Here is a 60948-nt window from a genome sequence, read left to right as displayed (position 1 = left end):
AGATCTATTGTATCGCCAAAGCAAAGGATGCCCAATATGTCAAAGCCTCAGACGAGGCATGTAAAAATGCCCCTCTCTGACAGCCCTCCTTTCGGCCTCGGCGGATGCTAGCTCGGAAGAAGCACCAGCATGGTTCAGAATGAAGATGGACAAGGGTATAACAAAAATCCAAGAGACACTTTCTGAACGCCTCAGCAAAATTGATGTACTGGTCGATTAACTCCACGAAGACCAGAAAGTCACAAAGGGACGAGTGACAAAGTTAGAAAAAGACCATGCTGACCACCAGGCTGCCATCCTGGACGTCCATGTGGAAGTGGACCAAAAATACAAGAAGTTGGAAGATGCCATCTCTAAACTTGAGGAGAAATGTGATTATTACGAACATTTCCAAAGGCGCTCGAATTTGAGACTGTAGTGGCAGAACATTTTGGAACACAACACATGGCCTGTCTTGATCCTCTCTCTCTCTCTTTCTCCCTTCAATCAATCAATCAATCAATCAATCAATCAATCAATCAATCAATCAATCAATCAATCAAACGTATTTATAAAGCCCTTTTTATATCAGCCGATGTCACAAAGTGCTATCCCTTCTTCCTTCTCCTCCTCCAGGACTGGAGTGAGTGATCACTCTCTGAAGATGGATATCCCAGGCTCCATGCCTCCTCTCATCCTGGAGATGGTGGAAAAGTCATAGGGTCTGGAGAGCCAGGGGGCCGATTCCAGCGGAAGAGGGGCCCCACCAGGCAGCTGCGCAGCCTGTCCCGCAGCTCAGCCCGCGGCAGCCCCCCTGCACCCTCCCCTTAGACGGGGGTCCACTGCCACCCCTCAGGCATGGACAGCCAGAAGTCATGACTACAGATGGAGCCAGCACAGAATAGAATAACATTTTATAAAGAACCCTGTCTGTGCGTGTTTTTAAATGTTTCTTAACTGGGTGTGGGTCCACCATTAGGCTGAATATAAGATTGTGGTGGGACTTTAAGAGCAGCATTTCAGTGGACCTGGGACTATAGCAGGTCATGTTCCAAAAACGTATTTTTTGTTATTGAGAGACCCTTTCATTTTTATTTTGTTTTAATTTTATTTAACCAGGTAGGCCAGTTGAGAACAAGTTCTCATTTACAACTATGACCTGGCCAAGATAAAGCAAAGCAGTGCGACAAAAACAACAGAGTTACACATAAACAAACGTACGGTCAATAACACAATAGAAAAATCTATGTACAGTGTGTGCAAATGTAGAAGAGTAGGGAGGTATGCAATAAATAGGCCATAGAGGTGAAATTATTACAATTTAGCGTTAACACTGGAGTGATGGATGTGCAGATGATGATGTGCATGTAGAGATACTGGGGTGCAAGAGGGTAAGTAGTTCTATGAGGATGAGGTAGTTGGGTGTGCTATTTACAGATTGGCTATGTACAGTAATCGGTAAACTGCTCTGACAGCTGATGCTTAACGTTAGAGAGGGAGATATAAGACTCCAGCTTCAGTGATTTTTGCAGTTCGTTCCAGTCATTGGCAGCAGAGACCTGAAAGGAAAGGCGGCCAAAGTAAGTGTTGGCTTTGGGGATGACCAGTGAAATATACCTGCTGGAGCGTGAGCTACGGGTGGGTGTTGTTATGGTGACCAGTGAGCTGAGATAAGGCGGCGCATTACCTAGCATAGACTTATAGATGACCTGGAGCCAGTGGGTTTGGTGACAAATATGTAGTGAGGGCCAGCCAACGAGAGCGTACAGGTCGCAGTGGTAGGTGGTATATTGGGCTTTAGTGACAAAATGGCACTGTGATAGACTACATCCAATTTGCTGAGTGGAGTGTTGGAGGCTATTTTGTAAATGACATCGCCGAAGTCAAGGATCGGTAGGATAGTCAGTTTTATGAGGGTATGTTTGGCAGCATGAGTGAAGGAGGCTTTGTGGCGAAATAGGAAGCCAATTCTAGATTTAATTTTGGATTGGAGATGTTTAATATGAGTCTGGAAGGAGAGTTTACAGTCTAACCAGACACCTAGGTAATTGTAGTTGTCCACATATTCTAAGTCAGAACCGTCCAGAAATGTGATGCTAGTCAGCAATCGGTTGAAGAGCATGCACTTAGTTTTACTTCCATTTAAAAGCAGTTGCAGGCCTTGGAAGGAGTGTTGTATGGCATTGAAGCTCGTTTGAAGGTTTGTTAGCATAGTGACCAAAGAAGGGCCAGATGTATACAGAATGGTGTCGTCTGCGTAGAGGTGGATCAGAGAATCACCAGCAGCAAGAGCGACATCATTGATGTATACAGAGAAAAGAGTCGGCCCAAAAATCTAACCCTGTGGCACCCCCATAGAGACTGCCAGAGGTCCAGACAACAGGCCCTCCGATTTGACACACTGAACTCTATCTGAGAAGTAGTTGGTGAACCAGGCGAGGCAGTCATTTGAGAAGCTATGGCTATTGAGTCTGCCGATAAGAGTGCGGTGATTGACAGAGTCGAAAGCCTTGGCTAGGTCGATGAAGATGGCTGCACAGTACCGTTTTTTATCATTGGCAGTTATGATATCATTTAGGACCTTGAGCGTGGCTGAGGTACACCCATGACCAGGGCAAGTTGCTACAGGGGGTGCTGAGATGTTGGCTGGGGTAGGTGTAGCTAGGTGGAAAGCATGGCCAGCCGTAGAAAAATGCTTATTGAAATTATCGATTATCGTAGCTTTATCGGTGGTGACAACATTTTAAGGGTTTATAATCAAAAAACTTTTTGGGACGGGGGGTTCTGTAATGTTTTTTGGGCCCCTCAGTCTAGTTTAAAACATACATATATATATATAGGTCAATCATCGTGCTTTATGCGTCTCATATTCTTGGTTTAAAAAATCCAACAAATGGGGTAAGTGCCGGTGAGCTCAGTGTTGTGGGCGTTGGGTGGAATCGGTGACCAGACCTGAGAATAACCACATTAATGGGCCAGGATTTCCTGTTTTGTGACAGTATATGCTCTTCTCTGTCATTGTAACTCTAACACCGGAAACTTGTAGAAGATCACACATTGATCTCTTGTACATGGAGGTAGCATTGCCAGAGCCTCTCAATTTTGGTTCATCAGAATTTTAGTTTTGCTCATCATTTGTATTGTAACTTGAAAACAGTTAAATCTGGGGTAAATATTGCAATAATTTACTGCCAAGTGTTGGCGATAATCTTACCTGATATTGGAGGACATTACAAGGATCAAGATGGTGACAATTCTACTCTTTATGGCATTAGGTGAGCATTACAGTAACTAAGTTTTCATAAAGGTCTTTCAAGTGCCTTACATGAACAACAATATACTATATATAGATTGGTATCTGTGACTTCTGCTTTATCCAAGTACAGTATGATATTGTCTCTGTCCAGCGTAGCCTTGTTTCAATAGCTTAGGATGTATATATTGGATATTAATGTCTGCAACGCAATTTTAACAGGCTAATTTGTGGATTCTGGTATCCATGAACGTTGCTAACGAATGACTTGTTTCAGAGTCACAAAATCAAACCAACCTAGAACAAAGGACTCATTCCTATTTCCAGTTCTCATTACCGCTTTCTAGTCTCACACAGCTGGGACTTACAAGTTAGAAGTTGATGTGCTTGGTGTACATATCCCAGAAAGGTTGTGCAATCTTGCAATTATTAACTTTGATAGAAAACCTATCAAAATAGATAGGATCTTGAAACCGTGGAGAGGGAAACACCTGTCCATCTACGGGAAAATTACACTGATTAATTCTCTAGTGATATCGCAGTTTACATATTTATTCATGGCTGTACTGACTCGAGGAGTCTGTTTTTCCAGCAGGCTACTAAAAGAGGCACATCCAATGTTCTAAAGGGGGCTTTTTGGTGTTATACAGATTAAAACCAATCATTTTCGGTGGATTGACAATGGAACCCTGTTTAAAGTATCCTCCTTTTAAATGAAGAGGCAGAACAAATATTACAGAAAACAATATGGCTAAACTCCAATGTACTGAAAACAATTTATTTGAACAAATGTACAAGAAAGGTATCATGTTTATGAATCAGATTGTGAATAAGGATGGTAAAAATTGTCACACAAGCAATTAACATACGTATACTGATACAAAAGCGCATGTAACGATGTGTGCTGAGAGTCGGGAAGCGAGTTCAGTGAGTGAGTGTTTAAATAAATAAACACAACATAATACAAAAATAAGAAACACGAACAATGCACAGAACTGACACAGAAACACCTGGGGAAGGAACCAAAGGAAGTGACAAACAGTTGAAGTCAGAAGTTTACATACACCTTAGACAAATACATTTAAACTCAGTTTTCACAATTCCTGACTAATCCTAGTAAAAATTCCCTGTCTTAGGTCAGTTAGGATCATCACTTTATTTTAAGAATGTGAAATGTCAGAATAATAGTAGAGAGAATGATTTATTGCAGCTTTTATTTCTTTCATCACATTCCCAGTGGATCAGAAGTTTACATACACTCAATTAGTGTTTGGTAGCATTGCCTTTAAATTGTTTAACTTGGGTCAAACGTTTCTGGTAGCCTTCCACAAGCTTCCCACAATAAGTTGGATGAATTGTGGCCCATTCCTCCTGACAGAGCTGGTGTAACTGAGTCAGGTGTGTAACTGAGTCAGGTTTGTAGGCCTCCTTGCTCGCACACGCTTTTTCAGTTCTGCCCACAAATGTTCTATAGGATTGAGGTCACGGCTTTGTGATGGCCACTCCAATACCTTGACTTTGTTGTCCTTAAGCCATTTTGCTACAACTTTGGAAGTATGCTTGGGGTCATTGTTCATTTGGAAGACCCATTTGCGACCAAGCTTTAACTTTCTGACTGATGTCTTGAGATGTTGCTTCAATATATCCACATAATTTTCCACCTCATGATGCTATTTATTTTGTGAAGTACACCAGTCCCTCCTGCAGCAAAGCACCCCCACAACATGATGCTGCCACCCCCATGCTTCATGGTTGGGATGGTGTTCTTCGGCTTGCAAGCCACCCCTTTTTTCCTCCAAACATAGCGACGGTCATTATGGCCAAACAGTTCTATTTTTGTTTCATCAGATCAGAGGACATTTCTCCAAAAAGTACAATCTTTGTCCCCATGTGCAGTTGCAAACCGTAGTCTGGCTTATTTATGGCGATTTTGGAGCAGTGGCTTCTTCCTTGCTGAGTGGCCTTTCAGGTTATGTCAATATAGGACTCGTTTTACTGTGGATATACAGTTGAAGTCGGAAGCTTACATACACTTAGGTTGGAGTCATTAAAACTTGTTTTTCAACCACTCCACAAATTTCTTGTTAACAAACTATAGTTTTGGCAAGTGGGTTAGGACATCTACTTTGTGCATGACACAAATCATTTTTCCAACAATTGTTTACAGACAAATAAATTCACTTATAACTCACTGTATCACAATTCCAGTCGGTCAGAAGTTTACATACACTAAGTTGACTGTGCCTTTAAACAGCTTGGAAAATTCCAGAAAATGATGTCATGGCTTTAAAAGCTTTTGATAGGCTAATTGACATCATTTGAGTCAATTGTAGGTGTACCTGTGGATGTATTTCAAGGCCTACCTTCAAACTCAGTGCCCCTTTGCTTGACATCATGTGAAAATCAAAAGAAATCAGCCAAGTCTGGTTAATCCTTGGGAGCAATTTCCAAACGCTTAAAAGTACCACGTTTATCTGTACAAACAATAGTACGCAAGTATAAACACCATGGGAAAAAAAGAAATGAATGAAGTAGATTGTCGTCCTCCAATTAAAAACCACAAATGTCTTAAAATGACTTAAGATCGAAAGGTTTGACATCTCTCGCATAAATTTCAAGAAGTTGGGAACAGATGTTTTTGTCCCAATGCAATGGCATCGGGTTTATGAACTGACATACAAAACAACAATTGACGCATTAATCCGTACTTTTCAACTTAAACTATTATATACAATTCCGCCACAGAAGTAATGCTACAAATAATGCTACCAAGAAGGAGAGTGATGGAGTGCTGCATCAGATGACCTGGCCTCCACAACCACCCAATCTCAACCCAATTGAGATGGTTTGGGATGGAGTTGGACTGCTGTGAAGGAAAAGCAGCCAACAAGTGCTAAGCATATGTGGGAATTCCTTCAAGACTGTTGGAAAAGCATTCCAGTTGAAGCTGGTTGAGAAAATGCCAAGAGTGTGCAAAACTGTCATCAAGGCAAAGGATGGCTACTTTGAAGAATCTCAAATTTAAAATATATTTTGATTGGTTTACACTTTTTTGGTTACTACATGATCCCATCCCATGTTTTTTTCATAGTTTTGATGTCTTCACTATTATTCTACAATATAGAAAATAGTAAAAATAAAGAAAAACCCTGGAATGAATAGTTGTGTCCAAACTTTTGACTGGTACTGTATATATACAGTGCCTTGCGAAAGTATTCACCCCTTGGCATTTTTCCTATGTTGTTGCCTTACAACCTGTAATTAAAATAGTTTTTTGGGGGGGTTGTATCATTTGATTTACACAACATGCCTACCACTTCGAAGATGCAAAATATTTTTTATTGTGAAAAAAAACAAGAAATAAGACAAAAAAACTGAAAACTTGAGCGTGCCTAACTGTTCACCCCCCCAAAGTAAATACTTTGTAGAGCCACCTTTTGCAACAATTACAGCTGCAAGTCTCTTGGGATATGTCTCTATAAGCTTGGCACATCTAGCCACTGGGATTTTTGACCATTCTTCAAGGCAAAACTGCTCCAGCTCCTTCAAGTTGGATGGGTTCCTGCTGGTGTACAGCAATCTTTAAGTCATACCACAGATTCTCAATTGGATTGAGGTCTGGGCTTTGACTAGGCCATCCCAAGACATTTAAATGTTCCCCCTTAAACCGCTTGAATGTTGCTTTAGCAGTATGCTTAGGGTCATTTTCCTGCTGGAAGATGAACCTCCGTCCCAGTCTCAAATCTCTGGAAGACTGAAACAGGTTCCCTCAAGAATTTCCCTGTATTTTGCGCCATCCATCATTCCTTCAATTATGACCAGTTTCCCAGTCCCTGATGATGAAAAACATCCCCATGGTGTTCTCAGGGTGATGAGAGGTGTTGGGTTTGTGCCAGACATAGCGTTTTCCTTGATGGCCAAAAAGCTCAATTTTAGTCAGAGTACCTTCTCTTATGTTTTGGGAATCTCCCACATGCCTTTTGGCGAACACCAAACGTGTTTGCTTATTTTTTTCTTTAAGCAATGGCTTTTTTCTGGCCCCTCTTCCATAAAGCCCAGCACTGTGGAGTGTACGGCTTAAAGTGGTCCTATGGACAGATAATCCAATCTCTGCTATGGAGCTTTGCAGCTCCTTCAGGGTTATCTTTCGTCTCTTTGTTGCCTCTCTGATTAATGCCCTCCTTACCTGATCTGTGATTTTTAGTGGGCGGCCCTGTCTTGGCAGGTTTGTTGTGGTGCCATATTCTTTCCATTTTTTAATAATGGATTATATGGTGCTCCGTGGGATGTTCAAAGATTCTGATATTTTTTTTATAACCCTACCCTGATCTGTACTTCTCCACAACTTTGTCCCTGACCTGTTTGGAGAGCTCCTTGGTCATCATGGTGCTGCTTGCTTGGTGGTGCCCCTTGCTTGGTGGTGCCCCTTGCTTGGTGGTGTTGCAGACTCTGGGGCCTTTCAGAACAGGTGTATATATACTGAGATCATGTGACAGATCATGTGACACTTAGATTGCACACAGGTGGACTTTATTTAATTAATTATGTGACGTCTGAAGGTAATTGGTTGCACCAGATCTTATTTAGGGGCTTCATAGCAACTGGGGTGAATACATATGCACGCACCACTTTTCTGTTTTTATTTTGTTTAATTTTGTAAAAAGTATTTTTTTTCATTTCACTTCACCAATTTGGACTATTTAGTGTATGTCCATTACATGAAATCCAAATAAAAATCCATTTAAATTACAGGTTGTAATGCAACAAAATAGGGGGTGAATTGTTTTGCAAGGCACTGTATATCATTTTTTATATTTTCCACCAAGTCCTCCAACTAGAATCTAGAACTAGAAACTAGAATCTCAGTAAATGTAACACAAGCTATATCTGACATACGTTTTGCATTAGCTTGGTGGTAGTTTATCCAAATTAAAATCTTATTTTCAGTAGTTATTTACTCTTTTGACATGTAGCGGTGTAGCTAACTCCTGAAACTACCCACTGTCTTTTTTTTCTGTCCTGAACCACTGGGCTAAGCCGATGCACTCTCCTATCTGGCTAACATAGATCTCCCTACACTGTTAACATCTGACTCTAGAGTTAAGTATTCTTCCAGTCATGTTTTTTTTTTTTTACATTTTGTGTTACATGACATTTCAGATTTACATATGATAATTTTTCAGGAGGACGTTTTGATGTAATGAATTACTTTTTCAAAGTAACTTTAGTTACGCGAACTATATTTCTCTCAACGGCAGCTTTACAGTAGCTCAACTTCTTCCTCCAGTGTAACATAATTGGTAGCTTCGTAAACTATATTTTCAGAATAGTTCTCCAACACTGCTGACATATTATATAAGGAAATAACATTAGTCAACATCAAGTGGAGAAACTTTTTCACAAAGTAAAGTGTTGAGAGTCATTTAATAGCATTTTGCAGAAAGCAGGATTAGCCAATTTTAAACAAAGGAAGAGTGCCATATTGTGTGAAACTGATTCTAAAAATGTAAAAGTTTCACTTGTATAGCAAACTGTTGGTGTGTGACTCTGGCAAGTGTTAACCACAACAAGTCAACTGCTCTACATGAGAAGTACATCTCTAACAGGGCAGTTTCACAAAGGAAATTATTGAGCTTGACAGACAGTGCATTCAGAAAGTATTCAGACCACTTCACTTTTTCCACATTTTCCAAGCTTGGCACACCTGTATTTGGGGAGTTTCTCCCGTTCTTCTCTCCAGATCGTTTCAAGCTGTGTCAGGATAAATGGATGCTGCACAGCTATTTTCAGGTCTCTCCAGAGATGCTCGATTGGGTTCAAGTCCGAGCTCTGGCTGGGCCACTCAAGGACATTCAGAGAAGTGTCCCGAAGCAGCTCCTGCGTTGTCTTGGTTGTGGTCCTGAGCTCTCTCTGGAGCAGGTTTTCATCAAGGATCTCTCTGTACTTTGCTTCGTTCATCTTTCCCTCGATCCTGACTAGTCTCCCAGTCCCTGACGCTGAAAAACATCCTCACAGCATGATGCTGCCACCACCATGATTCACCATAGAGATGGTATTGGCCAGGTGATGATCGGTGCGTGGTTTCCTCCACACGTGACACTTGGCATTCAGGCCAAAGAGTTCCATCTTGGTTTCATTAGACCAGAGAATCTTGTTTCTCATGGTCTCAGAGTCCTTTAGGTGCCTTTTGGCAGACTCCAAACGGGCTGTAATGTACCTTTTACTGAGGAGCGGCTTCCGTCTGGCCACTCTACCATAAAGGCCTTATTGGTGGACTGCTGCAGAGATTGTTGTCCTTCTGGAAGGTTCTCCCATCTCCGAAGAGGAACTCTGGAGCTCTGTCAGAGTGACCATCGGGTTCTTGGTCACCGCCCTGACCAAGGCCCTTCACCCCCATTTGCTCAGTTAGGCCAGGCGGCCAGCTATAGGAAGAGTCTTGGTGCTTCAAAACATAATTTAAGAATGATGGAGGCCACTGTGTTCTTGGGGACCTTCAATGCTGCAGACATTTTTTGGTACCCTTACCCAGATCTGTGCCTCGACACAATCCTGTCTCGGAGGTCTACGGACAATTCCTTCAACCTCATGTCTTCGTTTTTGCTCTGACATGCAATGTCAACTGTGGGACCTTTATATAGACAGTTGTGTGTCTTTCCAAATCATGTCCAATGAATTTAGTTTACCACCGCTGGACTCCAATCAAGTTGTACAAAAATCTCAAGGATGATCAATTGAAACATGATGCACCTGAGCTCAATTTCGAGTCTCGTAGGAGAGGGTCTGAATACTTATTTAAATAAGGTATGTCTGTTTTTATTTTGAATAAATTAGCAAAAATGTCTAAACCTGTTTTCGATTTTGTCATTATGGGGTATGGTGTGTAGATTGATTAGGAAGACAAATTATTTCATCAATTTTAGAATAAATTAAGGGGTGTCAATACTTTCCGACTGCACTGTATAACCATCTGGCTTTACAAATGGTGTAAATACCACAACAGCACATGGAAACATTGTTTGTTTGCTTGGTTTACATTTAAAGTTGTTTATGAATGTGTCAATAACGATCTACATAAAGCGTTATAACATTTACAAATGTAGCAATAACAGTTCATGAGTTAATGGGCAAACATAAAAACCTTGTGATTTTTTTACTGGATGTTATAGTAAGGCGTTATCCATTTAGAAATGTCAACCTCAGGAAATGTGTATTCAATTGTAATGTTTTGGTTGTCTGTGTTTCTCCCCAACAGCTCATCAAATGGTGTTGTGTTCATTGGCAGGTAAGTGTTTATTTACACTGAACGAAAATATAAACACAACATTCAACGATTTTATTGAGTTGCAGTTCATACAAGGAAATCAGTCAATTGAAATACATTCATTAGCCCCTAATCTATGGGTTTCACATGACTGGGAATACAAATATGCATCAGTTGGTCACAGATACCTTAAAAATAAAAGGTAGGGGCGTGGATCAGAAAACCAGTCAGTATCTGGTGTGACCACCACTTGCCTCATGCAGCGCGACATATTTCTTTCAGGCTGTTGATTGTGGCCTATGGAATGTTGTCCGACTCCTCTTCAGTGAATGTGCAAAGTTGCTGCATATTGGCAGGCACTGGAAAATGCTGCCGTACACATAGATCCAGAGCATCCCAAACGTGCTCAATGGGTGACATGTCTGGTGAGTATGCAGACCATGGAAGAACTGTGAAAATTTCAACTTCCAGGAATTGTGTACAGAGCCTTGCGACATGGGGCCGTGCAATATCATGCTGAAAGATGAGTTGATGGCGGCGGATGAATGGAACAACAATGAGGATCTCGTCACGGTATCTCTGTGCATTCAAATTGCCATCGATAAAACTATATTGTGTTCATTGTCCGTAGCTTATGCCTGCCCATACCATAACCCCACCGCCACCATGGGGCACTCTGTTCACAACGTTGACATCAGCAAACCGCTCGCCCATACAATGCGTTAAACGCTGTCTGCCATCTTCCTGGTACAGTTGAAACCGGGATTCATCTGTGAAGAGCACACTTCTCCCATGTGCCAGCAGCCAGGGAAGGTGAGCATTTGCCCACTGAAGACGGTTACGACACCGAACTGCAGTCAGGTCAAGACCCTGGGGAGGACGACGAACACTCAGATAAGCTTCCCTGTGACGGTTTCTGACAAACCTAGTTTCATCAGCTGTCTGGGAGGCTGGTCTCAGATGATCCCACTGGTGAAGAAGCCAGATGTGGAGGTCCTGGATTGGTGTAGTTACACGTCGTCTGCGGTTGTGAAGCCGGTTGGCCGTACTGCCAAATTCTCTAAAACGAAGTTGGAGACTGCTTATGGCAGAGAAGTTAACGTTTAAATCTCTGGCAACAGCTCTGGTGGACATTCATGCAGTCAGCATGACAATTGCACGCTCCCTCAAAACTTGAGGCGACTGTGGCATTGTGTTTTGTGACAAAACTACATATTTTAAAGTGGCCTTTTACTGTCTCCAGCACAAGGGGCACTTGTGTAATGATCATGCTGTTTAATCAGCTGCTTGATATGACACACCTGTCATGTGGATGGATTATCTTGGTGAAGGAGAAATGCTCATTAAGAAGGATGTAAACAAATTTGTGTACAAAAATTTGAAAGAAAAGGCTTTTTGTGCATATGGAACATTTCTGGGATGTTTATTGCAGCTCATGATACATGGGACCAAAACATTACATTTTTGTTCTGCGTACATGTGAACACAAGTCCCCAAAAGGTTTTAAGTAGCATGTTTGAATATCATTTAAAAGTACACATAAAATAAGTCCAAAAAGATTAAGTAGCACGTTTGTAACAAAACTTTGAATAGATCATCTTTGAGCATACCGACAGTTTTAATTTGCTTATTGATCATTATTAATCATTTTTCCTATCATTTCTTTTCCTCTTTGTGAGCTGGTGAAGAGATCAGGCTGGTCAACGGCACTAGTCGCTGCTCGGGGACAGTAGAGATTCTTTACAAGGGCCAGTGGGGACGAGTGTGTGGCCAGAGGTGGGACATAAACGATGCCAATGTGGTGTGTGGCCAGCTGGGCTGTGGGAGGGCTGTGAGTGTCCAAGGTAGTGCCCACATAGGTCAGGGTAGTGGTGGCAGGCCTACTTGGCTGGATGATGTTGGGTGTAAAGGCACTGAGAGCTCCCTCACAGAATGCTCACATGGAGGATTGAAACACCATGACTGTTTACAGGCTCAAGATGCCAGTGTTTTCTGCTCAGGTAAGATAAGTCACTGTGCTGCTATTGTGGTTGATAAAAGAAGAAATACCTTGATTTTAGTTGTGTCAACTTGGCATCAATTTAGTTGAATATTATACTGCAAGGCTTCCATTTCCTCTTTAATTTTCTAATTTCATTCCTAGTTAAACCTAATATCAGACTGGTCAATGGGAGTGACCTCTGCTCTGGGAGGGTGGAGGTCTATCAAACTGGTCACTGGCGAACCGTGTGTGACGACGTGTGGGACTTGACTGACGCTGCTGTGGTTTGCAGACAGCTTGGCTGTGGGAGAGCTGATAGTGCCCCAGAGAGGGCCTACTTTGGTCAGGGCAGTGGGCCCATCTGGCAGGATGATGTTGGCTGCTCTGGCTGGGAGTGCTCCATCACACAGTGCCCACACACAGGAGGAGGAACATATAACTGTAATCATGGTAACGACGCAGGTGTTATTTGTTCAGGTAAGGGAGTCTCTTTGCCTTGTCTAGACTTGAGTTTTATCAGCATTTGGTTTGAATGGTTTGAATTGTGCAGAAAGGTCTCATCATAGAGAAAATCCTAAAAAGCATATTACTGCAGTATTATAGCCTGCTCTGCCACCTAGTGGAGAGTTGACCGTTGCACAAAGAAACTTAACCCAGGCCTGACTTTGTGCTATATGACCAGATGGGGGCAGCCTAGAACAGAGCATGTGTCTAAGACAGTATGAAGATGAGCAGATACAGTGCCTTCAGAATGTATTCATACCCTTTGAGTTATATATATATACCACATTGTTGTGTTACAGCCTCAATTAAACATTTATTAAATTGATTATTTCTCTCACTCATCTACACACAATAGCCCGTAATGATTAAGGGAAAACATGTTTTTAGAAATGTTTCAAATATATTGAAAATGAAATACAGAAATATCTCATTTACATAAGTATTCACACCCCTGAGTCAATACATGTTAGAATCGCCTTTGGCAGTGATTACAGCTGTAAGTTTTTCTGGGTAAATCTCGAAGAGCTTTGCACACCTGGATGGTACAATTTTTGCATATTACATTCAATGTCGTCTTGGTAAGCAACTCCTGTGTATATTTGGCTTTGTGTTTTAAGTTATTGTTCTGTTGAAAGATTAATTTGCCTCCCAGTGTTTGTTGGAAAGCAGACTGAACCAGGTTTCCTCAAGGATTTTCCCATTGCTTAACTCTATTTCGTTTATTTTTCTTCCCTAAAAAACTCCCTAGTCCTTACCGATGACAAGCATACCCATAACACACTGGAGGTTGGTGGCACCTTAATTGGGGAGGATGGGTTCATGGTAATGGCTGGAGCGGAATGGTGTCAAATACATCAAACACATGGTTTCAATGTGTTTGATGCCATTCCATTCGCTCGGTTCCAGCCATTATAATGAGCCGTCCTCCTCTCATTAGCCTCCACTGCCATAACATGAGGCAGCCAGTTGTACTCAGTGATGTGTTGTGTTGGATTAGCCCCAAACATAACACTTTGTATTCAAGAAATAAAGTTCATTTATTTGCCACATTTTTTGCAGTTTTACTTTAGTGCAAACAAGATGCATGTTTTGGAATATTTGTATTCTATACAGGCTTCATTCTTTTCACTCTGTCATTTAGATTATTATTGTGGAGTAACTACAATGTTGTTGTTCCATCCTCAGTTTTCTCCTATTACAGCCATTAAACAATGTAACTGTTTTAAAGTCACACTTCGTTGGCCTCCTGGTGAAATCGTTGAGCGGTTTCCTTCCTCTCCAGCAACTGAGTTAGGAAGGTCGCTTGTATCTTTTTACATTTACATTACATTTAAGTCATTTAGCAGACGCTCTTATCCAGAGCGACTTACAAATTGGTGCATTCACCTTATGATATCCAGTGGAACAACCACTTTACAATAGTGCATCTAAATCTTTTAAGGGGGGGGGGGGGGTTTAGAAGGATTACTTTATCCTATCCTAGGTATTCCTTAAAGAGGTGGGGTTTCAGGTGTCTCCGGAAGGTGGTGATTGACTCCGCTGTCCTGGCGTCGTGAGGGAGCTTGTTCCACCATTGGGGTGCCAGAGCAGCGAACAGTTTTGACTGGGCTGAGCGGGAACTGTGCTTCCTCAGAGGTAGGGGGGCCAGCAGGCCAGAGGTGGATGAACGCAGTGCCCTTGTTTGGGTGTAGGGCCTGATCAGAGCCTGAAGGTATGGAGGTGCCGTTCCCTTCACAGCTCCGTAGGCAATCACCATGGTCTTGTAGCGGATGCGAGCTTCAACTGGAAGACAGTGGAGAGAGCGGAGGAGCGGGGTGACGTGAGAGAACTTGGGAAGGTTGAACACCAGACGGGCTGCGGCGTTCTGGATGAGTTGTAGGGGTTTAATGGCACAGGCAGGGAGCCCAGCCAACAGCGAGTTGCAGTAATCCAGACGGGAGATGACAAGTGCCTGGATTAGGACCTGCGCCGCTTCCTGTGTGAGGCATGGTCGTACTCTGCGAATGTTGTAGAGCATGAACCTACAGGATCGGGTCACCGCCTTGATGTTAGTGGAGAACGACAGGGTGTTGTCCAGGATCACGCCAAGGTTCTTAGCACTCTGGGAGGAGGACACAAGGGAGTTGTCAACCGTGATGGCGAGATCATGGAACGGGCAGTCCTTCCCCGGGAGGAAGAGCAGCTCCGTCTTGCCGAGGTTCAGCTTGAGGTGGTGATCCGTCATCCACACTGATATGTCTGACAGACATGCAGAGATGCGATTCGCCGCCTGGTTATCAGAAGGGGGAAAGGAGAAGATTAATTGTGTGTAGTCTGCATAGCAATGATAGGAGAGACCATGTGAGGATATGACAGAGCCAAGTGACTTGGTGTATAGCGAGAATAGGAGAGGGCCTAGAACAGAGCCCTGGGGGACACCAGTGGTGAGTGGGTGTATTGATACACCATCCAAAGTGTAATTAATAACTGCATCATGCTCAAAGGGATATTCAGTGCCTGCTTTATTTTATTTTTACCCATCTAACAATAGGTGCCCTTCTTTGCGAGGCGTTGGAAAACCTCCCTGGAATTTGTGGTTGAATCTGTGTATGAAGTTCACTGCTCGACTGAGGGACCTTACAGATAGTTTTATGTGCAGGGTACAGAGATGAAGTAGTCATTCAAAAATCATGTTGAACACAATTATTCCACACAGAATGCAACTTATGTGACTTAAGCAAATTTTTACTACTGAACTTATTTAGGCTTGCCAAAACAAAGGGGTTGAATACTTATTGACTCAAGACACTTCAGCTTTCATTTTATATTCATTTGTTTAAAAAACTCAGAAAACATAATTACACAGTATTGTTTGTAGTCCAGTGACACAAAATGTCAATGTTAATCTATTTTAAAATCAGGCTGAAACACAACAAAATGTGGAAAAAGGAGTGTAAATACTTTCTGAAGGCACCCCAGGTTGTGGTTACTGTTGCCTGACTAAATGACATCTCTTTGACCAACAGGTGTTGTCTTGCAGAAGCCTTCACTCTACACAGACCCGTCCTATTCTGCCTTCTTGCATGGAGAGGAGGTCCAACTCACCTGCACTCTTCCATTCCGTATCCTCTGTAATGCTGTGGAATTCATCTTCTATCTGAATGGAGACTCCGTCATGAATGTGACCGTTGGATCCTCACAGCCCAGGGCTACTTTAACAAAGTTTAAGATGGACGATTCACACCAGGGCAGTTACAGCTGTCTCTACAGAACCCTCTCCAACAGCCAAGCCATCAGCTCCCCTTACAGCAACGTTACTAAAGGTGAGGTGGTAGTTGGAAACAAGTGCTGCCTAATCTATATATTTAAGATTCATAGCCTTGATAGAGATGAGCGATGGACTACCTTGTCCATCATACACACCTTTCTCAGTTTCAAGGTGTGAAAATGGAATCACATTACTGTCATATTGCTGTTTACTTCCTTTCCAGTGGTCCTGCTACAGCCCAACATCTCTCTCAGTCCTCCAAATGGAGGGATGTTTTGGGAACCTCATGGGCCAGAGGTGATCAGGGGCCACAGCTTCTCCATCACCTGCTCCATTCAGCCACAGTATCCTGGAGGCCTCTTCTATCTGGACTTCTCTGGGTCCAACAGAACAGAGACTACGCCAGCAGTCAACCACTCTGCCTCCTTCCACTTCCCTGTTGCGGAGTATACAGACCAGGGGAAATACAGCTGCAGCTATGGAGTCAACATCTCCACCCGGTCATTCAGGTCGGCTAAGAATGAACTAGCTGTCACCATTAGAGGTAAAATAACACATGCTTTAAAAAAAAGTTTTTCAAAATGGCTTTTACGTGACATTCACCCCTAAGAGAGAAATATCACAGCATTGTAACATGAATTATCATCCTTCATCACTTTTTTTTGTTTTTATATCATATGAATTTGCCATCTACAAGTCTTGATCTGTAGGTCTAAACCTTGAAATACCTACCTTTTCCTCAGCATTCATGGTCCCCATCATTGTCTCTGGAGGGACTGGTGGGGTAGCACTCCTGTTTCTGCTTCTTCTAGTCATCTGTCTGGTCAGCAGGAGGAGCAGAAAGCCATCTACAGAGATTGACCAGAGTGAATGTAAGTGATATGACTATACTGTAAATAAAGGCTGGATCTGAACTTATTTAACACCTTGAGCTTGAAAAGTTGCGTTAAGCAGAATCTCAAAATTGACTTAAAGACTTTTGTCGACATCATTTTGTTCGGATGTTTTTATTTATTTTTTATCCCCAGAGTTTCCTGTTGCGAATATTAATGAGCCAATTGTTATGCAACAGGTATTGACAACAGACACAACAGAGGCAAGGACAACAAAGTAGAAGAGGAGGAGGACTATGTGAATGTTGACAACGTCTGTGACGAGAGAAGTCTGGAGCGGGGGAAGGGTGAAAAGAAGAATGGGAAGGAAAAAGGGCACAGCTATGGGAAAACGGAGGATGTCCGTTTCAATGAGGAGGGTGAAAGGGAGGGAAACGATGGAAGAAAGCGTGTTTGTGGTGGGTCTCATGAGAAAATGAATAGTGCAGACGACGAGGAAGACAGAGACATTAGTATAATCTATGACAATGTTGTAGCACATGACGTGAATGAAGACATTTATCAAAACTATTAGGAGAAGTAACAGTGTATGTCACTAAAGTAACTCATTGGCATCAACACATTGATTTGTAAATAAAGTTAAGTAATAATAATTCAGATGCAATAGTATAGCAACTACGGTTGCTATAGTTGACACTTAAATTAGACATATGACATAATGGTATTGCTCCATTTTATTTAGCTTTTTGTAACCAATCGAAATGTTCAGCATATTTGAGCCATTGGGTCAAATTCCGAACTGTCGTTTTTTTGTATGCGTTGGTGGGGTGTCACTTTCTGTGTCTTTGATCAGTTCCAGTGCTGTTGAGGAACTAGCATTATGTATAAACTGTTGGTTGTTTGCACTAAACTGAACAGGATTCTCATTGCGTGCTTTTGAGTTGAACTTTTATATGTCTCCACTTCTTCTTTGAAGAGGAGTAGAAGGTGTTCAACCAAGTGAGAAAAGGTCCAACCATAAAAATCATATGAGCACTGGGAAGTAAAAGGTGACTCGACTCACTATTTTGGGCCTTTGCCTTCCTAATCCACTTCCGTGGGTTAAGACCATCAAGCTCTCGCTTTTCACTCTCCCTGGTTTATCTATGAATCCTACAAGGCACATGGGCTTTACTGAGAACAAAACTGTCTACCCTAGATGCAACAGCACAAATGAGGGAGTGACAGAGGAGCTGTGCACAGGAAATGCGTCCTCGTATAAGAGTAAAATCACCAGTAGATTCACCAGACAATCTGCGACAGAGACTGGTCATCACACGTTTTACCAGAAAGATTGTTCGGTTCTACAAGAGAAAATACCTTCCTTTATTTCTGACATGAAGATCAATATATTGAGAAGTCTCCTATCTGACAATGGGTGAGTTTAACTTGCAAAACGTGCAATTCAATTTCATATCTGTCAACAAAGGGAGAACACTGCTTTGCTTGAAATTAATGTTTTTAAAACCTGATATGGATAGGGGGCAGTATTTTCCCGGCTGGATGAAAAAACGTACCCGATTTTAAACTGGTTACTACTCTTGCCCAGAAACGAGAATATGCATATTATTAGTGATTTGGATAGAAAACACTGAAGTTTCTAAAACTGTTTGAATGGTGTCTGAGTATAACAGAACTCATATGGCAGGCAAAAACCTGAGAAAAAGTCAACCAGGAAGTGTAGGATCTGAGAAATGTAGTTCTTCTTTCTAGTCCCTTTCGAAACTACAGTATCTGTGCTGATACGTTGCACTTTCTAAGGCTTCTATTGGCTGTCTAAAGCCTTCAGAAAGTGGATTGAGCCTTCTCCTGTCTCTGGGCAGAATATAGGAGCTCAGTTACTGAGTGGTCTGCCTGAGGACAAAGAGATTGGATATGCGCATTCCCGCGAGCACGCTGTTTTTTCTTTTCCTCCTTGAATGAATACACTATTGTCCGGTTGGAAAATTAATGCAATTTTACGTAAAAAATACCATAAATAGATTTTAAACAGCGTTTGACATGCTTCTAAGTACGGTAATGGAACATTTTGACTTTTTGTGTCTCGAATTGCGCTCGCGCGTTACCCTTTGGATACTGACCTGAACGCACGGACAAAACGGAGGTATTTGGACATAACTATGGATTATTTCGAACAAAAACAACATTTCTTGTGGAAGTAGCAGTCCTGGGAGTGCATTCTGACGAAGATCAGCAAAGGTAATACAATATTTCTAATACTAATTCTGAGTTTAGGTTGCCCCGAACTTGGCGGGTGTCTGAGGTATGTACTCAGAATATTGAAAAAATGTGCTTTTGCCGAAAAGCCATTTTAAAATCTGACACAGCGATTGCATAAAGGAGTTCTGTATCTATAATTCTTAAAATAATTGTTATGTATTTTGTCAACGTTTGAGTATTTTTGTAAATTCACCGGCAGTTTTTGGTGGGAATACATTTTCTGAACATCACGCGCCAATGTAAAAAGCTGTTTTTGGATATAAATATGAACTTGATTGAACAAAACATACATGTATTGTATAACATAATGTCCTAGGAGTGTCATCTGATGAAGATCATCAAAGGTTAGTGCTTCATTTAGCTGTGTTTTGGGTTTTATTGACATATGCTTGCTTGGAAAATGGCTGTGTGGTTATTTTGGTCTATGTACTCTCCTAATGTTTTGCTTTCGCTGTAAAGCCTTTTTGAAATCGGACAACGTGGTTGGATTCAGGAGAGGTTTATCTTTCAAATGGTGTAAAATAGTCGTATGTTTGAGAAGACTGAATTGTGGTATTTTAGTTGTTTTTGTATTTCGCGCCATGCGATCCCATTGGCTGTTGGCTAGGGGTTCCGCTGGCGGAACGGGGTTCTGCTAGCGGAACACCTAGATGTAAGAGGTTACAGCTGCTTATTGGATAAAAGTACTCAGGGATGAATCCTACATTCAGTTGAGAAATCTGTATCAAATGTTCATGTCACCTTTAAAGTTTCAAAACTTAGTCAATAGTCAAATTACCTATCAAAGTTCAGTAAAGGGGTGGATTTTCTCAATCAATAACATAGAGCAGCTATTTCAATAGTTATTTCCATGATACAGCCTACAGCAGCAGCCAATGTGTTTAGCCACTTGTCCTTCAGACAAGGATGTGACTGAAAATGTTGTTGCATTGTCTTGTTTGATGTTCAATGCAAAATAAAATGCATTATTATTCCCATACCATTATTATTATTATTATTATAGCAAATCAGACAAAAAGTTATGCAACCCTCTGCCTATTGGCTACTTAGCTTATTCAAGCCTGTCTCAAAATACAACACTGCTCCTTTAAGACATCAAAAAAGAAATTTACCTGACTCGCTCTTCAAAGATGTCTAGAAATATAAACGTTTTGTGCACTTGTAGGAAGCAATCACTCCCCCATTGCTGACCAGAAATGAGCTATAACTGGGCAATAACTCACTAATTAGCAAAGAATAGGCCTATGAACAAACGTGCATGCGGTTCTTCGCTTTGATCTCAACACATGGGTGAGTGAGACCGCGAACACACTTACAGTTGAGGGCACTAAAACATTTTCAGAAAACAGGTTTTGCAGAACAGGTTTTTGTAACAAACTATCAATAGTAGATGCTAGAGCAACTTGTTGTACACGCATTGCAGCAATTTTTCTGCCAAAAACTGTTCAATGCCCGCTTCTGTAAGGTTACATAAGCAGTGCCTTCAGAAAGTAATCACATCCCTTGACTTTTTCCATATTTTCTTGTGTCACAAAGTGGGATTAAAATGTAATTAATTGATATTTTTTGGTCAACAATCTACACAAAATACTCTAATGTCAAAGTGGAAGAAAAATTAAATAATTTCTCAAACAATCATGAAAAATAAAGTTTTATATCTTGATTAGATAAGTATTCAACCCCCTGAGTCAATACATGTTAAAAATCAACATTTTTGCCGAGGAGATCTTAGTTGCGCAATTTTACATCTAACTAAGACGTTTGGTGCAGTATTTCTCAAGTGAAAAAATGTGCATGAAAACAATTTATTCTCTCGTTGAATGACAAACACTTAATTGGAGAATTCCTACTGTTGACCGGTCAACGACGAAGGGGCGTAGACTTCTGCCACAGACTTTGGTTTGCTTCAAGAAAACGAACAGCGGAAAAAAACCTTGCAGAATACCAAAAAACAAACAAAAACAACACAAAATGTCATTATATATGCACAAACCGTTCTGAACTATCTCGAATGTGAATCTTGCGGACGCCTTAACTCTCAACAATAATTTGAGACCCAGACTGAGTCCCGTTTCACAGTTCAGGCAGCATTCCAGAGGCAAAAAGAGAGCCTGAAACTAACAAAATAAAGTTTATGCTTTAGTCTACATGAAGACTGAGTTATCCACGTTTTTAAAGTCAAATTTTAGCTGAAGAAGCTTAAAATATATATTATTTTAGGGGGGGGGGGGGGGTTCTGTGTAGTTGTAAATCAAACATATACATTGTAAACGCCAAACATTTTTTCAATTGAAACTTATTTTAGAAGAAATAGTGAATCGTGCAAGGGTGCCAATACAATTGACCATGTCTGTACATTCATCGCAACCCGTGCTGCTGTTTTCGCCTACCTCCACCCCAGCCCCTAACTGCTTATTGTTCTGCTTTTCTTTTGATAGGGGGGGGGGGCAACCTCTCCCACAGAGGTTGCCTGGTGTGACGGTGTTGACATCATCTGCTCCATCACAACACAGCACTTGGGTGGAACATTGAGATTGAAGAAGACTTCAGGCTCATTCAGAATGGACAAAAACACAAGTAGCAACTCTGTCATCTTCAACATTCCTAAAGTGGACTTTAGCCATGAGGGGTCATACCGATGTCAGTATGAGAGTAGGGTATCCAGTCGAGACTTCAGCTCCCCTCAAAGTGACTCTGTTGAATCCTCTGTTATAGGTGAGCAGCTAAACATTAATGGGTGAACACAATCAGCAAGAGGAACACTGGGTCCCGAGAGTATATGTTCTTTAATGCAAGAGTTTCTCTTCATACTGTATTCTAGCATGGCGTTTTCTTGCAGAGAAATATTATTGTTCTGCTGCAGTCACAGGTTACACATTAACAACCTGCTCTTGTCTTTTCCTAGTTGTCTTGCTACAGCCCAATATCTCTCTGTGCTCCAAATAGAGGGATGTTCTGGGGACTTCAGGGGCCACAGCTTCTCCATCACCTGCTCCATTCAGCCACAGTATCCTGGAGGCCTCTTCTATCGGGACTTCTCTGGGTCCAACAGGACTGAAACTACGCCAGCAGTCAACCACTCTGCCTCCTTTTACTTCCCTGTTGCAGAGTATACAGATGAGGGCAACTACAGTTGTGTTTGAGGTTATTGTCTCCACCCTGTCATTCCATTCTACCAACAGAGTTGCTGACAGTCAGCATTCAAGGTAAAATACGTTTTAGTTTCATGTTTCTCAAGTGAAAAAAATATAGATATTATCAGTCCTTTCAGTCATGCAATATTTTTTTAAAGACCAATGTTTTACATTGCAGAAGAATTTGATAGCTATACGAATTCTGAAATGTAGATTTCTGAAAGATGTTGAATATGGTGTTGTTTCTCTCCATAGCATCCATAGTCCCCATTATTAGTGGGCTACTGCTCCTCTTGCTGCTGCGCGTTCCTTGTCTAGTCTGGAGGAAGATAAGCAACAGAGAACAGACAATGATAAACCCAAGAGAAAGTAAGCTCTAGCTCCTCTTATCAGGATTTAGATTAGGGTTGCAAAATACCCAGGTTTTTAAGAACCTGGATAATCTGGAATAAATGTTACATTTCTTGAAAACCTGGACATTTTGATTACCGTAATTTTTCCACCTTCATTTTGTTATGATTTTGTACTGTTTATGATATCTATTTCCTGCTTATATTCACTGATGTCATTTATATGAATTAAACTGATAAATGCCTCGGCTGCCATTAACATGAACACACATGGAAACACCGTGGGTGCAGCGAGTGAGGAAAATGATGAAGAGGACGATGTCAACGCAGAAGCCTTTGTCAACAAGAGCAAAGATGAAGACTTGAAAAAAGGATGCCGTGCAGGAATGTATGTGAAAAGGGAGTTTACCACGAAAAATGATTCAAAAAATGTCTGCAGTTATGAAAGGATAACCTGTGCCAAGATCCTGACTTGAAGTCCAGGCATGTAACTCAAATGTTTGTATTCATCCTCAGGAATGCTCCAGGAGCCATGAACACGTGTGGAAACAACCAGAGGAAGGACCGGAGGCAGGTGAGGAAGATGAGGACGTCTATGAAAATCCAAATACCTTCACATGGATGGATGATGCTGAAGACATGTACGATGAAGACAACTTACTCTTTAGACCAGGAGCAGAAGATGACAACATATATGCAAACTATGAGTGAAGGCCTTGTAATAGGCATGTTGATGCAGAGATATTGATAACATGAGAGGCTTGAAAGGTTAGCTTTGTAAGTTGAATTATAAGGGCCTAAAAGAACAACTTTTTCATTAGTAGATAAGAGTAAAGGCTTTGTTCGAATTTGAATTTCAATGTGCATTTTTTGTGTATGTGATTTCCAGTTGTATTCTTGCCGGTAATTATATGCGTTTTCTGACTTGACTAACACATCCATTTATCTTTTTTTGTTATCTTTTTTAATACATATTATTTACTTGAGATTCAAAAGAGTGATTTTTCTTGATGCATTGGCTGAACATAATGTTTGTTTTTAAAATGTTCCACCTTAAAAAAATATATATTAATGCTTTAGACTAATTCTTCTATAATATTCAGTGTGCTGTCAAATAATAATCCAGGTAGAACTCTTTTGGGTTCCTTGTAGAATCATCTGTGTAAAGGGTTCTACATGGAACCAAAAAGGGTTCTTCAAAGGGTTCTCCTATGGGGATATAGGAGAACTCAAGGTTCTAGATAAAAAATTGCTTTCTGGCAAAATGAAAATACATTTGTACTGTATGTATAAAATCTATTTCAGTGTACATTTTTGATTACTGTGTGTGTGTGGCTTTAAAGAACATGAAATTCAAGCTTCAAAGTTCTACGGAAATGGTTTTGAAAATATGTGGAGATTTAAATACTGTACAACTGTATGGTCAACATTTAGAAATAGATCTCTGGATGCAAGAGGCCCAAACTGACCCTGACCAACAACTCTAATTTTGAAGAAACCTATAAAGCAGAGGATGTGATTAATGCAGGTCTTATTATATCCACTAGGGAGAAATGTTGTCACATCGTTCATTATGTCAAACACACTACATACTGTGCGATCTCTCTCTCTCTCCCTCTCTCTCCCCCTCACACACACACACACACACACAGGGGTCCTCCAAATTAGCAACCAAGTCATCGGTGCGGTGCCCGACATGCAGCAGCGAGACAGCCTCCGAGCGAAACCCATTCTTGACTGGTGTTGACATTTATTCACTTATTGAGGCTTTACTTCTCCAGCCTGGCTGACACACTGTCTGGAGCACAAGCTGCTTTACTAGGTTGAGAGAGAACAGCAGACATGAAGAAACGAAGGCTGCCTAAAGACAATAATCCCAACTGGAGCCACTACAGAGAGACAACCATATTGCTCTTCCATACTGTTTGCCAGGGACAATAATTCGTCCTTGGCATTTTATCCACACCAGCGCCGACTACTGTTCGCGCCGCCAACTCACCCCGGAGTGGTGCCCAAACCCTATCAGCCACTGCCCAGACAAAATCACAAACCTACATCTACACCAGGCTTCAGCCTTCTGTATGACATTCAGCATCCACTCCAAGTTAGACTTAGACACAGTCAGAAGTGCTGACACACAACATTGGCAGCACAGTACAGCATTTCTGTACCAGTGACTGGCGAGACATGGTTCTCCTCCTCTTTTTTAACAAGCTCATATTTAAAGCAAATACAATATGTAAAAGCCCCACTGGAGATAGAACGCACAACTATAACTGTGCCTCTGCACTAGCCGTTTTGTTTGCCTCCTTGTTATGCTGTCTGTCTCAGCATCTTGTCTGCTGTCACTCGATGCTATTTCTTGTTCTGTGTCTGCCTGTCTGCTTAAACCTTATACGTATCTATTCAATCAGATCCGCTTTAGCCAACATCCTCATAGCTGTTGTTTTGGCGGTGTTGGGGGTGGTACTGTGTTAGAGCTGTCAAATCCACAAGCGGCTCCTGGTATTATACCTAAAGTGGACATTGCCATTGGCTGCACAGAGTCGCATTAAGAGAAATCCCATGTGTACAATTTAGAACACTGGAATCTGAGATGTAAATTTACACTTTGAAAAAGCTGATACATTATTTTGCTGAATGATTATGTATTTGAGCAAAATTATTTATATATAGCCTACACTTTCTCGTTCTGAACTTCAAATGCGAGTGGGAAGGGTGTGGCTTTGTGACAATAATCAAGAGCAGCTGCTCCCCGATTTGACAGCTGCAGCACTTACACCTCCGACACCGACAAAACATCAGCTATGAGGCCATCACCAGTTAACACTATCTGATTGAATCTGGACCTTAGGCTATATTGCAAATGAGTGCACATCATATGTGTTCACCTGAATCAACACCTATCCTAAGTGTTAATTACTATTACAGGCCTCCAGACTATCATTTTCCACTGATGTCACTGGTGCCACTTACTTTTACAGTTGGTGGCACCAGCCCGTGATTTGGGTCTGACCAAATCATAAGTAATTCTCTTATAAGGTAATTCATAGACTACTGAGGTATTCATGAAATAAGTGGTTTCATCTAACACATCCAAGTAGGAATACAAGTTTCAAGATATTTTGATGTGCAACATAACCCAGTGATTGCCATGATTTGTGAGTTCACAATTAGACTATAGTTGCTATATTTTACTGTCAAAATAGGACTCCATAATTTCCTGATTTATTTTTGTTCAATAGAGATCAATTACATGTTTATATATGCACAGTGCATTCGGAAAGTATTCAGACCCCTTCACTTTTTCCACATTTTGTTATGTTACAGCCTTATTCTAAAATGAATGACATTAAAAAATGTTCTCATCAATCTACACACAGTACCCCATAATGACAAAGCGAAACAGTCTTTTAGGATATTTAGCAAATTTATTCAAAATACATTTTAAACGGACGAAGTTTGGAACCACCCAGACTCTTCCTAGAGCTGGCTGCTCAGCCAAAATTAGCAAACGGGGGTGAAGGGCCTTGGTCAGGGAGATGACCAAGAACCCGATGGTCACTCTGACAGAGCTCCAGAGGTCCTCTTCGGAGATGGGAGAACCTTCCAGAAGGACAAAAATCTCTGCAGCAGTCCACCAATCAGGCCTTTATGGTAGAGTGGCCAGGCAGAAGCCACTCCTCAGTAAAAGGCACATGACAGCCCGCTTGGAGTTTGCCAAAAGGCATCTAAATGACTCTCAGACCATGAGAAACAAGATTCTCTGGTCTGATAAAACCAAGATGGAACTCTTTGGCCTGAAAGCCAAGTGTCACGTCTGGAGGAAATCTGGCGCCATCCCTACGGTGAAACATGTTGGCAGCATCATGCTACAGTGTAACGCTAGGGCGTAGTGGGTGCAGAGTCAGGAGCAGGAGGCAGAGAATGCAGGGTAGTGTTATTTATTTAACACACAACGGCAAAACACAAGCCGCCCCAACAGCGAACTACAGCGCACACCAAAACCAACGTGCCCAAACACATGGGACAAAAACAGGTCGGCGCAACATACGCACTCGCACTTCAAAAATACAAATGAGCGTGCATACACAAGCAATACAGTACCAAACAATCCCGCACAAAGAGCAGGCGGGCCTCCTGGCTAAAATAGCCCAGCTAATCAGCCCAAACCAAAAACAGGTGCACACAATCAACAAAAAGGGGGAAAAGGAAATCAGTGGCAGCTAGTAGGCCGGCGACGACGACCGCCGAGCGCCACCCGAACAGGAGGGGGAGCTACCTATGGTAGGAGTCGTGACATACAGCAATGTTTTTCAGCAGCAGGGACTGGGAGACTAGTCAGGATCGAGGGTAAGATGAATGGAGCAAAGTACAGACAGATCCTTGATAAAAACCTGCTCCAGAGTGCTCAGGACCTCAGACTTGAGCGAATGTTCAACTTCCAACAGGACAAAGAACCTAAGCACACAGCCAAGACAATGCAGGAGCGGCTTTGGGACAAGTCTCTGAATATCCTTTAGTGGCCCAGCCAGAGCCCAGATTTGAACTCGATCGAACATCTCTGGAGAGGCCTGAAAATAGCTGTGCAGCGACGCTCTCCATCCAACCTGACAGAGCTTGAGAGGATCTGCAGAGAAGAATGGGAGAAATTCACCAAATACAGGTGTGCCAAACTTGCAGCGTCATACTCAAGAAGACTCGAGGCTGTAATCGCTGCCAAAGATGTACTGAGTAAAGGGTCTGAAATCTTAGTTAAATGTGATATTTCAGTTTTTAAACCTGTTTTTGCTTTGTCGTTATGAGGTATTGTGTGTAGATTGATGAGGATAAAAAGCATTTCATCAATTTTAGAATAAGGCTGTAAAGTAACACAATGTGGAAAAAGTCAAGGGCTCTGAATACTTTCCAAATGCAATGCAATTAAGCAGCATACCACCCTGCATCTCACTGCTGGCTTCCCTCTGAAGGTTCCCTCTGGTCCTGGTCTGTCCTCAGATGGGAGACCAGATGCTACTGGAAGTGGTGTTGGAGGGCCAGTAGGAGGCACTCTTTCCTCTGGTCTAAAATTAAAATATCCCAGGGCAGTTATTGGGGATATTTTCCTGTGTAGAATGCCATCTTTCAGATGGGACATTGAACGGGTGTCCTGACTCTGAGGTCACTAAACATCCCATGGCACTTATTGTAAGAGTAGCGGTGTTAACCCCGGTGTCCTCGCTAAATTCCCAATCTGGCCCTCACGCCATCTAATCATCCCCAGCTTCCAATTGGCTCATTCATCCCCCCTACTCTCCCATGCAACTATTCCCCAGGTCGTTGCTGTAAATGAGAATGTGTTAACAGTCAACTTACCTTGTAAAATAAGGTTGAAATAAAACAAGATTATGTGCACTAACTAATATCATAGGCTAATTCATTTGGGTTTCAACATCTGAAGAACTAAAAACACATCGCTGCATTGCTGTCTCTAAGTATAATAGCCACTGCTAGTAGTCATGTATTCATCCAACAGTAAATTGAATGTCCTAAAAAATGTTGCAGTTGTAGGCTACTACCCATGACTTCAATATCTCAAATATCTTGGTTGTAAAATAGATGCTACTGAGATGAATATGGAGAGTTGAGAAATACATAATTATACCTACAGAAAACTGAGGCCCTCCGCTCTTCGACAAGGGGACGAAGCTTGTTGTGTGTTTAGAATATTTTTTTTTCTCTCTCGAGCACATGGGGGGGAAGAGGAGAGTGGCTCACTCATTGCAGCAGCAGGCCCCAGTGAGGGTACAGGCACATGGGGAGAGCAGACACTTTCGTTACAGGACTCATGACGATAATGCACTTTACTGTTTGACCAAATCATGGTTTTAGACAAAACATAGAAAGTTTTGAGTGAGGTGACAATGTAGAATATGCTCTTCCTACGTTTATAGGCACCCTTTCCGTTTTTTACGACCCATGATCTTGGCTGTCTAACTGATGACAGAGTAGGAGCCGTTCTCTTTGCTGATGTAGAATTTTATTTTGAATGCGAGTTGCGTGACCTCAGCCTATCAGAAAACCCGGCCGGCCCATCTTGGTCCACTGAACATCCAAAAGATCATTATAGATTAGTATAACAGAGAAATTGCATAAATGTCTTTTAAAAATACATTTTCTAAGGCCCGTGGGCCGCCGGCCATGTCATCTTTTTCATTATTACATTTTTATATATAAAACATATTTCTGTGTGTGTCAATTTTGATTGGAAATCAATTGTTTGGTCCCCACAAGGATAGTAAAACAAATGTGTGTGTGTGTGTGTGTGTGCGTGCCTGCTATCTCCTGAGTGTCATTGATTATACCTGACTGTGTGTATGTGTGAGCCTGGCAACAGGTGTATGGAACCTTTATGTGTGAGGGTACCTGTCAGCCAGCAGCACCGAGTAAAACTAGCTGTGCCTGGCTTAGAAGCTAACCAGGGCTGACAAGGGACAGGGGGCAAGGCATCAGGGCTGAATATATACACACACACACACACACACCAGGTGTGGAGACACCATGCAGCTTTAATGAGCTGCCTTTAAAAACCATCACACTCCTCCTGTAGTCAGAGGCCTGACGAGGCATACTGAACACTGACTAGACACACACTAGTTAGGGAAAGTTGGGCAGAGATGGAAAATGTAAACTGCAGCCTGGTCTGGTGTCTACTGTATATGGACAGACATGTACACACAAAGCCTCAGCCAAAATATAACGAACTTTACTTCAGAACCTTTTCTCTTACTGCCTTGAACTTTCCTTTCCCAAGCATGAAAAATACATACGATTATTGAGTACTGCATTCCATGCTGGCACTCTAGCACAATGAACAGTAGATTACAAGAGAGATTACTTGCTGGCAATCTAGCACAATGACAGAAAGAAATTGACTGCTTTTGAGGAGTGTTGTGAGGACAATCAGAGAGTTGTGCCAATGTGTTCATCTGTGTCCTCTCCTTCACCAGCCCTGATGCAAAGCAAACTTCCATCCTGACATCCTCGGTGACACTAGTTTCAAGGATCTGGAAAACGTTACTAGCTATCATGTCCTTGCATTAGGGAAGAGGAGTTAAGGTCCCTCCCCCAGGCCTCCTCCTCCAACGAGCTTTGAAAGGAATTGAGGAAACGAGGCTTGAGGAAGTAAGAATTTGACAGCTCTCTCCATCCCCCCCTCCCCTCTCTCTTGGTCCATTTTCCTCAACACGCTCCTCTCTCTCCCCCTCTTTCCCTTCCTCCCCTCTCTCTCCCTCCTTCCCTGCCTTTCACCCCCTCTCTTCTGAGGTTGTTTTCAACCCTTTTAAATATATTATTTCTTGCTACTCTGTACATGTGCACTAATTTAATTATATTGACCCTAACCTTCCTTTTGTCACGCTTCTATCTCTTTTATCAGTGAGTAAGCAGAGCTACATTAAATTGTTTTTTTATCCTCATCCTTTTTTTCTGTTTAATGAGACAGGTGAAAGTGAGTCTTCTCTCTCTATCCATCTCTCTTCTCCACTATACTTAATGGATATCCTCCATAAACACCTTTTCAATTCTTCTCCATTTTGGAGATTCCTCCTTCTATTTCAGCTATATCAGATATCAAGCAGGGTGCTCTTTCCTAGAGATGATAGCCTTTGAGTCTTTGCTTAGCCTACAATTGGACTATTTTACGGTGGCTGACAGACAGTGTAGCTGAAGGTCGACTTATTCTCATGGCCGTAACTCCATATATTTTTGTCAGTCTGGGTCTCAAATTACTGTTGAGTAAGAATAGTAGAATACACAAGGTGCAATTTCAAAACTTGGTTGTACATCAGCAGTTATCTTCTAGTTATACTGCATGTCACTCACTGACAGTCACTCAATTAGCCCATGCCAGTTAACATGTTTAAGATTGGTAAATTAGTCTAGCCAGCTATCTCAACTCGTAGTAATCATGGCCGAATTACCGACCAAGCACACAGGGCACGAGCCCAGGGGCCCTGACCGCCAGGGAGCCTCCATTGATTTTGCTAGTCGCTCTCACTCAGATATCATATTAACGTTGCATGAGTTATGCCAGAATATGTAGAATTGCAGGAAATTAGCTGTAAAATGTAAAAACGAATTTGTTTACTTGTTGTTAATAAAATACTTTTCCCGCTAACAGATCCCTCTGTACGTATAACATCATAATATCATTTGTAATCCCGGTTTTAGCAGATATCTGTAGACTTCGAGTCATTGTGCTGACTGCCAGTTAGCATTGGCTTGCAAAACTCCCTTTAACTTCTTTCAAACTGGACACAGATGTAAAAATGGTATCCACAACTTCATCAGACTCTGGGGAAGTAGATAAAGGGCCTCCCTCTTATAGCGGCTAATTATATACCTAATAGACTATGTGTTTATAGATTGACTGAGGTGAATGAAGCTACAGGAACCAATGTGATAATGTCTGGGGTAATTTCTTCTTGTTTTTGCTGTTCTCCAAATATCATTTTAGAGTTATTAAATTGTATAGAAATACAGCAAATGAGGGGGAAATGTCACCTTGGCAGCATAGTATCACGACTCTCCCCCTCCTTTACTATTAGCAAGCCTGTGAAATGTTCACCTATTAACTTCAGCCTATGAGCATGGCACACTAAAGCAATTCCACCACACTTGTTGAATAACCTATTGGCTCACTCCTGCAATAATCCTTTTCCCTTCTTCCAACCAATGGGCATATGTCTAGGGGAGTATTTATGTCAACTCAACCCTTGTCTCTCACTTGCTGTTTTGCAGCAGCAGTCTTTCAACGACCTTCCACATTCCCACCACCACCAACTGAAGTCCCCATCATCTGAACCTCATTCTCCCTGCGGGGGGTTTCGATGCCAGCGGCCCAGCAACCTGTCATCAGCATCTGGCTACAAGAAACATTCCTTGGAGATGAGGCCTACCCCAAACTATTCAATACAATTCCATATTGCATTTTGTCTCTGTTGTCATTCAGTTAAGCCTGTATTGAACTGAAGTTAGTGTCAAGAGTCAGAAGAAGCACTCATTGCGTATAGACATAGGCCTTCACTCATAGAAAAAAAGTGTTCATAAACGTTTTTTCGGCTGTCCCCATGGGAGAACCCTTTGGTTCCAGGTAGAACTCTTTTGTGTTCCATGTAGAACCCTCTGTGGAATGGGTTCTAACTGGAACTATGGGACAACCGAATAACCCTTTTAGGTTCTAGATAGCACCGTTTTTCTACTTGGAAGCACTCAGAGATGGTCTATAATTTGGATGGTCAGCATTTTGTAGATTATTGTTATCTCTGAGATGGACAGCTAGCAAGCCCCCATTAGCGATTACTAATTAGTCATTAGTAGCCTACTTCCCGTGTGACCATAGGCTATTGTATTGCTCGGATAATTGTTCGGAAAACGTAAGTTCTGCGCAGGTCATTCTAGCAATCTCAGCCTTTACACACGTCCCTTGAAGGCTGCACATGACATTAATCATGGAAAGGTTTCCCGCCTCTCAGAAGTCACGATGTGGGTTGACGCGCACAGCAGAGCGCACAGCGCAGCAGTAACAAATAACCGTCTACTGTATGTGCGGTGAGGAGATTTTATGCTTCAACGCTCCTGTGCCTGCGTATGATGGCTGATATTACAATTTTAAGACAAGAATAGGTTACGGTTTGGTGTGGGGTCCTCTTGTCCCCCTTGATATTTACAGTCGTGTTTATTTCTTCAACAACTAGATAGCGGGGAGCGGTGAGAGGCAACAACCATCGGTATTGAATGCTGGTAAGCAGGCTCCTCCAGTCCATGGGGTTGTGACGCGGATTCTCGGGCTGTGCTGAATTGAAAGCGGGTACTGTAATCGCAGTTGAGATATGGACGCTGTTCTGTGAAGCATGCTGTACTGACAAATGTTCTTCTCCCAGACAACAAAAGCTGAAGTGGTAAGAAAGCTCTTATGTTTGCCAGCCTTGCATTTGCATCTGATTATAGAATGAATAAATATGTCCTTTATACATAAGAGGCAAAAGGTTAATGGAGGAGTAACATTATATTGCATTGAGAAATATTGAATGTTGTTGTCTGAAACATTGTATTACATTATTGTTGGGAACCTTTTCATTTTCATTGTCATGTTGGAATTTTGAGGTGCAGCTTACAAAAGCATATCTCAGAGGGATATGAAATGCTTTCGTAAACTCCACCTCAATATTCCATCATTAATAAGTCATTGAAAATAAGAAATTGTTCTTAACTGACTTGCCTAGTTAAATAAAGGTCAAATGTAGGGTATCCCTAAAACACCTCCAATTTAGGTCAGTGGCCCAATGAATTCATAATAGCCTACTGTATGTGCCAAAGGTTCATTCCTTGCAGAGGATTGTTGACATCCTGCACTTTCCAGAATGCATCAATTTAGCCTGAATGTTGTGAGGTTGGAGAGTAATGGCATATTCGTGTCTGCCTACCTTTGTGTACATTAATATCTGATTATGTACATTAATATTTGCCAAATCAATATTTGATGTATTAAGTTCCCACATTTTGAATGTTTGAATGTATTAGAATTGTGTCTGCAAGGGGTTTTTGTGTGATGTCTGGCAGTCCGGCTGAAAGGAACTGTATATAAGAAAGGATTCAGAGAAACTAATTCACATGCAAAACAAAAGTTTAGAGTTACTTTAGCCAAAGTTGCTAACATCATGTACTAGGAACAAGCTGAATACAGTTTTTCCCCAGTATTCCTGCAATAACACTTCTGTGCCGTGTCCACTGTGGAAAAGGGTTTTCTGTCTGTGTAAACCCTGCTCGTAGTGGCAAACCTCGAGAGCCAGTTTCTTCTATTGCGTCAAACCGATGACTAGAGAACATCCATCACTGAGGAGGAGGAGGGAGGAATCAATAGAGGATAACAGCATGAGGCCTTTCTTCACTTGATAATTGCAAGTTCCCCCATATCACTTACTGGGAGGATAGTCAAATCTAATGCATTCAAATGTTATTCTTGTAGTCAGACAGTGAGTGCACACTGTACTCCAGGATCTGTGGTATTTTTAATATACTTTAACAGTTTATACAGTGGAACATCAGTGTCTTATTGCAGGACTCATAAGTAACTGAGAGAGTTTATATTCAATGCTATCTTAGCCTATATAGTACTAAGTCGTTAGGAGAAAAACTAATGTAACTGAGACAATGAAGTACTGAGCCTAATCTCGCTCACACACATGCACACTGTCGCACACACTCTATAGTACATTCACACAGTATGTCAATCCATTCCGCTTAGCAGGGGCGAAAATCTGATATCAACTTTGGAGGGGACAATTACATGAAATTTTCTCAAGAGCAATTCCTGAGGGGGACACCAAAAGTAGTGCTGTAACACATAGCCTACATTGTAATATGGCAAATGTATATTGAGGAACCAAAGAAATAAGGTGTTTGCCGTACTCCTAACTACCGGTACCCAAAACTACACAACTAATCACAACAGAAATACCATTGCCTTTAGTTCAGTCACCAGTTTAAGCTGAGAGTGGGGGTATCCATGGCATTTTCCAATTATGTTCCTATTTTACAAGTAAAAAAAATTGAGAACCTTTCATAATGTTGCCAAACAAAGACTCAACAAACTTACCTGAGACTCCCTGTCTCTGCCAGTCTGTCCCTGCATATCTGTCCCCAACTCTGCTGTCTGTGTGCCATCTGTTGCCTGCTCTGCCTAATGACATCATTGTGAAACATTTCCATTATAATTTCATTTCTTTCTTATGAACATTTTATCAACTAGTCTGAGATATTAGGCTACTAGGGTTCTTACTATGCGTTTTGGTGTATTGAAAAATACTCTGATGTCCGTCTTTTATTTTTCTGCCATTTTTCTACCTGGCTGGCTGGTTTACACACACACACACACAATGCGTAGGTTATTTACAGTAGGAGATGGGCTTCTATCATCCTCAATCATTCTATTTGGGCTCGATCTAAAAGGTAGCTAGCAAATGTGAAACGGATTAAAATGACAAGAGTTGACAGCTGTATGAGTTCACCATTTACACAACATATGCTGCAACCTTTTGTAATTTTAATAGTTTGTTTCATATTGGCTGGCTTCCAACAATAGCTGAATTTGCAAAGTTAGCGAGCACCAATTCAGTTTCAGTGGTGTTTGCTATAATCTTTGCTACCCGGGTTAAATAAAGGTGAAATAAAATAAATAAATAAAAGTTCCCTTGCGACAATTTAGCTTTTGCAACGAGACCATTAAATATATTTAAGACAATGGTAGAAGAGTGTAGTTCTGTTCAGTTTGGACTTCAGTTTATCGCTAACCTTATCACAGGGACTTTGAAGCACTAACTTACATCATCTGCATGCTGAACTTGGAATAAATTGACAATAGCAAAGATTCCATCTTTGACGACGCCACATAAATGGAATAGGTACTAGCTAGCTTAATAGTTAATATTTGCGCGCTAGCTCTGCATATTCAGCTAGTGTGTGTGCGCGATTGACTGGATTAACCTCACGTCAGTTACGTGCATTGAGTGCCTTTCAGACAGTAGATACGACCTCTCTGTTACCTAGCAAGCTAAGGAACTGGCAGTGGATCAAACCATTGTGAGGCAAAGGGTGGGGGGGGGGGGGGTCGCAATCTTTTGAAACTTAAAAACGCGCTATTAAGTGTCTATAATCAGCACAATTGCTTTCATTGCGTATTATTAATATTATTTAAATTACATAGTTATGTTTCAGTGATATATTGGGGGGGACAAATCATATTTTTCCCAGGATGGGGGGGTCGTGTCCCCCCCATCCCCCCCGGGATTTCCGCCCCTGCCGCTTAGATAATGGGGTTCTGTATTGTTTGGAATTAGTGGTTGTCAAGCTAATGATGCTATGTTTAGCCTCTCGTCATTTTCTTTATTAGATTGTACCCCTCTCCTCCTTACGCATTCAGCAGAACCCCAATAAACCAGACTTCTTCTGCTCAACTCAGACAGGAACACTACTGTATCACGACATGTTGTGACAGGTACCACTAATGCGGTTGTTATATGGTCCACTCAGGCCTCCCAGACACTCGGCCATCCCTCACCCTGGCTCTGAGGAGACGGTGTCCGAGACGCAGTCCTTCTTATTGAGCCGTGCTGCCTTTCGTAATGTGACTTTAAGAGCCACTCTTAAGATTATGTCATTTGTAAACCAGCCTAAGTGGAGTCTGTCTGGTCAGATAGAGCTGATTTCCCAGAAGCTGAATGAACGGCCAGATAGAGTACAGTTTCAGTACATTATGTCTGTATGCAACAGGTAGATCTGATGGGAGCCATGTTGGATATAAAGATGCCAGTTACTGTTTTATTTATTTTCAGTTATTATTTTTTTAACATTTTTGTAAACTGGTGAATACTTTAGGAAGAATATGTTTACATTTTTATGTGCAAGATTTACAATTATGAAAAGCATGAATCCATAAAACCAACCTAGCCTTCGACCAAAAAAGCTCTCCTAAGATTCTTAGACCTTTAGGCCAGGGTTTTCCAAACTGGCATCTTTATATCCAACATGACTCCCATCCCATCAGATCTACCTGTTACATACAGGCATAATGTACTGTAACTGTACTCATCAAGCTTTGATTATTTGAATCAGTTGTGTAGTGCTAGGGCAAAAACCAAAACGTGCACCCAGGGAGTCCTCAGCACCGAGTGTGTGAAACCCTGCTCTAGGCTACAGTTGTGTTGGGGTGAAACTGTGAGCGTCCCGTCCAACTCATACACTTTCTCCGGGGCTTTGTGTCAGTGGAGAAACATATTCTATGCGGTTTAGAGAGGATTAGTAAAACGATACTGAACTGTGGCATTTAGTGCGCCTCAGCCTGCCTCAGACAGCGTTGCACAAGAGTCTATTACCTGAGTCGTGTCTCAGTGAAAAGTGGGTTTACAGAACTGATATGCCCGGAAACATTACATTGAGTGACCCAAAATGTACTTACACTAAATGACCCAAAGATGACCTACTTACCGCTGCAGACATAGCCAACATCCAAACAGACTCAGCCCTAGATTCAATTAGTTCCAGCGTTAGGGCTCTATTACAGCGTGATTGAAATGTTCCCGTGTTAGCAGAGGCTGCATTATGTCGACTCAAACGGAAATGACCTTGACTTTTCTATCGCACAATCAGGAACGCTTCAACGATACAGATTGAATAGAACCCTTAAACAGCAATAACCGCCGAATGCATAGCAGTTTTTTTCCTTTTATTTAGGCGACGTCGGAGGTGTAACTGGGTTCGGAGCGGTCAAATCGGTGAGCGGCTGCTCTTGTCGTCATTGTCACGAAACCACACCTGTCCCTAAATCCCACCCGTGTTAGAAAGTTCAGAACGAGAAAGTGTAGGCTCTGTAGAAATGACAGTCAAGTTTAAAATTATTAAATGAAATAAGGGTTGATATCAGCCTAATCGAGTTGTAGATTACAACACATGTTCCAGTGTTGGAACTTGTAGCAAGGCTGCATAGGATTTCTACTAATGCAACTCGGTGCATCCAATGGCAATGTCCGCTACAAGTATAACGCAAGGAGCCGCTTGCTGATTTGACAGCTCCAACGCAGTTCCACCTCCTACATCGCCCAAATAAAACAATAATGCTGCTATGCAGTTGTCGGTTATCGCGGGTTAAGACAGATCTGATTGAATCTAGCCCATAGCCTACATCCTACATCCAAACCGGGTTAGTGCTGTACTGTAGGTTCCTAGAGGCCCTAAGCCCGAGTTTCAGAGATATTCCCTCTGAATCCATTAGAGGCTGAAAGTACTTTGCAATCTAAAATAACCATGACCATATATATTTTGAGCGTCTGTCTCCCTAGTTACACTGAATCAGAGCAGGATTATGGTAATGCGAAGTCACTCCACGGCAACGTTGAAGTGGGACAAGAGAAAAAAAAACATGCCAATCAATGAGAGTTCCATCACAGCACTGGCAGGAAGCACATTATCTGTCATCTGTACGCACGGATGACGCCGTCGCTGATCTCTAGCCCACTCCTCCTCTACACTACAGCTGTGTTTTGTCATTTTCTGTTCGTCATGTCACAAGTGCCAATTCATTACAATTAGCCCAGTCAGGATCAAAGTGGGCTAAAAATAACAACTGGCACTTCTATGGCTCTTCGGATTACTCACACAGAGATGGTTCTGTGTTGCTTCTGCCACACTGATATTAGTGTCAATTGCAATCACTTGTTGTCCTCGTTCCTTTTCTTCATTATATTCACTCTGATATTTTTCCTCATTGTCTCTCAGGCCGGCTGGTTGGTGAAGCTGTGACCTATGCAGGGTTGTCTTGGCTGATGGTCCAGGGGCTGTGTCCTTCCAGGAGGGTATGCCTGTATTCCACCATGCCGCTGCTGGCAGAATGGCTGCTGTGCCACTCCTTGGTGGCATGCCTGTTGCTGCACAGCCTGGCACTCAGCGCCACCACCGCGGGCCTCCACGGGGCAAACACCGGCTGCCCCGAGAGCTGCTACTGCTCCGAGATGGCCGACGGCGGGAGGGTGGTGCGCTGCAGCAACATGCACCTGGCGGAGGTGCCGCATGACCTGCCCAATGACACCCGCCGACTTTACCTGGACGGTAACCTCCTTACCACCATCCCCGCCGACGCCTTTGCAGGGCTTCCTTTACTCAACGAGCTGGACCTCTCCCACAATGAACTAACTCAGATGGAGCCGGGGGCCTTCCGGGGTCTGGTCCCCTCTCTTAGGAGCCTGGACCTGTCCTCTAACAGACTGACCACCCTGGAGCCAGAGGTCCTGGGGGGCCTCAGGGCCCAGGCCAACCTCACCCACAACCCCTGGCACTGTGACTGCCGCCTCCAGGTGGCTATGCCCCGGCTGGATCTGGAACCGGTGTCACTGGCTGGCGTAGTGTGCCACACTTCGGAGCCCAAGGACGTTGGCGTAGATACAGGGGTGCCCTTCATCATGGTGGCGGCCGACCTGGACCTGTGCGCAGGGCTCAAGAGGACCACGGACGTGGCCATGCTAGTGACCATGTTCGGCTGGTTCGCCATGGTCATCTCCTACCTGGTGTATTATGTCAGGCACAACCAGGAGGACGCACGGAGACACCTGGAGTACCTCAAGTCCCTTCCCAGCATACTGGACAGGCCAGAGGAGTCCTCTAAACTCAGCACAGTGGTGTGAGAAGTAAATTACCAGACCTGGGTCAAATGCATTTTGTCAAGTACTTTCAAATTCTGGAGAAGTGCTTGATTTAGTTTGATTGATGTGCAAGGAGGTAGAGTTTGCACTTTTGGGAATATTCTTATGTAGTAGGTAAGCTAAATCAAGCGCACCTGTAGTATTTGACATATATTTACCTAGGTCAGGTAGAGACACAGGAAATAACAGCCAAAAACCTCAAAGGGATCAAAAAAGGAAATGCCCAAACTTGGAAATAGACCGGGATACTACTGTACTGTACAGGTTTTCAAATTGTTCATCACCAGTAATCCATTGGAAACGCAATACCTCACGGTAACATTTCATTCAAACAAATTCACACTCTTTGATGAATCAATGTCATTTAATTAGACTATTTTTTCACATAGCTGTTTGTTATATGAATTAAGGAATTATTTTACACATACATTTGTGAATATTCTAAATGTATTTGCAAATCAGTCTCAGTCTTTTATGTAAGATACTCTGTATTTGAAAATGATTTAATTCCAACGAGGTATTGAAAGATTGTCAAATGCATAACTATTTCACAATGGACTGCCGAGGGCACCGTTTTGTTATTAATCAGGAATGCACGATGTCATCAAATGTCCCCATATTAGTCATAATACTGTGCTTGGCAGTATAACATAGACTGCATTGTTCTTCCAGCAGCTGCATTCGTTGAATGTTGGATCTTTATTTTCTGGATGAGAACCCCATGTAATCAACAAACATTTTACCAGAAAGAATAAAATCATGAAATGCTCCTTCATTTTTATTTTGGCCACAATACCATATTTATTCACAGTTGTATTGCATGTAATATTTCATTTCACACAAAGTCCGCCTGAACATATCACCTTTTTATTTATTTTAAATGAACAATGTGTTCATTATATTGAATTATGACATTTGACAGACCGTAGTGCACGATGGAAAAACTAGTTTAGAAATATGAATTGCACAACTTTAATCAGTGGGTCCAACAAGTAATTGTAAAAAACGTTTAAAAGAGTTCACTGTCTGAAGTCTTATTTTAATTTCCTCCAAGCCTCATGAATTCCTTTGATCTCACTAACAGATGAGAGTTAGAACTATGAATCTGCTTTAGGGACAGACTGCACTGAATATGACTTCTGTCACACACACACACGACAGCCACAATGCACACAGTAAAACTCCACACCCTCAGGCTGAAATAAAAATGATAGATTTGACCCTTGCTCAACGTTTGGGAACTGGGCCTGCCGATAGGATCACCCCGGCCTCCCCCATCATGACATAGGATGGGAATAAATACAGAATGGTGTTTTCCTGACCTACTGGAGCTATTAAAACCCTGCCCCTTGACCGTGGTACAGTATCTAGCCACAGTCTGTCCTCTTTCTGTCTGTCTTAAGTGCTCATTCGTGGAGGATGGGAAAATGGGGGTAACCTTTCTCTCTCTTTCTCTCGCTCCCTTGCATTTATCTGTCATCGTGGAAATTGCAGCTGAGCTCTAATGGCCATGGTGACATACACACCACCAATCTGATGCTGAACCCTGAGGGTCAATCATGCACACGCACATGCACACAGAAATAAATACAGTTTACATAATTATACAGTATAGCCTGTTTAATCTTAAAAATGTCAGTCATGAGCCGTACCAGATACGGATACATTGCCCTCATTAGCATGTGCTTATTTGCATGGACAAATGGACTCAGTCACATTACCATACACATTGTAATAGGAGAATGTCTGTACATGGGTGCTATGTAAGCAATAATCCACGGGGGGGTGTGGTATATGGCCAATATACCACGGGTAAGGGCTGTTCTTATGCACGACGCAACGCAGAGTGCCTGGACACAGCCCTTAGCCGTGGTATATTGGCCATATATCACAAACCCCGAGGTGCCTTATTGCTATTATAAACTGGTTACCATGTAATTAAAGCAGTAAAAATAAATGTTTTGTCATACCCGTATATGGTCTGATATACCACCGCTTTCAGCCAATCAGCATTTAGGGATCAAACCACCCAGTTTATAAAAGAGTGTATAGCCTACAGCTAAACACTATCATATTGTTAGTCTGAGCTCTCCTCTTAACTGAACGTTATTAAACACACTCACTCTCTCTCCTGGGTGTAAGGCAGGCTTGATAGGTGACATTCAAACAGTGTCCAGGTGTCTGAGAACATCCCTGTTCTCAGACACCACTGTCACTCTGAAACCAGACTCATTGCTCTGCTCCTCAGTTCCACTCTGTAGTAAGTGCGAGGGCTTTCTCTCAGGAGAAGGAAACGCAAATCTCTCCCCTTCATTTTTAAATGTCGTGTCCTCTGGAAATCAAGACATTCCCTGACTGCTTTCGATTTTATGTAAAGTGGCTTATTGTCTTGTGTTTAGACCTACTGTAGTCAAATGGAAAGTATTGTTGTTTAATAAGAATTGAGGACTCGTTTGCGTTGTGTTAGGCGAATAGCTCATAAGCTCATACTGCTGAAAGTAGAAGATGGGTATAGGAACACACACACACACACACACACACACACACACACACACACACACACACACACACACACACACACACACACACACACACACACACACACACACACACACACACACACACACACACACACACACACACACACACTGCTTCTGAGCTCATATCCAACCCTGTCAGAGTTACTAAACTCTCTCCTCCCCATGTGTCAGCTGGTTAATTGCAGGTGGAGGGAACAAGTCCTCTCAGTCCATCTCCCTAAATGAGCTTTGGAGTTTCTCTGATTACTTCTGCAATGCAAAACTCGCTCCATTGTTTACAGAAGTAAGAGAATACGCAGCAGAGAGAATGAAGCTTCGGTTTGAGGCTTCTGTTTAGATCTCAGAACTGTTGTTCTCTCTCCCTCATTTACTAAATTGTCTTGTGTTTGCTTGATTTCACCTCTGCAATCAAGTCCACTAATTGCTTCCAATTTCAATCTCCAGCTGTGTATGATATTATAGTGCATCAAAGATAAGATTTGAAGAAAAAAAAAACATTCTCTGAAAGGAACTGTCTCTGTGGGAGTTGTAAAGGGGCTCCATGCTTGATGCAGCATATCTATTTCTTCAGATGCATTCAGATGTTATCTCACTGGCTAGCTTCTTGTTTGATTCTCCCACTGGCTAGGTAGTGCGGTGCAGTCAGTGGGGCTGATAACCTGTGTGTGTGTGTGTGTGTGTGTGTGTGTGTGTGTGTGTGTGTGTGTGTGTGTGTGTGTGTGTGTGTGTGTGTGTGCGTGTGCGTGCGTGCGTGCGTGCGTGCGTGCGTGCGTGCGTGTGTCTGTGTATGTACCCACCATCTAAATGGGTAACTCCTGCAGAGTCAGCCTCCTGCAGAACAAAACCTGCTCCACATCACCAATGCCATGCTTTAACCCAGATGGATGCATTGTTGCTTAGCCAACCAAGAAGGAGCGAGTCTGTGTAAACAGAATCAAGGTTAACACCCAGCCTTGGCTGAGGCCTCTCTCTCTCAGACAGAACGTTGTAGTTACTGCATATCCAAGGCAACAACTCCTAGGTTTTGTGTGTGCTGGTATAATGACAGGTCTGTGTAATAATGAGCTTGGTCCACACACTGTGGTATTTTATTTATTTAGCTAGGCAAGTCAGTTAAGAACAAATTCTTATTTTCATTGGGTTAACTTGTTCAGGGGCAGAACAGCAGATTGGTACCTTATCAGCTCAGGGATTCAAACTTGCAACCTTTCAGTTACTAGCCCAACACTCTAACCACTAGGCTACCCTGTCGCCCCACAGTAGCTGCTGTTCTAGACTGTGGTGTTCCATCCTTTTTGATAGATACAGGTAAAATTGCTAAATGAATCAGAATGGCCAGTGTAGTGTAGGGCTAGCCAGCCACTTAGCAGTTCAATTCTAATTTCACCTGAGGCAGCTGAATATCCTCAAATTGGGAGGGGATTTAATTTTGGTTCCACATACTTTTAAAATAATAATTTGTGTACTTGCAGCATTTTGCTTTTTGTGAAAGGGGCAGGATTAGTAATAGCAATGGAAGGATTGCATTTCTTGTAGAAGGTATGGGAAGGGGAGTTGAATGAAGGATGTCACTCACTGCAATTTCCTACTGAAAAGCATGAGCTGACACACACACAAAAATGTTTGTGGAGGGGCTGATTAACCATGAGTAAGCAGTAAAAAAACTAAAAGATATATAGAAAGAAAGAAAGTTGCACACTCTATATGCTCCCAACAATTGAATGGGCAAACCTAATCTACTTAAAGGAGATGATTGTGGACTACAGGAAATGGAGGACCGAGCATGCCCCCATTCTCATCGACGGGGCTGTAATGGAGCAGGTTGAGAGCTCCAACAAGGTTGGAGCAGGTTGTCCACATAACCAACAAAATAACATGGTCCATGCACACCAAGACACTCGTGAAGAGGGCACGACAAAACCTATTCCCCCTCAGGAGACTGAAAAGATTTGGCATGAGTCCTCAGATCCTCAAAAGGTTCTACAGCTGCACCATCGATAGCATCCTGACTGGATGCATCACTGCCTGGTATGGAAACTGCTCGGCCTCCGACCGCAAGGCACTACAGATGCGTACGGCCCAGTACATCACTGGGGTCAAGCTTCCCGCCACCTCTATACCAGGCGTTGTCAGAAGTAGGCCCTAAAAATTGTCAAAGACTCAAAAGACTCCAGGTACAAGAGGCTTTTAAACAGCTTCTACCCCCAAGCCATAAGACTCCTGAACATCTAATCAAATGGCTACCCCAGACTATTTGGATTGCCCCCCCAACCCTCTTTTACGCTGCTGCTACACGCTGCTGCGACACTTTAATAGTCAATTTAATAACTCTACCTACATGTACATATTACCTCAATTACCTCGACTAACCAGGGCCCCGCACATTGACTCTGTACAGGTACCCCCTGTATATAGCCTCGCTATTGTTATTTTACTGCTGCTCTTGAATTATTTGTTACTTTTATTTCCAATTTTTGGGGGTATTTTTCCTAAAACTGCATTTTTGGTTAAGGGCTTATAAGTAAACATTTCACTGTTAGGTCTACACCTGTTGTATTCGGCACACGTGACAAATACAATTTTATTTTATTTGATCATTGCAATGTCAAAAAGAAAACACCACATCAGTGGTAATGTATTAAGAATTGGCAACTTTGTTCCACTAATGCTGCATGTACTGTACTTGTTATCCTTACCAAAATCATATCAAATGCCAAATGTGCACATATTGACTGACAACGTATTAATGCGTTGTTATTGTTCTCTTCATAGAGTTAAAGTTGATCTAAATGTCACATTTGTAGAGGGGGGAGGATTACCCCATCAGGTAATGAGACACAGGCCACTCCGGATAGGGTATCACACATCCATCCAATCTAATGGAGCATGCTCTGTCTCCACCAACTCTCTGCTTCTCTGGCCTGCTCTGGATCAGGTGTATATCAGCTGTCAGGATGGGCTGCTGCAAGGTGGTCCTGCCTTTGTAGAATGACAACTTGAATGATAACTGTATGTGCACGTGTTTGTGCTCTATTATACAACGAGTGGGTCTAATCCTGAATGCTAATTGGTTAAAACCGCATTCCAGCTAGTGTCTTTTTAAGCAATAAGTCCCAAGTGGGTGTGGTATATGGCCAATATACCACAGCTAAGGGCTGTTCTTAAGAACTAAGCAATGCGGAGTGCCTGGATACAGCCCTTAGCCATTGTATATTGGCCATATACCACAAACCCCCAAGGTGCCTTACTGGTATTGTAAAATGGTTACCAACATAATTAGAGAAGTAAAAATAAATGTTCGTCATACCTGTGGTATACAGTCTGAAAAACCATGGCTGTCAGCCAATCAGCATTAAGGGCTTGAACCATCAAGTTAATAATCCACAAATTACCACCGGCTAAATCTATGACATTAAAATGCCTATTTACTCTGTTCCATCTGACTGCGCAATCCACTGTCTCATCAGCACAGCCAGGCAATTTATAAACTTCATCTCCACTATAAAAAAGCATCTAGACATTATCTCACATTTCTTTTAGACAAACATTTTCAACAGCTGAGATTTACCTATTGTATAAACCTTGCTGTTTGTCTCTCCAACATTTGCAACATTGTTTCAATATTAAAATTCGATCTCCACACCTGTCACATAGTATTGAACGAGTCGGGATGAGACAGACAGGCAGGCAGCATTCTCAGCCAGTTGAAATCATGAATGAGCATAATTTTTATGGATATATACAAGGAAATATCATTTGAAAAAAGGTCAAAAGAAACTAAATGCAGCTTTCCAGCTTCAGTTTGAAGTGATTGTGTTAGCTGTGTTGTTGGCTAGCTCCGCTGAACAACAGTGTCCTAACGAGAGAGCACATTTTCAATGCCAGGTGAAATCACGCCTCATTAGCTCATTGCTTTGGATGTATCCAAATAAATGTCACTAGAAAACAGCTTAAACAAATGCAAATGCAGGTACTGTTGTTATTCTGGCTGCATTTTCTGACGTGACTGTAAGTTAGCTGTAGTTGGCTAGCTAACAAGCAAGGGATAAGAATGTTGCCAGCCAGTATGGCATTGGAACATTGAACGACTGGGTCGCATCCATAGATACAGAACAAAAAGACTGAATGACTGGGTTGCGTCTTTGGCAATCAAACCGATAGAACGAACGACCAGCCGGCCTAGGTAGCAACCGTAGTTCTGTGTCAGGACTATATCTTGTGGAAGGATGAAATAGTATGAATAAATTAATCAAAATAACGTATTTTTCCTTCAAGTCTTATTAATATTCCTTAAGCAAACTTTTTTTTGATTTAGAACATTGAAGCTCATTGCACATACAGTTGAGACAAAAATATTTGAGTTGTACATTTCATGTTCGTTACACATTGCGGTGACATTGCTGTTCTATACACACAGGATACACGCACATACACTACATGACCAAAAGTATGTGGACACCTGCTTGTCAAACATCTCATTCCAAAATCATGGGCATTAATATGGAGATGGTCGCCCCTTCCACTCTTCTGGGAAGGCATTCCACTAGATGTTGGAACATTGCTGCGGGGGCTTGCTTCCATTCAGCCACAAGAACATTGGTGAGGTCGGACACTGATGTTGGGCAATTAGGCCTGGCTCGCAAAGGTGTTCGAAGGGCTTGAGGTCAGGGTTCTGTGTAGGCCAGTCAAGTTCTTCCACACTGATCTCGACAAACCATTTCTGTATGGACCTCGCTTTGTGCATGCGGGGCATTGTCATTCTGAAACAGGAAAGGGCCTTCCCCAAACTGTTGCCACAAAGTTTGAAGCGCATAATCATTTATCATGTAATTGTATGCTGTAGCGTTAAGATTTCCCTTCACTGGAACTAAGGGGCCTAGACCGAACCATGAAAAACAGCCCCAGACCATTATTCTTCCTCCACCAAACTTTACAGTTAGCACTATGCATTCGGGCAGGTAGCATTCTCCTGGCATCTGCCAAACCCACTTCGCAGCTGAGCTGTTGTTGCTCTTAGACGTTTCCACTTAACAAATCTATTGTCGGCAGGTAGCCTAGTGGTAGAGCGTTGGACTAGTAACCGGAAGGTTGCAAGACTGAATCCCCGAGCTGACAAGGTAAAAATCTGTTATTCTGCCGCTGAACAAGGCAGTTAACCTGTTAACAAGGCAGTTAGCCTGTTCCTAGGCTGTCGTTGAAAATAAGAATTTGTTCTTAACTGACTTGCCTAGTTAAATAAAGATAAAATAAACAGCACTAGTAGGGCAGAAAGTTGACACACTGACTTGTTGGAAAGATGGCATCCCATGACGGTGCCATGTTGAAAGTCACTGAGCTCTTCAGTAAGGCCATTCTAGTGCAAATGATTGTCTATGGATATTGCATGGCTGAAATAATCAAATCTACTAATTTGAAAGGGTGTCCAGATACTTTTTATATATACAGTTGAAGTCGGAAGTTTACATACACCTTAGCCAAATACATTTAAACTCAGTTTTCACAATTCCTGACATTTAATCCTAGTAAAAATTCCCTGTCTTAGGTCAGTTAGGATCACCACTATATTTTAAGAATGTGAAATGTCAGAATAATAGTAGAGAGAATTATTTATTTCAGCTTTTATTTCTTTCATCACATTCCCAGTGGGTCAGAAGTTTACATACGCTCAATTAGTATTTGGTAGCATTGCCTTGAAATTGTTTAACTTGGGTCAAATGTTTTGGGTAGCCTTCCACAAGCTTCCCACAATAAATTGGGTGAATTATGGCCCATTCCTCCTGACAGAGTTGGTGTAACTGAGTCAGGTTTGTAGGCCTCCTTACTCACACATGCTTTTTCATTTCTGCCCACAAATTTTTTATAGGATTGAGGTCAGGGCTTTGTGATGGCCACTCCAATACCTTGACTTTGTTGTCCTTAAGCCATTTTCCCACAACTTTGGAAGTATGCTTGGGTTCATTGTCCATTTGGAAGACCCATTTGCGACCAAGCTTTAACTTCCTGACTGATGTCTTGAGACGTTGCTTCAATTTATCCACATAATTTTCCTACCTCATGATGCCATCTATTTTGTGAAGTGCACCAGTCCCTCCTGCAGCAAAGCACCCCACAACATGATGCTGCGGCTTGCAAGCCTCCCCCTTTTTCCTCCAAACGTACCGATGGTTATTATGGCCAAAAGGTTATATTTTTGTTTCATCAGACCAGAGAACATTTCTACAAAAAGTACGATCTTTGTCCCTATGTGCAGTTGCAAACCATAGTCTGGCTTTTTTTATGGCGGTTTTGGAGCAGTGGCTTCTTCCTTGCTGAGCGGCCTTTCAGGTTATGTTGATATAGGACTTGTTTTACTGTGGATATAGATACTTCTGTACTTGTTTCCTCCAGCATCTTCACGAGGTCCTTTGCTGTTGTTCTGGGATTGATTAGCACTTTCACACCAAAGTATGTTCATCTCTAGGAGACAGAACGCGTCTCCTTCCTGAGTGGTATGACGGCTGCGTGGTCCTATGGTGTTTATACTTGCGTACTATTGTTTGTACAGATGAACGTGGTACCTTCAGGCATTTGGAAATTGCTCCCAAGGATGAACCAGACTTGTGGAGGTCTACTATTTCTTTATGAGGTCTTGGCTGATTTCTTTAGATTTTCCCATGATGTCAAGCAAAGTGGCACTGAGTTTGAAGGTAGTCCTTGAAATACATCCACAGGTACACCTCCAATTGACTCAAATGATGTCAATTAGCCCATCAGAGGCTTCTAAAGCCATGACATAATTTTCTGGAATTTTCCAAGCTGTTTAAAGGCACAGTCAACTTAGTGTATGTAAACTTCTGACCCACTGGAATTGTGATACAGTGAATTATAAGTGAAATAATCTGTCTGTAAATAATTGTTGGTAAAATACTTGTGTCATGCACAAAGTAGATGTCCTAACCGACTTGCAAAACTATAGTTTGTTAACAAGAAATGTATGGAGTGGTTGAAAAATGAGTTTTAATGACTCCAACCTAATTGTACGTAAACTTCCGACTTCAACTGTAGTGTGTTACACACTTTGAGCAGCAAACTGTATTATTTGACCGGGCTTTTGAGTTGAGTACAGACATTAATAATCTGTTTTTATTTTTCATGAAACATATTGGCAAAGGTTTTAATTCTCTAAAAGTAGGTTAGCTAACTACTAGCAGCATTATGAGTATCGAGTTACAGCCTAAGGTGAGAGGGCATCGGAATATCTACAGAGGCTGTGTGTGCTCCTAAGCACTGCTGTGAAGAGGAGGGAGTGAAACGGGCTGACGCCGACCGTCAGCTAGTGAAACAGTTCAGTCATGGCTGCTGGGACCACTCACTCTAGGCTTGAGTGGTATACTATATATACTGTATAGCGTGGTATTTGGAAATAGCCACGGGATAGTTTTTCAATATTGTCAATACCATTTGAACTATTTCTTTGAAAATAATGTTAATCATTGTAATATTTGTAGCTACTTTTTAAGTAAATACCTGCAGTCAACTTGTGCAATAAGTTAGAACAGGTATTTCCAAACTGGGGTATACGCGCAATGGCGTAGGGGTACGCCAAATAAAAATGTGATTCACATTTAAAAGAAATATATATATATATAAATATATATAAATAAATGTATTTTTTTTAAATATTTATTTTTAAAAAATTCCTTCACATTTTCAAACAGTCCATTCATATTTTCCAAAGGGTGAGGTTTTTTCTCTCTCCTGAGTAGTCTCGTTTCACTGCCAAAAATAAAATGTAACCATCTAGTGTTCAGCGAAATAACAACACAATGTCAAATACAGGTGGCCTAGTCAAATAATTAACATCCAATCACATTAGCCGTTACTCTCTCGCAGGAATTCCACTAACGGTCTGTATGTTGCCAAAAGTAGCTGCTGCTCATGTTGGTATCTGTACTGATGGCGCAAAAGCCATGACAGGGAGACATAGTGGAGTGGTAATGCACGTGCAAGCAGTTGTTCCCGACGCCACTTGGGTACACTGCAGCATCCACCGAGAGGCTCTTGCTGCCAAGAAAATGCCTGACAGCTTGAAAGACGTTTTGGACACAACAGTGTAAATGGTTAACTTTGTTAAAGCAAGGCCCCTGAACTCTCGTGTATTTTCGGCACTATGCAATGATATGGGCAGCGATCATGTAACGCTTTTACAACATACAGAAGTGCGCTGGTTATCAAGGGGCAAAGTATTGACACGTTTTTTTGAATTGAGAGACGACCATAAAGTTTTCTTTACTGACCATAATTTTCCCTTGTCTGATTGCTTGCATGATGACGAGTTTCTCACACGACTGGCTATCTGGGTGATGTTTTTTCTCGGCTGAATGATCTGAATCTAGGATTACAGGGACTCTCCGCAACTATATTCAATGTGCGGGGCAAAATTGAGTTGGAGTTCTTCTCCAACTCAACTTCTTCTCCAACTTTGTGTGCAAATGAACTCAAACTTACGTAAATTGTAAAATGTGATATAGCGAAGCACCTGAGTGAGTTGGATGCGCAATTACACAGGTACTTTCCCGAAACGGATGACAAAAACAACTGGATTCGTTATCCCTTTCATGCCCTGTCTCCAGTCCACTTATCGATATCTGAACAAGAGACCCTCATCGAAATTGCAACAAGTGGTTCTGTGAAAATTTCATTTAATCAGAAGCCACTGCCAGATTTCTGGATAGGGCTGTGCTCAGAGTATGCTCCCTTGGCAAATCGGCTGTTAAGACACTGAAGCCCTTTGCAACCACGTACCTATGTGAGAGTGGATTCTCAGCCCTCACTAGCATGAAGAAAATGATTTAAGACTGAGACTCTTTCCAATACAACCCAACATTGCAGAGGTATGTGCATCCTTTCAAGCACATCCTTCTCATTAACCTGTGGTGAGTTATTCACAATTCTCGACGAACAAAAAAAGTTTTATATGTAAGATGATTACATAAAGAGCCAAATTATTGATTATTATTATATTATTATTTATGCCCTGGTCCTATAAGAGCTCTTTGTCACTTCCCATGAGCCGGGTTGTGACAAAAACTCACACTCATTCTTATGTCTAATAAATGTATTGTATAGTGTGTGTGCGGCAGGCTTACAACGATGGCAAAACGACATTTGAGAGTGCGCTGACCCTGGTGCTAGTAGGGTCAGCGACCCTGGTACACAGATGGAGGTTGAATGTTTGAAGGGGTACGGGACTATAAAAAGTTTGGGAACCACTGCGTTAGAAGATTGCGTTCTTCATTTCCCCTATCACATAATTTTTCATTATGAAGCTTACCGGTAGTCCCCAGTCACGTGGTGATTGTTTACAAGCACAACAACGAGAGTCCAGAGTCTTGTGAGTCACTCACTGTTCCAAAATCAAGCTTTGCTTGGTTACAGCAGAGAATCCCCTCCTGGATCAAGATATTTGTTTTGTGTGTGCAACAAACTGTGAGTAGCATTTTTTTGTTACTTATATAACTTTATGAGCTGGGATGTCTGTCCTGCAAATACTTAAAATGTTTCCAATGCATTTAGTTAGCATTCTCTATTGGATTTTACATGTACTTGTTAGCGTTGCTAAACTTTGAATTACAAAGGCTCAGTGGGGTTTGTTCAGTGCCGGTATGGCACAAAGTCGGTATGAAGGTATGACAACCTGGATACCGCCAGTGGTGGAAAAAGTACCTAATTATTGTACTCAAGTAAAAGTAAAGATACCTTAATAGAAAATGACTTAAGTAAAAGTGAAAGTCACTCATTAAAATACTACTTCAGTAAAAGTAAAAAAGTTTTTGGTTATAAATATACTTATGAAGTATCAAAAATAAATGTAATTGCTAAAATATACTTCACCCTTGAGAAGTCTTAATATTCTGTATACTCCCCTTATCCTAAGGGTGAAAAATGAACCACCTTCACTAAACCCCTAAACCCCTAAAAGCAGCTTCATTGAATTTTAAACCCCAAATCTGTTTTGCATGAAGAAACAACCTGCCACTTTTCACAATGCTGAAAGAGCGCATTTCAATCACAGGACACCACTCATTTTTATTACAACACACTTGTCATAATTGTTTTCTTGACTAAAGTAGAGGTTTATTATTATTATTATTGCTAATGGTACTGCATAGGTGTAAACATATTTTTTTGCAAGAGATAGCACTTGTATAGCCTAAGAAAGTAACAGTGCAGAAAGTGAAATGTGCAGAAAGTAGTTTTGAATGGATTTTATTGAAGGGAAACAATAACAGTCTTGAACATTTTTGGCAACATGGTGATATATTCTTATATATTCTACAATGAGGAATTCAACTACAAAATACTAGTCTTATCCCATTTTTTAACCATTGCCACCACCCACAACGTGTATAAACAACAACAATAAATAAGAATAAAATAAGATAATAGATACAAAACAAAAACATGAAGAACATAAATCAATCAACTCTAATTAGCACATGTATGCAAGTGTGTGTGCATGGACTTTGCAGATGTATTTCTCACATGTGCAGCACATAGTATTTGTTTTACAGTCCTTCTTTGGGGGGCAAAATTGGCATCTCCTCCTCTTGCCTGCCCCAGCTACAGTCACAGGTGGATCAGGATGAGATTCAGCCCCCTGAACAGCTTTCACAAGCGCTGCAGAGGCTGCTGTGCGGGGGAGGCGCTCCCTTCTTTGAATGTGTGGGGTTACAAGTGCCTTTCCCACCTGCTCCAGGAACACCCTCCTCTTGTTCCACTTATCAGGCATCCAGGTAGGGTTGATCTTGTTCCATATCACGGAGGCATTGTATGAGGACACATCAATGATGTTATGGAAGATGACCAGTGGCCAGCGGGCAGTTATCCTCCTGCAGCTGTAAGTTCCAATCACCTTGTCCAGGTTGTCCACGCCTCCTTTGTTGTGGTTGGTCCAGGATTATGGCTGGCTTCCTGTCCTCACAATCACTGATCTCAGCCGTTTTGTGCAGTGTGCTCAGGAGGACCACATTCTTGTTCCTCTTTGGTAGGTAAGAAATTAGAGTGGTGGTGGGGGTGAAAGCAAACTTTGATGAGAAGGCCTCTCTCCCCCTTGTTGCGAGGAGTGCAGGGGGGAGCTCCGGCTTGTTCTTTCTAACTGTGCCAACCATGGTGATCTTCCTCTTCAGGAGCTGCTGGCTGAGTAGCACACATAATCTCAATTTCTCATTGTGTGTGTGTGTGTGGTCACGTCCTGACCATAGTAAGAGGTTATTTTCTATGGTAGAGTAGGTCAGGGGGTGTTTTATGTTTTTCGATGTTTTGTATTTCTATGTTTAAGTCCTAGGTTTCTATTTCTATGGTTTTTTTTGGTTGATCTCCAATTGGAGGCAGCTGGTCCTCGTTGTCTCTAATTGGAGATGATATTTAAGTAGGGGTTTTTCTTCCTGGGTTTTGTGGGTTATTATATTTTGAGTAGTTTTTGTTTCTCTCTGCGTCACGGTTTGTTGTTTTGTCATTTCAGTTATTTATGTATTGCAAAGTTTCACTGATTTAATAAAATGTGGAACTACAACCACGCTGCACTTTGGTCTGCTCCTTTCGACAGCCGTGACAGTGTGTGTGTGTGTGTGTGTGTGTGTGTGTGTGTGTGTGTGTGTGTGTGTGTGTGTGTGTGTGTGTGTGTGTGTGTGTGTGTGTGTGTGTGTGTGTGTGTGTGTGTGTGTGTGTGTGTGTGTGCTTTGTGGTTCTTGTGGTGTGTAAATGATTTTATAACTGCCGGGTCAAAAATTACCCTGAGGTGATGTTTCACTTTTTCTAATGTTGGGGTCACTCTGCATACAAATGAGACACACACACACATCAAATTAATATTAGTGACAACTGAGATCACACTAATGAGACATATTCAAAACACTACTATCAGATCCTATTTCAGTGAAAAGACTAAGACGTTGTTATATTGTTTGTGTGTACTCAAATAAGAAAATAAAAATGTAAATATATTTTGCATATGCAAAGGAAGAAAAATAGTCCTATTCTGTACTGCTTATTAGATGAATAGATAAACTGTAGAAATACAGTAAAATCCCAATCATAAGTCAAGAAACCATTGCAAAAACAAAATCAGTCATGTCTGTTGTTTTAGTCCAGCCACAGTTTTTCATTAACATCACAGGCGATATTCTCCTTGGCCAGACAGCGGGGGAAATATCTTCTGGCATGACGCATCCATTCCTGACAGGACTCTGCTGGAATGTCACCACAGGCCATTGCCTGGATGAAGGGCATGGGGTTTGTGATCATACACCTTCCACTGCCATGCTAAAAACAACTCCTCAATGGGGTTGAGAAATGAGGAATATTTTTTATTTTATTTAATCTTTATTTAACTAGGCAAGTCAGTTAAGAACAAATTGTTATTTACAATGACGCCGTACTTTACAATGACGGCCTAATATTGTGGGAGATGGTTATGGAGCCAGTTGCGGACCTGAGCAGCCCAATGGAAACTCACGTTGTTCCAAATTAGAACATACATTTGCCACTCAGGATCACCTGGCCCTCTCTGCTCTAGCTGAAAAAGATGGTCATGTAAGGTGTTCAGGAAACTAAGGAGATGGGCAGTGTTTTATGGTCCAAGGGTGGCATGGCAGTGGAGGACCCCATTGTGGCTCATAGCTGCGCATATTGTGTCATTTCCCCCTTCGCTGGCCAGGTACCTCAATGATGGATGGCCCTTTTACCACACAGAGCCCTGCTGGTCCATCACGACTGGTCTGCCGACGTAACAGCACGAGGGGGCTACAACAGACTTCTTCCGTGACGACGTCCCTCTAAGGCCTTTCTGCTAGCTTGCTAGCCCCGGCCCGCTAGCTGTCTGAATCGCCGTGTCTCCAGCCCGCCGAGCTTCTCACTGGACCCCTATGATCACTCGGCTACGCATGCCTCTCCCTAATGTCAATATGCCTTGTCCATGGCTGTTTTGGTTTGTGTTTATTGCCTTATTTCACTGTAGAGCCTCTAGCCCTGCTCAATACGCATTCGCTAACCCTTTAGTTCCACCTCCCACACATGCAGTGACCTCACCTGGTTTAAATGATGTTTCTAGAGACAATATCTCTCTCATCGTCACTCAATGCCTAGGTTTACCTCCACTGTATTCACATCCTACCATACCTTTGTCTGTACATTATGCCTTGAATCTATTCTACCGTGCCCAGAAACCTGCTCCTTTTACTCTCTGTTCCGAACGGACTAGACGACCAGTTCTTATAGCCTTTAGCCGTACCCTTATCCTACTCCTCCCCAGCTCCTCTGGTGATGTAGAGGTTAATCCAGGCCCTGCAGTGCCTAGCTCCACAACCCATTCCCCAGGCGCTCTCATTTGCTGACTTCTGTAACCGTAAAAGCCTTGGTTTCATGTATGTTAACATTAGAAGCCTCCTCCCTAAGTTTGTTTTATTCAGTGCTTTAGCACACTCTGCCAACCCGGATGTCCTAGCCGTGTCTGGATCCTTGCTTAGGAAAACCACCAAAAACACTGAAATTTCCATCCCTAACTATAACATTATCCGACAAGATAAAACTGCCAAGGGGGGCGGAGTTGCAATCTACTGCAGAGAGAGCCTGCAGAGTTCTGTCTTACTATCCAGGTCTGTGCCCAAACAATTTGAGCTTCTACTTTTAAATATCCACCTTTCCAGAAACTAGTCTCTCACCATTGCCGCTTGCTATAGACCACCTTCTGCCCCCAGCTGTGCCCTGGACACCATATGTGAATTGATTGCCCCCCATATGTCTTCAGAGCTCGTGCTGTTAGGTGACCTAAACTGGGACATGCTTAACACCCCAGCCATCCTACAATCCAAGCTTGATGCCCTCAACCTCACACAAATGATCAATGAACCTATCAGGTACAACCCCAAATCCGTGAACATGGGCACCCGCATAGATATCATTCTAACCAACCTGCCCTCCAAATACACCTCTGATGTCTTCAATCAGGATCTCAGCGATCACAGCCTCATTGCCTTTGTCCGTAATGGGTCTGCGGTAAAACGACCACCCCTCATCGCTGTCAAACGCTCCCTAAAACACTTCAGCGAGCAGGCCTTTCTAATCGACCTGGCCCGGGTATCCTGGAAGGATATTGACCTCATTGCGTCAGTAGAGGATGCCTGGTTATTCTTTAAAAGTGCTTTCCTCACCATCTTAAATAAGCATGCCCCATTCAAAAAATGTAGAACCAGGAACAGATATAGCCCTTGGTTCACTCCAGACCTGACTGCCCTTGATCAGCACAAAAACATCCTGTGGTGTAGTGCATTAGCATCGAATAGCCCCCGCGATATGCAACTTTTCAGGCAAGTTAGGAACCAATATACACAGGCATTTAGGAAAGCAAAGGCTAGCTTTTTGAAACAGAAATTTGCATCCTGCAGCACAAACTCCAAAAAGTTCTGGGACACTGTAAAGTCCACAGAGAATAAGAGCACCTCCTCCTAGCTGCCCACTGCACTGAAGCTAGGAAACACTGTCACCACCGATAAATCCACGATAATTGAGAATTTCAATAAGCATTTTTCTACGGCTGGCCATGCTTTCATCTTGCTACCCCTACCCCGGGTCAACAGCCCTGCACCCCCCACAGCAACTTGCCCAAGCCTCCCCCATTTCTCCTTCATCCAAATCCAGATAGCTGATGTTCTGAAAGAGCGGCGAAATCTGGACCCCTACAAATCAGCTGGGCTAGACAATCTGGACCCTTCCGTTCTAAAATTATCCGCCAAAATTGTTGCAACCCCTATTACTAGCTTGTTCTCTCTTTCGTATCGTCTGAGATCCCCAAAGATTGGAAAGCTGCCACGGTCATCCCCCTCTTCAAAGGTGGAGACACTCTAGACCCAAACTGCTACAGACCTATATCTATCCTACCCTGCCTTTCTAAGGTCTCCGAAAGCCAAGTTAACTAAGAGATCACGCCCATTTCGAATCCCACCGTACCTTCTCCGCTATGCAATCTGGTTTCCGAGCTGGTCATGGGTGCACCTCAGCCACGCTCAAGGTCCTAAACGATATCATAACCGCCATTGATAAGAGACAATACTGTGCAGCTGTATTCATCGACCTGGCTAAGGCTTTCGACTCTGTCAATCACCACATTATTATCCGCAGACTCAACAGCCTTGGTTTCTCAAATGACTGCCTTGCCTGGTTCACCAACTACTTCTCAGAAAGAGTTCAGTGTGTACAATTGGAGGTCCTGTTGTCCGGACCTCTGGCAGTCTCTATGGGGGTGCCACAGGGTTCAATTCTCGGGCCAACTCTTTTCTCTGTATACATCAATGATGTCGCTCTTGCTGCTGGTGATTCACTGATCCACCTCTACACAGATAACACCATTCTGTATAATTCTGGCCCTTCTTTGGACACTGTGCTAACTAACCTCCAGACGAGCTTCAATGCCATACAACTCTCCTTCCGTGGCCTCCAACTGCTCTTAAATGCAAGTAAAACTAAATGCATGCTCTTCAACCGATTGCTGCCCACACCTGCCCGCCGGTCCAGCATCACTACTCTAGACGGTTCTGACTTAGAATATGTGGGCAACTACAAATACCTAGGTGTCTGGTTAGACTGTAAACTCTCCTTCCAGACTCACATTAAGCATCTCCAATCCAAAATGAAATCTAGAATCAGCTTCCTATTTCGCAACAAAGCATCCTTCACTCATGCTGCCAAACATGCCCTTGTAAAACTGACTATCCTACCGATCCTCGACTTCGACAATGTCATTTACAAAATAGCCTTCAACACTCTACTCAGCAAATTGGATGCAGTCTATCACAGTGCCATCTGTTTTGTCACCAAAGCCCCATATACTACCCACCACTGCGACCTGTACGCTCTCATTGGCTTGCCCTCGCTTCATATTCGTCACCAAACCCACTGGCTCCAGGTCATCTATAAGTCTTTGCTAGGTAAAGCCCCGCCATATCTCAGCTCACTGGTCACCATAGCAGCACCCACTCGTAGCACGCGCTCCAGCAGGTATATTTCACTGGTCACCCCCAAAGCTAATTCCTCCTTTGGCCACCTTTCCTTCCAGTTCTCTGCAGCCAATAACTGGAATGAACTGCAAAAATCACTGAAGCTGGAGACTCATATCTCCCTCACTAACTTTAAGCACCAGCTGTCAAAGCAGCTCACAGATCATTGCACCTGTACATAGCCCATCTGTAATTATCCCATCCAACTACCTGATCCCCATACTGTTATTTATTTAATTTATTTTGCTCCTTTGCACCCCAGTATCTCTACTTGCACACTCATCTTCTGCACATCTATCACTCCAGTGTTTAATTGCTATATTGTAATTTATTTTGCCACTATAGCCTATAGCCTTACCTCCCATATCCTACCTCATTTGTACACACTGTATATAGACTTTTTCTATTGTTGTCACGGTTGTAGTAGGTGAAGGAGGACCAATACGCAGCAGGTACGTGTATGCTCATCTTGAGAATTTATTAACTTCAAAAAATGAACGTACAAAATCACAAAACAAAAAGAACGAACGAACAACTACAAACAGTCTGGCTAGCATAGGCTCAACACAGAACAATCACCCACAAATCACAAACACAAACACACCCTAATATATGGGACTCTCAATCAAAGGCAGATAGACAACACCTGCCTTCAACTGAGAGTCCCAACCCCAATTAACCAAACATAGACATACACTCACTAGACTCCACATAGAACTACCTAGACATAAACCAAAACCCGGAAATACTAAACCAAACACCCTTTTAACAAACACACCACCCCGAACCACATAAAACAAATACCCTCTGCCACGCCCTGACCAAACTACAAAACAATTAACTTTATATATACTGGCCAGGACGTGACAGTACCCCCCCCTTAAAGGTGCTACCCCGGAAGCACCTTAACAAAAAAAAATAACCCCAAACAATACCCAAAAGAAAAATTCCCCCTTACTAAAGGGAGGGAAGGGAGGGTGGCTGCCGTCAACGACGGCACTGTGCTACACCCCCCCTCCCCAACCCAGCTATTTTTTGGAGGTGGCTCCGGCTCAGGCCGTTCCAGGCTGTCTGGGCAGTCTGGCAGCTCGGGACAGTCTGGGCAGTCTGGCAGCTCGGGACAGTCTGGGCAGTCTGGCAGCTCGGGACAGTCTGGGCAGTCTGGCAGCTCGGGACAGTCTGGGCAGTCTGGCAGCTCGGGACAGTCTGGGCAGTCTGGCAGCTCGGGACAGTCTGGGCAGTCTGGCAGCTCGGGACAGTCTGGGCAGTCTGGCAGTTCGGGACAGTCTGGGCAGTCTGGCAATTCGGGACAGTCTGGCCACTCGGGACAGTCTGGCCAGTCTGGCCACTCCGGCAGTTCAGGGCAGTCTGGCCACTCCGGCAGTTCAGGGCAGTCTGGCCACTCCGGCAGTTCAGGGCAGTCTGGCCACTCCGGCAGTTCAGGGCAGTCTGACCTCTCTGGCGACTGTTGACTGGCGGGCAGCTCTGGCGACTGTTGACTGGCGGGCAGCTCTGGCGACTGTTGACTGGCGGGCAGCTCTGGCGACTGTTGACTGGCGGGCAGCTCTGGCGACTGTTGACTGGCGGGCAGCTCTGGCGACTGTTGACTGGCGGGCAGCTCTGATGATGACTGTTGACTGGCGGGCAGCTCTGATGATGACTGTTGACTGGCGGGCAGCTCTGATGATGACTGTTGACTGGCGGGCAGCTCTGATGATGACTGTTGACTGGCGGGCAGCTCTGATGATGACTGTTGACTGGCGGGCAGCTCTGATGATGACTGTTGACTGGCGAGGCTGGGTTGACGCACTTGTAGCCTGGTGCGTGGTGCTGGTACTGGGCTTACCAGATTATGGACACGCACCTCCAGGCTAGTGCGGGGAGCGGGAACAGGACGAGTCGGACTGGGTTGACGCACTTCCGGGTCCGCACGAGAGACAGGAGCTGGTAACCCAGGGCTATGGAGGCGCACAGTCGGTCTCGATCTTACCTCCTGCACAACCCGTCTTGGCTGGATGGAACTAGTAGCCCTGTACGAGCGGGGTGCTCGTACAGGGCAGACTGGGCTGTGCAGGGGCCTGATGGTAGCCGTGCGTAGAGCGGGAGTTGGGTAGCCTGGTCCTCGGAGGCGTACCGGCGACCAGATGCGCTGCGCAGGCATCCTCCTACCAGGCTGGATGCCCGCTCCAGCACGGCACCTGCGAGGGGCTGGAATAACGCACACCGGACTGTGCGTGCGTATGGGTGAGATAGTGCGCTCCTCAGCGAAACATAGCGCTCTCCACCCCATACGCTCCTCCATATAACCACGGGTAGCTGGCTTCCGGCTCTTCTTACGCCTAGCCAAACTACCCGTGTGCCCCCCCAAAAAAAATTCTTGGGGGTGCCTCTCGTGCTTCTCCTTCAGCGCGTACTTGGCCTCGTACCACCGCCTCTCTGCCTTGGCTGCCTCAATTTCCCACTGCGGGCGTCGATAATCCCCAGCCTGGTGCCAAGGTCCGGCCCCGTCCAGAACTTCCTCCCAGGTCCATTTCTCCCGCCAGTCCAACTCGAATTCCCTCTGCTCCTTCTTCTGCTGCTTGGTCCTTGAGTGGTGGGTGATTCTGTCACAAGTATCTTCGTCTTCTGACGATAATGCGAAATCGTCATCAGAAAAGGTAGACCAATACGCAGCAGGTACGTGTATGCTCATCTTGAGAATTTATTAACTTCAAAAAATGAACGTACAAAATCACAAAACAAAAAGAACGAACGAACAACTACAAACAGTCTGGCTAGCATAGGCTCAACACAGAACAATCACCCACAAATCACAAACACAAACACACCCTAATATATGGGACTCTCAATCAAAGGCAGATAGACAACACCTGCCTTCAACTGAGAGTCCCAACCCCAATTAACCAAACATAGACATACACTCACTAGACTCCACATAGAACTACCTAGACATAAACCAAAACCCGGAAATACTAAACCAAACACCCTTTTAACAAACACACCACCCCGAACCACATAAAACAAATACCCTCTGCCACGCCCTGACCAAACTACAAAACAATTAACTTTATATATACTGGCCAGGACGTGACAATTGTGTTATTGGCTGTATGTTTGTGTATTCCATGTGAAACTCTGTGTTGTTGTTTGTGTCACACTGCTTTGCTTTATCTTGGCCAGGTCGCAGTTGTAAATGAGAACTTGTTCTCAACTGGCCTACCTGGTTAAATAAAGGTCCAACAAAAATGGCGGTAAATATTGGAAAATTATGGAGAAAAAAAACATTTGTAGAGGACTATGATAGTAATTTTTGGTGACTTTTCAAAAGACCTTCTACTCCAAAA

General features: G+C 42.8%; 2 protein-coding genes and 1 long non-coding RNA gene across 3 annotated transcripts; all 3 read left to right on the top strand.

The window, feature by feature from the left end:
* The first annotated feature begins 3019 nt into the window (after positions 1-3019).
* Positions 3020-20827, top strand: LOC106607470 (uncharacterized). The gene is made up of 8 exons (XM_014204452.3): positions 3020-3254; positions 10485-10514; positions 12173-12493; positions 12637-12951; positions 15984-16280; positions 16449-16769; positions 16969-17097; positions 17298-20827. Exons 1-8 carry the CDS (start codon positions 3224-3226, stop codon positions 17630-17632), a joined length of 1779 nt encoding a protein of 592 aa, XP_014059927.1. The 5' UTR covers positions 3020-3223; the 3' UTR covers positions 17633-20827.
* Positions 20828-22174: 1347 nt separating this feature from the next.
* On the top strand, positions 22175-24119 carry LOC106607472 (uncharacterized). The gene is made up of 3 exons (XR_014392688.1): positions 22175-22523; positions 22707-23189; positions 23318-24119. It is a non-coding gene; the product is annotated as an uncharacterized LOC106607472 (long non-coding RNA).
* An 8169-nt stretch (positions 24120-32288) lies between these two features.
* LOC106607471 (leucine-rich repeat-containing protein 3B-like) lies at positions 32289-40048 on the top strand. Its single transcript, XM_014204453.3, has 2 exons — positions 32289-32742; positions 38114-40048. The coding sequence occupies exon 2, from the start codon at positions 38161-38163 to the stop codon at positions 39013-39015; it is 855 nt and encodes a 284-aa protein (XP_014059928.1). The 5' UTR covers positions 32289-32742; positions 38114-38160; the 3' UTR covers positions 39016-40048.
* The last annotated feature ends 20900 nt before the right edge of the window (positions 40049-60948 follow it).

This window comes from Salmo salar, chromosome 06 (genome assembly GCF_965601325.2).
Source record: "Salmo salar chromosome 06, fSalSal1, whole genome shotgun sequence".
Lineage (NCBI taxonomy): Eukaryota > Metazoa > Chordata > Actinopteri > Salmoniformes > Salmonidae > Salmo > Salmo salar.
Note: the sequence above shows the minus strand (reverse complement) of the source record. Positions and strands in the feature narration are given on the sequence as shown.

Bases quoted from the DNA above. Each gene is read 5' to 3' on its own strand.
- LOC106607471 (XM_014204453.3), top strand. From the start codon at position 38,161: ATGGTCCAGGGGCTGTGTCCTTCCAGGAGGGTATGCCTGTATTCCACC.
- LOC106607470 (XM_014204452.3), top strand. From the start codon at position 3,224: ATGGTGACAATTCTACTCTTTATGGCATTAG. The intron at 3,255-10,484 runs GTGAGCATTACA...TCTCCCCAACAG, and splicing joins TCTACTCTTTATGGCATTAG to CTCATCAAATGGTGTTGTGT. The intron at 16,281-16,448 runs GTGAGGTGGTAG...CTTCCTTTCCAG, and splicing joins TTACAGCAACGTTACTAAAG to TGGTCCTGCTACAGCCCAAC.